At 37.3% G+C, this 72089-nt stretch overlaps 1 pseudogene; it reads right to left on the minus strand.

Moving 5' to 3' along the window:
• Positions 1-38001: 38001 nt before the first annotated feature.
• On the minus strand, positions 38002-39269 carry LOC100771001 (annotated as a pseudogene).
• Positions 39270-72089: the final 32820 nt, after the last annotated feature.

Genomic DNA, 72089 nt, shown 5'->3' on the forward strand with positions numbered 1-72089 from the left:
GAAGAGTGTGGTTTAGGGGACAAGGTGAAGTATGAAGTTTATGTGTGAGTTTCTTTCTAAATCTCAAGTTTGCTTGTGTGTTCTGTAACTTATCTAACATCCTTTGTAATTCATGTGTTGAAATTTAGGACTTCAACTTCATGTGAGTGACTTTTAGTCTGCTATGGATGCACAAAAGACTGCCAGTTAACATTCACTGCTTGCTTACTGTGGTACCAAATTAAAACCACAGTTAGCATCTTCCTCATTGTGGTCTCAGCAGCAGTAAGAGCTCCAGCTGTAGACACCTCCAACAAAGAAGCCTGTCCAAGCCAGCACTCTAATAGCTAATCAATCAGGAAGTTCAAAGCATGCAGTTCCCCAACTTAAGAGTATAGGGGGGAGGATTCTGTTGCCACACCATGTTAGAGCCGGAAATTCTTGCTTCCTCTAGAAGCAGCCATCTGGATCCACTATTACTAAAAGAAACAGATTCAGTTACAAGCATCTATTTGTAAAGGAAACTTAATATCTTAAAAAAACTCTCTTACTTGGAGTCAAGGCCTGGCCCAGTTTACCTGTTGGAAGCAAGAACATATAAGAAAGAAAGGAAGAAAGAAAGAAAGAAAGGAAAAAAGGAAAGAAGGAAGGAAAGAAGGAAGGAAGGAAGGAAGGAAGGAAGGAAGAAAGAAACAAAGGAAAAAGAAACAAAGAAAATGAGAATGAAGGAGAAATGCAAATAAAAGATCTCTTGACATTTTTATTATTCAAATTTCCTTTGAATCAAATGAGACTTTTGATTTTTTAAAAAAGGGATTGTAGCATTTAATTTTCTTCCAAAGTAGACAGAAAAATGTTCAAACTCAAGTTAGAGAGGAGGAAAAGATGAAAACTCATAAAAACTTAGAGCTTTGCTGACTTATAGACTGAGGCTGTGGAAGGCTAAAAGACAGGAAACACTGATTGCTATTTGTGCTGTATTTCATAGTTTCCACTTTGGTTAAAGTAACTGGAAGGAAACTGAGTGATTGGGTTACTGTGTCATCACATCAGTCTTTTGCTTGCTCTCTTTATTTTTTCTTAAATCATTATCTTTTCATATGCAAGAAGACTAAGAATCATTAGCCCATCATATTCTATGTCACAGTCAAAGGCTTTGCTACAAAGATGGGGCATATTGAAATTTACACTGGTATATGTAGTTGTTCCATCACAGAGATGGTTGTGAATTTCGTATTAAAGATCAGGTGTTACAGGTCAGAGAAAACCAAATATCATATATGCGACTCATCTCTAAATCTAGCTTTGTTTCACTACACAGATTCTCATAGCACGGTTGCACAAATGTAAAAGCTTTCATAAAGAATTTTCCCATTTTTGTAAGTTATACAAATCCAAATGCTACTCATTTGGTTTTCAAAAAGCACCCCAATCAAGATTCTCAAAAAAAGCTAAACATAAGGAGAACTGGCCACTGCAATACAGTGACAATCACTAGACAGGATATCAGATCAATCAACCTTGGACTGTGAGAAGTTCATGGCCATTGCTATGACCTGGGGGTGAAGATGATGGAGATGAATTCTTCCACTTTTTAGGAATAACAGTCTCAAAGTCAGCACTTGACTGTTTTCAGTGGTTTTATCTTTGTCTAAATGAGCTTTTCAAGCTTGCTAAGAACTGAGACATAATCAAATATTAGATAGAGGCTTAATAAATGTTTCTAGATTATTGTATCTCAGGCTGATGACTCTGTAATTCAGTGCAACTTCAATCTACTTTCAATGGCAAAGAAACCTGATTGTCAGAGACCAGGAAATGAAAGCAGCAAAGGCTAATATAAAACCTCACTTCAAGTCCTATGAACTCAGTGTAAAAATAATCTCATGGATTTCTGTCCAGTGTTATTAGATCAGTAGATGGGGTAGGTCATTGCATCCAAAAGAAATAGTTGCTACTTTACAGTCACACTGTGTAAAGAACAAACATCTGCAGTTGTTCTAAAGACATCAATAGTAAAATACTCCTCTGTTTATAAAGTCATCATTGAAGATGGGATATTCCTTCCCATGATTTTTGTGAATTTTACATCCATTTTTTAAAGTTGAAAATGGCCTCACAAGACTTCTTAGTGGGTAGGGCAATTGCTGCACAGGACTGATGACCTGAGTTCAATCCCCAGATCTTTGTGTAGAGAGAGCACTGTGTACAAAAGTCACACCACACACACACACACACACACACACACACACACACACACACACACACACACACACACACTAAAGGTGTCAGGGGAATAAAATATTTTGAATTTTAGAAAGAATTTAAAATGAATTTTTGGAAAATAAAACAAAAACAACAGTAAATCAAAATGTCATTGCCAATTTTCTCTTTTGACTCTCAGGTTCAACATATAAAATTTTCTTGCCAAACTGCAATAAACACTTGTCCTAAGGTTCTAGCCAACTCCTCCATTGATGAAATGTGAAGCTTGTGAGCCATGGCAAATCTTTGGGCCATACTTGGCAAAGCCCTGTGGTAAAGCTAGCCACTGCTAGCAAATGAACAAACAAGCAAAGATATTATTTTGTATTTGAGGAAATTTAGTGGCTAGAGAAATAGATTTGAGGAACATCTTTTTTCAAAGGCTAGATTAGTTGATTCTCTGCTTTTCTTTTCAATTTTGTTTTCATTTTTTAATTCTGAGTAAATGTAAGTAATCGTTTTTTGTTTTGTTTTTTACATTTTTCTTTCCTTATAATATTCATACCTTGTGAATATAATCCCCATATGAAATCCCTCACATTCCCTTGCTTCTTGTAACCATAATAAGTCATCTCTAGTTAGATCCAGTGTCTTGAGTTTATTATAAGACAGTTGGTAAATCTTGTAGTGAGCCCATGACAAAGAGTTTTAGTTAGTTAGTCCAAAGCAGGTTTTGTAATAGCCAGGACTGGTGTCATCATTGATTTCTTTGATACGATGGCTATCACAGTCTTTGCAGTCATTGACAAATGTTATTTTTAAAATTATGTAAATGCGTGAAATCAACAAAGAAAAATGGAGACCAAAAGAAATTTATTAGTAGATACCCCAACTTGGTTCAATACCATTTCTCCAACAGATATGCATACTCTTAACTGATAAAACAGACAATCAATTATTGGTATAGGATGGAAGAGTCAGTGCAGTGAATGGTACCTGTGAGGGCTTGATGTATGCTGGCTAAACAGGAGTAATTCTTAAAGAGCATCATAGTTGTTTTTCCCTATGATTTCTCCTTTGATTATTTCCTTCCAATAAGTGGTAACTAAAGGAAAAATAAAAAATTAAGTGAATGTGCTTAATTTAGCTATTTCTAGGTATTAGAGAAACTATCAAGAGACATATCAAAATAGTCCCCCCCCCCCATGGTCCTGAGGCAATAGAGGAAGATGTGAACTATGAAGAAAAGGAGATTATTTGTCACAGAGGGTTCTTGCTGAAAGTTTTGTAACTGTTCAACACAATGAAGTCAAGGTAGCTAGATGGTGACAAAGACCTTTGATCCCAGTACTAAGGAAGCAGAGGATTGAGAATCTGTGAGTTTGTAGCTTGACTGGTTTACATAGTGAGTTCCAGGCCAGCCAGCATTACATAGTAAAATCATGTCTGCAAAACTAAAAAATAATATTAATAAGAACCCGTAATTGAGGTTTTAATACTTCCAAGCAAGTATTAACAGCTTATGCAGAATATGGGTCTTGCCATTTGTGACTGTAAACAAATAAATTCTACTGTGATTTTCTAGTCTCACTGTTATTAGGCCATAATAAAAATAAATGCATTTTTTATTGCATTTAACCACATGCAAGTATTTCATTATCCATAATACGAGCCACATTTATTAGAATACATATAGTGAATGGGATGGTTTAGAACAGAATTTGTAGGTCATTTAAGTTGGCAAAAATTTGTACAGTGACAAAGGAATACAGGGTGCACAAATCTGACATATCAACAATATCCTTGAGTGTGTGTCATTAGGAGTCAATTAAACACATTTGAATCATTTATTTCACCAGTGTAGCTATATAGAGATTAAAAAATAAAATACAGACAGAGCATTTAGGTAGAAAGCTGCTAAGTTAAAAGTAGTGTAGTTTTCTAAAAAACAAAAAACAAACAAACAAAGAAACAAACAAAACTACTTTCTCTAAAGTAGAGAAGGGGAGAGGACAGGAGACTTGTTTGTTTTCTTCTCATGCATGAGCAGAAGCAAGAGCAAGGCCCTTCGGTGACTGGAAATGTCAAGTGGTCAACAGGGGACGAGCAGCCAACAAGAACACAAAATGACTCTTAATAACATGAATTCCAGATGAGTCTCCAGAGAGACATTCAAACACCTCGCAAGATGGTGGGAATTTCCAACTTGCTAATATTTCCCTAGTTTAAGTATTTTCTTTTTATAATACCACATCAATAAATGTTTCAGTTTTGATTAATAAAGGGAGTCAAAAATAATAAAATTCAAGGCTGAGTACAACTGACATTTATTTTCCCTTAAGGGAGAAGATGGGAATGCTCTTTGGTGACAATGTCACCTTTGTGAGCTTCATGTAAAGATTACAATTACAACAGAAAGTAGAAATTACATGTTTTCCTTTTTAGGAAGATTCTTTGTAATCTTCCTGAATTTTTTCATTTTGAAATAGGTTATTCTGATTCTGGTACAAATCTTCAGATTGGAAGGCCAGATGGCTGCCATTTTGGATGTGATGCAATTTTTCCTAAGATGTGTCTATATTAGTTCTAAGAGCAAGTAAGAACAATTTTTTTTTTGTAATTTACTGAGATACTGAAAGTTAAAGGTAGGGCCTCTAATGCTAGACAGACACTCTGCTACACAACTACATCTCCAGTTCTCATTTTTCTTTTTAAAATGAACAAATAAATAAATAAAAAGATTAAAAGACCTTATTTAATCCCAAAGAAGGACCCATAATTCAAAGCATTGAGTTGCTGTCTGAAAATAAGAATGTTTTGCTTGGAACTCTTGCATAATCAGATAGATGGAAAAGTAAGGATGCTACCAGCTATTTTCACAACAAGCTTTGTATGCCAAATGGTTAAAAAATTACCTTTGAGCATTGTGCATTATTTACAGTGGAAATTTTTATAATTTACCATATTTGCAAAACACTCAATATCATTTAAATCTTATAAGAAATGATATTCTTTGCTTAATCTCTATTTTGGGAAACAGAAAACATTGTGAAGTACAATGAAAATTACTAGGGTCCAGTTAGTGTCTATAGGTGAAGTTGAAGAAAAATTCAAGAATGATAACGCAAGTTCATTATATTGATCATCTAGACAGACATGGAAAGTTCTGAGGATAACAGAGCTGCATTAGGATCTATTTTACTGCTATGTCCTATGATACCCTATAAAAGAAGAGAGGTAATGAACTGTCAGTCATATTTTCCAGTAAATAAAGGTGACAATCTAGGCAGAAGAAAGTACAGAAGAAAGCCAGGCGTTGGTGGCACAAGCCTTTAATCCCAGCACTCAGAAGGCAGAGGCAGGCAGATCTCTGTGAGTTTGAGACCAGCCTGGTCTACAAGAGCTACTTCAAGGACAGCCTCCAAAGCCACAGAGACACCCTGTCTCGAAAAACAAACAAAACAAAACAAAAAATTAAAAATAAAAAAGTACAGAACACTGTATTTTTTCTCTTTTTTAATTTAAATTAGAAACAAGCTTGTTTTACATGTCAATCCCAGTTCCCTCTCCCTCCCCTCCTCCCCTGGCCCCCCAACCCTCTATCCCATCCTCTTTCTGCTCCCCAAGGAGGGTAAGACCGTCCATGGGGAATCTTCAAAGTCTCAAATCATTTGGAGCAGGGCCTAGGTCCTCCCCCTTGTGTCTAGGCTGAGAGAGTATCTCTCTATGTGTAATTGACTCCCAAAGTCTGTTTGTATACTAGGGATAAATACTGATCCACTACCAGAGAGGCCCTATAGATTTCGCAGACCTCAAACTGGCATCCAGGTTCAGGGAATCTGCATCAGTTCCATGCTGGTTTCCCAACTATCAGTCTGGTGTCATTATGGCACTGGGTAGCAGTGCAGGCCACTCAGATATGTATGGCCCTGTTATGGCTTGGGTCTGCATTGATGTCTGTGGCCTGTGTTACCACAGGGGTCATAGGGACCAAGTGTGATGAAATCAGAGGACCAAGCTGAGCTGGTCATGTTCTTCACTAACCCTGTAAAAGCTGGCCCTGCCTCTTACTGGACACTGAAGCAAGAAAGCTGGCCCTCCAACCCTCACAGGGGAGCAGAATTTGGGTTCATGATGTGAAATTCCCAAATAATCAATAAAAAGGTAAGTTAAAAAAAGAATAGGTTTTTGAAGCCTCAAAGTACCCCCGGGGACAAACCTCCAACAAAGCTGCACCTCCTAATTCTTCTAAACTGTTGGAGGCACAAAATTCCTTGAGCTCACAGATCACTAGAGAACACAGGAATGTTAAACAAACAGGGTCTTCTCAATATCTGTTTTCCTGCCCAGAAATCAGGGAGTGGATATTATTAATGACCTAGGGACCCTTTTACTATCTGTGGAGGCAGACCTCACCTAAAATGTTTATATTAGATTGTTGCCCCCACCCCCAGATCATTATCTTCAACTCTCAAGCCATCCTTAGTGGGGATGTCATGTGTAGATGCCTGCTGACCTCTCTGCTATCTTGCTCAAAGGCCACACTGGATTCCAGGCCTTTTAGTTACAGAACCCACCCTCATGGTCACATACACTTCACAAACTTCTTAAACTTTATTGTATACCTGGAATTGGAATGATAATTGACTGGAAACTTTTTACCCCAAATTGTACTGTGTTTTAAATATGCTGACAATGATCTGCCTGGTATCACACTCTCTAGAAGGTTTGATCCAGGTTGACAAAGTCAATCTGAACCAAATTTTCATTCTCACTTCTTTGTCAGTTTCCCTGCCTGACACCAAACAGTTCAATCAACTGAGGAGCAAGTAGTCAAACAAATGACCCTATGGGGCTGTAGAATTCTAATTCAAACCACCCCACTTAGTGCTGCCTATTTTCAGGGCATGTATCCCTTAGCTGATAGAGATCTGGGAGGACTCTGACATCTAGTGAAGGAAGGGTGACCAGATTACAAATCCGGAAAAGAGTGCAGGGCTGGATATTGAATGGATCTAACAGTTGTAATTCTTATCATCTTGCTATACCCAAACTAAAGCAACAATTGTTATCATTCATTTATTTTGACTATTGTAGCTTTCGTTGAAGTGTTCACGGACCAGGCACATTTTACAGTTTTAGCTCATCAAAGTCTGTCAGTAATTCTAGTGTTCCTATTATAGTAGTGTTTCACAGATGAAGAAACTTCCTCTCTATTTACTGAGCACCTAAGTTGGGAGCTTTCTGTATTTCAAAACCAGAGCTTTAAGTCCCAACTTCATACCAGTTTTCTAAAACACCCCTTTGAGTTCTTATTTGATAAACATTTTAACCATGGTTCATGTTTGAATATGGGATGTTCTTCATATTCTGGGAGCTTGCTTGTTAGCTGGTGGTGCTCTGTGAATGCTTCTGGAAACTTCAGAAGGTGGAAGTTATGATGGAGAAAGTAGACCACCAAGGATGATCTCTGGGGGGTATCAGGTCACTGGCCCCTTCCTTTCTTGTGTTTTCTTGTCTGCCTTGAAATGTGATACTTCTCCATCACATGACTCCAAAATGTTCTGCCTAATCACATGGGATCAAGAAACCACAAAGAGAAGAGAGCCCTCTGAAACCATAAGCCAAGTTTGTTTGTTTGTTTTTACATTGTTCTTTCAGGTATGTTGGTTAGTGATGCAGAAGTTATTAATATGATTATATTTATATTCAAGAAACTCATAGATAATGAATAGGATCTTTCATACATTGCTTCATTTGTCCGGGTGTGTGGATAGTTTGATTGGAGGAGAAAAAGCAAGCTATATACTGAACAGGAGAAAGGAATCAGCTATGTATAGAAAGACCAGGTGAATAGCATCTGTAGGGGAAAGGGTATCTTGCTTCAAATGTCTCTTAAAAATTAGAACAAGTCTGACCACCTGTTTCCAGATGAAGAAAGAAACCTAAGAAAGAAGCAAATCTTGGAATAAAAGAGAACAAACAGGGCTGAAGTGCAATTTTTTCATCCCCCCATCCCCGAAAGAAAGCTATCTAAAACTCACAGAAAAATCTTCCTTTGTGAAGCTACCACAAGTGGCTCTTTTTTTCTTTCAATTTATAGGCCAATCAACTTTAAGTATACCTAATAGCACCTTGTAAAATCTAAGCCGTTTAAACAGCAGGCCCTGTCCTGATGTGATTGGTTTTCTGAGTCATTGCTTCTTTAAAAGGTTGAATTGATCTTTTCTATCTTGACTTTGGTAGAAATATGAGGGATTTTTGGTCAAATGACAAGTACTCTGCCTATTAAACTACTTTCCTTGATTTCTGAGGACAGAGTTGGTTTTCCTCTCTATCTTTTACACAGCAGCTTGAAAAAATAAATTGAATTTTTTCCCAGAATGACTCATTCCAAACCTTAAAAGATAGCCATTAAATTTTATTGTGCTGGTGGTAGTCCTGCTATGAAATGACTTTGAATTTGATTCCCTCTTCCTTCATGTTAATATAGAACATTAAGACTAAGGCACTACATAGAAAGCAAATTTCCAAATGGATAAGCCATCAAACTTCTTGGCCAGTTTTCTTTTTATTAATTAAAATATATAATTGTATCTATTTACTGTGTATGCATGTGTGAGTGCATTCATATGGTGTGTGTGTGTGAGAGAGAGAGAGAGAGAGAGAGAGAGAGAGAGAGAGAGAGAGAGAGAAAGAGAGAGAGAGCGCACCACAGTATGTGAAAGTCAGAAAATGACTAGCAGGAATTGGTTTTCTCTTACCTCTATGTTGGTTCCAGGAACAGAATTCAGGTCATCAGGCTTATGAGCAAACACTCTTGCCCACTGAGCCATTTTCTGGCTCTCCTTCTTGATCAGCATTTAATATTTAATTTTTGTTGTTTTTAATTGGATTTTATTTTCCTTGAATTATAACTTTGTAGGAATGAGGTCATGTTCATGAGTAAGAAGCATAAGATGTGGAGATTCCAAGAGAATTTATGGTGATAGTTTGTTTTTAATTTTCTCTATTAAAGCAAATAGCCAGTAAAAAGAGAGCTCTCAGTAGCAGGCCATACAGTTTTCAAAAGATTTATCTATATAAAATATTTAGCTTAGACTCTCTTTGGATCTGTGAAGGGAGGAACTTCACAGGGGAAAAGTCATTAAACCCTAAAGTAAAACAGGAATATAGCTGAGAAAGGAATAGAAGAGTGAGTTGAAGAATAAAAATGCTTTTAACTTTTAATGTATACACAGATCAACAAGGCTATTTTTTTAAATACTGTTCTTAAACTTGCAGAAGACCGACCTACACAGTCCCCAATTGTGTCATATAAGGAAAGCAAGAAAAAAATCATTGCCATCATTTGGATTCCCTCACTTTCTTTTCTTTTCTCATTTTGATGTGATATATAAGTGTGTGTGTGTGTGTGTGTGTGTGTGTGTGTGTGTGTGTGTGTGCAACGGAGAGAAAGAGAGGGAGGGAGAAAGACAGACAGACAGAGAGAGAGAGACAAAGAGAGACAGAGAGAGACAGAGAGAGACAGAGAGACAGAGAGACAGAGTGACAGAGAGACAGAGAGACAGAGAGCTGGGAGCGCTGTGAAGTCCAGAGGAGGATGTCAGCTTCCTGATGTATCACTCTGTTTTATTCCCAGGGTCTCTCATTGAACCCCAAACTCACTGTTTTTCAGATCGAACAGCTGTCTAACAAATCCTAGGATCTTGTCTCAGCCCTGTGGAGTGCTGGAGTAACAGGCACATGTGGCCACACCTTGATTTTATGTGGGTGCTTGAATCTGAACACATATTCCCATGTGTATTTACCCTCTAAGCCATCTCCCTAGTCTCACATTCTCTCTAATTTTATAATTATATTTATCAACTATCATGCAATAGATGAGAATTATGATAGTATACTTTTTAAAAATTGAATTTAGGAACATGGGTGACATAGAAATAGAAAGGTGAGTCTTACCTAGACATTTAAGTACTAGTGTCAACCTTTGTATTTTTTAAACCTGTTTGCTCATTCTTTTAAAAGTATTTGCAGCAAAGTCACTGTATAGTGGAATAATTCAAACAAGCAATTTTAAAGAGCAATACAGCTGTGCAGTCATGAAATGCTACTGTAGCAGAAGAGGCAGCCTCATATTTGTCTATTCACCATAACTGGTGGTAATAGCTTTTTGCAAAATAACACAAGTTTTGTTTTTGATTTTGGCAGGAAAATCAATTATTTTAGAAAATGAAAGATTCAGGTTGAGGATGTAGTCAGTGGTAAAGTGAATATTTTATGTACCTGAATCTATAGTCTAGGAGATTCCATAGCATGAGAGTTTAGGTACTCAAGGAACAAAAAGTCAAGAAGCTGCAAGGAAAGTGAACAGGAAAACAAGAAAAATGGGGGAGACCAAACAAGAAATGGCTAAGGAGGTCTTTGCTCAATTCAATACTGACAAAACTTCAACCCAATGAGAGAAGTACCAGGTTCCGAGTGTGTTCATGATCAGCTGTTGCTTCTCTTGGGTACCGTTGAGAGTTTGCATGAAGTAACTGGTGATTAAAAGCGGGAGTCTGTACAGTAATCTACATTATAAATAAATAATTGGGAGGTTACTAGGCTTAGATTACTCTGGCACCTAGGATTCTCCCTTAGGCATATTGAAGCCTATTCATAGCAGAGTGTAGAGCAACTACAACTTAATCAATTAGGTGCTGACTGCTGACCTCTAACTATGAAATTTCCATTTTCATCCATCTATTGTTTTCTCGGTCTTGATTTCTAAAACACTTCATAAATGTGTCTTTCTCCATCTCTCTTTCTGGAGTGAACCACTTGCAGGATGGTGTTGTCTGATTCATGGAGTGGTGAATGCTCAAATAAACTCATCAAGATGCCAAATTGCCTGTGCTTCTCTTTGAACAGTGTTAAGCTCCAGAATGTGATCTTTTACAAGCTGATTGCAGAATAAATACTGGCAATAGTGCTTTGCTTTTTAAAGATAAATCAGGTCAGAGAATGTCTTTGTTGACCTTTGTATGCTTTATTTCTCTCAGCTGGGTCTGTACTGGAGATCTCTACTGACGCTTCCATTTCCCATATGCCCTACTGTATCACCAGTCTTTCTATTTAAAAGTTGTATTATAACAGGTTATACAGAACTGCAAGTCTATACTGCAGTTTGAGGATATATCCAATACCCTGTTACTTTCCCTTTCCTAATCTTAATCATCCAGGTAAGCTCTTTCTTTTGGTCCTAACCTTCAGAATATTTCATGGATTAGTTTTATATCCATCATTATGAGTAGACTTTCATTCTTCTGAGCTGTTTGGTTTCCTTTTAGGAACCATATCTGAAGCTAACATAGGTCATGCTCTTGGCAGAGAAGACACTGGAAGAAGATTGATTACTTGAAGTCTTATAAACATTGTAAAGGAGGAAGGTATTTGAATAGTACCAATTGATCTTCATGTAGAACATGGTGTTCTATTGTTGTAGTACGAAGTTCTATGATTCTACTTCTCTTGTTTAGGAAAAAATAATTCACTCATCTGTGGAATGCTAACCACAGTCATAAACTGAAGGGGAATCTGTTTCTCAGTTAATTCAAGGCAGGAGATGCTGGCTACCTAGAACTAGCATGATAGAGATGGATCCTCAAAGGATATTCTCACTCTGTTTTTCATTGGGTCAATAGAGACCAAGCCAAAGGCTTTCAGGGGAAAATACCTCAAAGCTCTGAAATACAAGATAGTCCCTGTGTTTCTAGAATATTAAGAATGAAATCAAAGTTTGACTTACTTTTATGACTTAGAAATTATTTTCTTCCTTATTTGGACTGAGAAATCACAAATAAAACAATTTATAGAATAAGGATAATTAGAATCCAAATGAACTTATCCTTAATAATGAAGTAATGCCAAGTATAACTTACTAAAGAATACAGGGGGGAATTTCTACAACTCATTAAAAGAAAGAAGAAAATAATATTTTTAAATACATGGCATCATCAACTTGAGGCTGTTCAATATTTATTTCTGATATTATTTAATATTGCATTAGATGGGTATATCAATATTTATTCAGTCTTTCATTAATGGTGGTTATTTCTTCTTGGGCATATTTACAACTGCTATTAGAATGCAGAAGAGTAACATTGACATGTTTTTAGTTTTAGAGTGTCCAGTGCCAGTTTGATGCTAACTACCCAGAATCTAACCAAACTTCTCTTTACTCTTTTCTATTAAGATATCAGCTACATATATGAGGATTCCCAGACAGATGACTATAAACTGTGTTCCCATTTCCTTCTCAAGTTGTGAATTCTCAGGTAGGACTCAGACACAGGAAAATACTGCACTTAAATTTCAGTTTCTTTTTCAGCAAAGATACAAATCAGAGTGAGTCAACAGCTCATGAGATGAGGTCTGAGACTAAACAGACATGATGTTCCCATATTTTTGTGATGAATTTGCTTCACTTTTTAATGTGGGAATGGGATAGGCTGTCACAAACTACCAGTGTTGATTTCAGGTGCCCAGGGGCCACCTTCACCTATGGGAAAGTTTTGCTCTGCTTTTGTAACTAGGTCTGCTTCACTAAATCACTGATTAGACGATTGATATCTATTTTCAGCCTCCTTCATCTACTCATTAGGGATTGAGAGTTTGGTTTTCTGTCATTCAGTTGTAACACTTCAGCTGTAATCGCCTGTTTTTCTGGCTTCATATCCAAAAGCAACCTAGAAAGCCATTGTAAATCATCTCAGTATGATACCAGAAAGGTCTGGTATAAGGGGCCACAAGATAAGGGAATTCTACTATCAGGAGATTCTTGGGACTTGGGGGTTCTTTCAGACTTCTATGCTGAAACCAGAGACAAACAACAGGCAAATTTTCTATTTAAAAAGTGCTATGTTATCTAGGAATGGCATTGTCTGTTCTTTAAATAAAACAAACACTTGAAAAGTGAGTGTAAAATTTTATTCTCTGATAAGCAATAACCCTTGTGAATTCCGTTTTCTCTTCATCTTTGCCATTAGTAGCAGTCCTCAGTCTCTGGAATTTATCCATTTTAGTAGTGTTTGGTAACATCACGTAAGAATTTAGTCTGAATTTCCACAATGATTAATGATTTTTGAAACTTAGGGTTTTTCTTCATTTACCCTTTCTTATGTAAGAGATGTATTGACATATAATTCCGACACTGTAAACTTTATCCATTTAATGTGTTCATTCTTATGATTTTGAAAACAAAGTTGTTCAAACTTCTGCTACTGTGATAGATTGAACCCCATCCCTCAAACTTTGCATGTTGTTGTACCAGTCCCCAGTGCATCATAATGTAGCCCTGATTAGAGAAAGTATTTACAAAGATAAGCAAATTTAACTTAACCCTAATCCAGAGTGGTTGCTGTCATGTATAAGAGAAATATGGACACTAAGATTTTCCTAGAGGAAAGATGATAGAGAGCAACTAAAGGAGTAAATAAATGGTCCTCGAAATGCTGAGGATAGAGTTCTGGAAAAGAATTTATCTTACACCCCTCAGAGAAAACTTACTGACACTTTGAGCTCAAAGTTCCAGCCTTCACAGCAGGGGTACAATGGATTTATATTGCTTAAGTCATTCAGTGTGTGGTGTGTTCTTATAGCAGGCCTGGCAAACCAGTAAACCCACAGTCAATTTCATGACCTTTAAAATCCTCCCCAAAGAACTATATACAATTAGGAGTCTATCCACATTTCCCTCAAGATGTCCTTATCCAGAGCATAAGCAACCGCTTTCTAATTGCAGTATAGATCTTCCCATTCTCAGTGGTTCTATATTTAGTTTTTGAGCAAATGCCCAAGTGTTCCACAGATTTGGCACCCTTTCATATTCCCACAAGCTGTGTGCGAAGCTGTCAGTTTCTCCACATTCTCACCAATACTTGTTATTTGTTTCTGATTGCTGTCAATTCAGTAAGTGTGAAGCTGTATCTTAATGTGATTTGCATTTCCTCAATGGTTAATAATGTTGAGAAATTTTTCATACTCATGTTTCTTATACAGTCTTTCAAGATAAGTTTACTGTGTATTCAATTACTTTAAACCAGTGGTTCTCAACATTCCTAATGCTGCAACCCTTTAATACATGTCCTCGTGTTGTGGTGACCCTCAACCATAAAATTAACTTCATTGCTACTTTATAAGTATAACTTGCTATTGCTTTAATCATAATATAAATATCTGTGTTTTCCAATCGTCAGAACAAGTGGGGGGGTTATAAAACTAGCTGGATACCTACAAGCTTGGAGAGAGAAAATGAGGGGGGTGCATTATCTTTTAAATGATTCCTTGAACATGATTTATTGAAAATTGTTGATATCTTTTGCACCTTTTTATGCGCAGTATTTTTAGATTCCCATTGAGATAATTTATTCATTTTCCTCAAAATTCCATAGAACATATGTAGGGAGAAATCCTGTTTAGAGGTACTGCTGACCACGCCCACTTGGGGCTAGTCACAGGTGCCCTGACCTTGCATGTAAGGCATGGTCAGAGTTATGTAACAATGGTTTAAGTAGTTGGGAGGAGCACACGTGGGCTTCTCTTTTCTCTCTTTTACCTGGCTGAGCAGACTAGGAGATATCTGGTGGGTCACTCCTGCTCTGGTGTAAACCTGGTCACTGGCTCCATTGCATGAGTACCTTCTTAATAAACTATCTGTTATCAATCTAGTTCTAGACTCTTAATAAACTATCTGTTATCAACCTAGTTGTAAACTGCTTTAAACACATTTTATAATCATGTATTTATATTTATACTATTTCTTTCTTAAAGAATCTGCACCATTTGAGAAAACCCATATTTTCTTTGTACTCAAATTTCAGGGACTACACAGAGCATCTATTTTTTACATAGTAAGTTTTGGTAGCTGGTGTCTTCCAACATATTTGTTCAGTTTACATTTGTTATATAATTTATTGGCATAAAATTACACTTGCCTGGCCTTAGATAAATTTATTTTTTTAATTTATGAAAATGTTATATTTATTAAGAAAGATTAATACGAAAGAAGAAAAGACTCAACAAATCAGTTCATGTATACAACTAGAATTTTATGAATTGAAATGGAGGGTAATACCTAGAATCCTAAAAGGGTCAGTACTTTCCTAAAAGTTAAAAAGGAGAAGAAATGAGTAGGTGCCACTTCCCAGAACATTCAGTGGACATTATCCTCAGGGAAATTGGTGAAGAAAATGTACAGTAGGTGTTTCTATGGCAAGAAATATAAACTGCATCTAGGTGGAAAGAATATCATGTGATTTCTACAAAAAAGTAAGACATGCACAACATGTGCGGATTTTGAAATGTAGTCAGCAAACATGCTAATGCACAGAAATACAAAAACTTAATTGAGTTTTACACACAAAAAACTAATAATGAAAAATAAAAGGTAGAAAGCCCCTTACATTACAATACCACCAGGTAGGTGTGGGGTCTGTGTCTTCATAGAAGGCTTCTCAGGAGAAGGTGGAGAGGCGTGTCCTCAGTACCTGAGTCTGAGATCACCATGAGCAGGATAATGAGCTTATGTGTCTCTTCTTCCAGTTGGTATTTTCTTTGTACTCAAATTTCAGGGGCTACACAGTACATCAATTTTTCACATAGTAAGTTTTGGCAGCTGGTGTCTTCTAAGTTATTTTTCATTTCACATATTAGTAAACAATTATTCTTGACTGACCTAATGCCTGGGTAGATTTATAACAGTCATTGCTAACTTGGACTTCACTGATGTTCTTGGAAGACTCCCTTGGAATGGTCCCGTAGAGCTGTCTGTGTGCAGCTGTCATCTGTTTTTTTTTAAATTAACTTTTATTTAAATTAGCAATTGTAGGGAATAATCCTGTTTAGAGGTACTGCTGAACACACCTGCTTGGGGCTGGCCACAGGAACCACTGACCATGCCTGCTTGGGCATGGTCAAAGTGACATAGCAAGGATTTAAGTAGCAGAGAGGCATGCACTCTACCCTCTTTTCTCTCTCCCTTCTGGCTGAGCTGTGGGTCACTCCGGCTCTGGTGTAAAACTGGTCACTGGCCTTTTCATGAGTACTATCCCTTTAATAAACTGCCTGTTGTCAGTCTCAACACAGCATAGGCCACAGATCTTGCCCTGTGAACCTCTCTCTGCCTCTACAGTCAGCCTTGCAACATGAATTAACTCACACTCTCCAGACATGGCTTAACAATTCCAGAGGCACTTTTCTGTCAACCTATGAAGCTATACTTTTAATCATATGCCCTCCTTTAGGACCTTCATGAAGTTCAGATGTTGTGGGATGAACTTTGTACACAATAAACACAAATATCTGCACATATGGATCCCTGGTTACAACTCTGTCTTCTAGATGTGGTGATCCTAGCAAAGAGATCTTCCTTCATCTGTCCTCTTCCCTGAACAACTCCAGTCCAGAATGATTCTACTGTCAGTATTACAAAGGTCACCCCCAGAAGACAGTCCTTCCTTTGGGCACTGGGACTTATGCTTTAAGTCATGTCTTTCTACTCCAATTATTGTATGTAGTTGAGAAATTTCTGCTAGCAATTTCTGCATACTATTAAGAGTTTGATAAGGATCTCTTCTAATTTGTACTTTTTGCAGCCTCATTTTTTTGTAAGTCTATTTTATAACCTAAATAATTAATAGAATCTCCTCTTTGTATCTTTTCTGGGGCAGTCTGTAATCCCCAATGAGTTAGAAATTCCTTCACTGTTTCAAACATTGTTCTAATATTTCTTTCTTAGAATCTGACAATAAAATGTCATCCATAAGCAACAATCATATTTTACATACCAACAATACCAGTACCCTCACACTCCCATCCTTCCAATCCCCCTATCAACCCCTCCCCCCCACACCCATCCACTCCTCAGGGAGGGTGAAGCCTCCCATGGGGGATAATCAAAGTCTGTCACATAATTTGGTGAAGGACCTAGGCCTTTCCCTGTGTATCTAGGCTGAGAGAGTATCACCCCATAGGGAATGGGCTGCCAAAGCCCATTTGTGCATTAGGGATAAATACTGGTTTCACTGTCAGAGGCCCCACAGACTGCCCAAGCTTCCCAACTGACACCCACATTCAGGGGGGCTGGTTCAGTCTTATGCTGGTTCTCCAACTGTCAGTCTGGGCTATGTGATCTCTCACTTACTCATATCAGCTGTTTCAGTGGAGAAGGACAGCAAGAAAAGAGATGCCTTAATAAAGGGAGCCATTACGGGCACTAGGGAAAACTCCAAGGATCCACAAGGATGATCCCAACTAAGAATCTAAGCAATAGTCAAAAGGCTACCTTAAATGCCCTTCCCCTATAATGAGAAGATGACTAACTTAAATGCCATCATAGAGCCTCTATCTAATAGCTGATGGAAGCAGAAGAAGAAATCCACAGTTAAGCACTGAGTTGAATTCCTGGAATGCAGTTTTAGAGAAGGAGGAAATGAGCAAAGGGAGTCAAGACTATGCTGGGGAAACACACAGCTGTCATGTCTTCAGAACATTTCCCCATGTGCTGCCCTTCCAGCCCTAAAGCATATCAAAAACTTTGGTTTCTCTTCCCTAAGTTCTTACATTAAACCTTGGTGTTCACAAAAAGCTTTGCAGGTTCTCATCTTTCTCCTGTTTCTCATGAAGTTCCCCCTTGCTTGATATCAATAATCTAAGAAGTTTTGTAATATGTATATGGCCTCTTGTTCAGTTTTCCAAATGGAGGTGTTTATTCAAATTTAGTCTTTGTTTATCCATCTGGAATGTAAACAAATATTCTACATTATGCTAAGTTAAAAACATTGAAAGTGGATATAATACATGATATGTACATAATGTACTTGTGGATATATTCAGAGAAAAACAAGCTAAAAAGGACTAAACCAACATGTTTAAGGTACTTATTTCCAAATACTTTATTGTAAAACTTCCATTTATTCTATTCTCTAATGTTTTCTATTGAGATTATATATTGATTTCATGATAAAAGTAAAGAATTAATGTTATAATAGAAGAATAAAATTAAATAAGGTACCTGGAAACAATCATAGCCTTAATAACAAGGAATTTTCTGTAAAGGGAAATATGGACCAATTTATCTTCCTGTTTGTTCATATTTCTAAAAATGAGAGCCTGGAATTGCATCTTATTTTGTTTTATAGCAACAATATGTTATTATTGACTAATTTAGAGTTTATAGTCCATGCAAACTCCCATATCTTTTCAGCAATGCTTCCCAGCCCAAGTTCTCTTTATTTGCCCATTTTACCTTACTTGAAGGAAAATGAAAGTAATTTTAATGTAATAAGCATTATATTAAAATTATTTTATAAAAATAAAATCCAATTAAAACAAAACAACATATACATGCACACTGTTTAATAGTACTCAAATTGCTATTAAATTGATGATCCATACCCTATGCACTGCCATGTAGTGTAATTACTTTTATAAAGCTTCTGTGTTAAAACAAAAGTCCCCTTATACTGTTATCCTCCTACTTCTGCTCTTCCTCCCTCTCCTTCTCTTATTCTATCTGTCTATCTGTCTGTCTGCCTGTTTTCCCCCTTCCCATCAACCTGTCTGAAATTATGTAGCTGCTAGAAAATGAATCTGATGACACCTTGAAGAAACTTAAAGACAGATTCTTCCACAGTGGAGCCTCCAGGTGGAAATGCAGAACAGGTCAAATAACTTCATTTCAGGTTCACAAAAGTTAAACAAACACTCTACAAAACTGCATAATAACTGTAAAATATAAACCTGGTAAATTTGTAGTTAGTTTCTATGTAGCAGCAAAAAGCTAACAGATTGGTTTGACTGTTTATTAGAACAGAGTTATATTGTATCACTCCTTTTCCCTTAAGGCTCAATGAAGCACCATGGAAGAGGGACACAAAGATTGAAATAACCAGCCCAACATCAAGACAGTCAACTTTCCTCCACAGAAAGAGGAAGTGGTCATGAACTCTCACCTGGAGTTGAGGAGTTTCTAGCAATTAGAAACTGGCTGTTTTGAGAAGAAGAGTTGGATTTCTTTGGGTGTGTGTTCTCTGGTAGGTTGACTATGCCCCTGCAAATGGCCCCATGAATTTATGAGCAGTACAAATGAGACTAGTGGGTAATTTTTTAAAAGGATATGAAATTGGGGGAAGGGGTGGATCTATCAAGAGATTGGAGAAGAAATAGTGACTGACCCACAATCATTATATGCACATATAAAATTCTCAAAAATATTAATTGGGAAAGGCATGTTGCCTTTCCTTGCATGTCACAATATTTGACTCAGATTAAAATTTCAAGTTGGATATTAAGTTTTCCTAAAACTTTCGTACAGTACTACTATTATAAAGTTAACATTGTTTAATTGTGTGTGTGTGTGTGTGTGTGTGTGTGTGTGTGTGTGTGTGTGCATGTGTTGGTGGATGCCTCTGTGTGTGTATGTTGTAGAGGCCAGACCACTTGACCACTTTGATTTAGAGACAGATTCTCTCATTGAGACCTTGGACTCAGATTTAGGGAGGGTAGCTGGTCAGGGGTCCTCCTATCTTAGCTTCTTCGGCGGTAGTATTGCAAGCTCATGCCACCATGTTAGACTTCTTATATGGATGCTAGGGATCAAACTCAGGTGTTTTCAATCAAAATATATTCAAGTGAGTTTTTACGAAGTTTTGATTTCTTTCTTAGATATCTTTATTTCTTCTCTTCTGGGGGGAACCTCTAGTAGAATATGCCAGTTGGCTGCTTTCTGAATCGATATTTACATTTCCTTGTTCCATTTCCCTACCCTTTAACCCTTTAACTTTTAACTTTTTACATTTCTTTCTGATAGCTTTGCTTCACTATTATTTTCCTGCCTTGAATATTTTTGTTTCTGGAGCCATTCATAACTCTTAGAATGTCTTTCTGGGTTCTGAAGTCTGCTTTTATATGGCCAGCTCTTCTTGACCTTCATTAATTTGAACACTGGGTAACAAAATACATTCAAAGGATGAATTTGCTGAAAATCTAGAATTCTAATCTCTTATTCCCCAAAAGAATACTTATAAATCCCCACCACCCCCCAGGATGAAAATGGTCATGTGCCACATAAATAGACATTCATCAGAATCCTGCCTACATTTAGGGGTAGTATAATTTAAATCTTAATTTTGTAACTTGCTCACATTCTAATGATCTAGCAAAACTATTTCCAAGATAGAAAACCAAACCAACAAAACTGTTGTTCAAGAAGTCATCTAAATCTTTCCCTAGATCCTAACCTCCATCATCAGGTAAGTATTTCTCCACTGATTTGTAGATGTATTCACCGTAGTGGACCACACCGCCATCAACACTGGCATTTTTTTTTTTTTAATCTTTCAAGCTTTCTAAGACTAGGTCAATTTTGAATCTACAGATTAGAGATTTTTTTCAAAAACAAATAATGACCTGTTTTCAAATTATATTATGGACATAGTTATGCCTGTTTATAGACTTACAGACCTTCATAATTACAAAAGAAATCTATAAGTTAAACAACAGTGAAGTCAGAGAGAGACATATAACTTTCTTCTTTTAGTTTAATAGTTTAATGTTTTTTTGAGAATTTCATGTATGAGGAAAGCATCTATATTTCTCCCATTTCTCCCCCCTCTTCCAATTCCTCTCATGTTTCCCTTCCCTCCCAAACTTATGATGTCATTTTAAATTATTATTAAATGAATATGTCAATATGAACACACAATTCATGTACATACAACATATTCAGTCTATTTAGTGTTGTTTATGTGTACATGTGTTCATGGCTGACCACTTGGGATTGGACACTATATGCAGAAGCTTGTCCCTGTGGGCAACATATTGTTACTTTTTCAATAGACATTGAACATTTATAACTCTTCATTTGGGATGGGACGATGTGGAGTTTCTCCAATTCACATTGCCTTGTCAACTAGTATTGTCATCATGCTGGTCATGTTTATATAACCATATCGTTGAGATTTCATGGGTATATTTTTCATCATATCAATCAGCAATTGTCCTAAGTTGGCAACAAAGTAGGTCTACAAGTAACACATTAACTCTCATGTTCCCTTTGTTTTACCTAATTTTTTGAGAAGTTCTTATGTAATTTACCATCTCTAACCAAAATTCTTCTATCTCCACAATTTTTATGCTGAATTACAACAGCATGCATGTGAACTCTCAGGCCTATTAGCTTCTTTGGGGCTTTGTTGCTTGCACAACAGGCCCCTGTGATGTTTATTTATAATTGTTATCTTTCCACTACGTAGAGTCACCTCAGAATTGAGCTTCCCTTGAAAAGTTGCCTAAATTCAGTGGCCCATTGTCCAATCTATAGGGATTGTTTTGACTGTTAATCAATGAAGGAAGTCCCAACCCATTGTGGAGAGCAAGATTGCCATGTCCTAGGGTACTGAAATGATACAGGAGAGAGCAAGATGAAAACCAAACAAGAGCAGTAAGCAGGCAGCATAGGTGCAATTTGATCTCGATTATAGATTTTTTTGGCCTGGAAACTTTGAGTTGTTGTGTATCTTTCTATATATGATGGGATTGCAAGTCATATAAACCACCCCCTTCTTTAAATTGCTTTTGGTCATAATATTTTATCATAGCAACAGAAATCAAACATACAGGACTGATCCTATCTGAGTAAAATTATTAACATCAGGATTTGTATACTTTTCTGCCAGTTTAACTTTTGGGTTCAACCAGTAGTCAGTGAGAAAAATCTCTTTTATGCCCTTTTGTAAATAGGTTAAACCATCCACATACTTACGAGACAGAATCTCTATAAAGAAGTTAATTCCATGTTAGCAAATTTTCTATTGCCTTAGGATGAGAGATCTCAGTATAATGATGAAAGTTCAGTTTATAATGCCCATGATAATTATGAGTCCTAAAATGTATTAATAGTGTTAATATAAAATTGATTACTGCTCTTACTATTATTACATCTGGCTCACATTTATTGAGTTGTTTTTATGTACTACTTATGATTTTGAGCATCTCTCAAATGGTCTCACTGAATGTTCTCAATGAGCCTTTAATATCGCTTCCCTACACTCTTTCACAGAAAGAATATTAAAGCTAAAAGAGGAACCTGAACCTCACCAAGTGAAGGTGAAGCTGAGGATAAGTTTGGATTATGCTCTTTCACTTTCTATTCCAGGAAAAAAATGGGATCTTGCTAGCTTTCATTCCAATTTATATGGATCACTGGAGGACTATATGGGGGAAGTAAATTCTTTGACAGGTCTGGGAAGATGGAATGCTCAAGTGTAGAGGGATTTCTTGTAAAGTACCATGTCCTGTGGGCTCTTTCTCCATGGCAGAGAAACCAAGATGAGAGATCACCTACAAATGACAAAGGAGCAGGGTGTCTGTGTGCCTGTGTGCATACATTACCATGAATCAATATGGAAGCAAGACTAATGAATGCAGCAGGAGAAAATTAATGAAATGGAACTTGGGTTTCACTCTACTGTGAAGAACAATCATTTGTGGGCTGGTCATGAATGAAGGCACCACCCTGTTTTTACCTTCCATATTTTCACCACCCAAGATCTGATTTCCTCTCATGCAACTGCAGTTGGTTTTCTGCATTAAGATTTTACTGAGAATTCCCCAGTCCATTCTTTATACTGTCATCAGAACTGTTTTTGTATGACTCAGAGTTGACACAAGTCTTCTGTTGGGATGTGTCATTGTCAGTGATTATTCATTAGCAGACACATCAGTCTTTCAAAACAATGCCAGTTCAGTCTAGACACCTGACTTTCTTGCCACTTTTTGTTTTATCGTTGCAAATCCTTGCCTTCCTCTAACACCATCCTTATATTTTCAGGGCTCAGTGATGGGAGGTGGAGGGAGGTGTGATAAGCTCTGAGATTTAAGTGGCTTATCTGAAGACTGGAAATCTTCTCCCCACAAAATTTTATCAAGTTGCTTCGGATTTATTCATTTCATGGGTTATGATCAAGGCTTTAGATTTCAGTAACACTAAGAATGGCATTACTATCAGAACAAGAAGGGATTTTATTAATGAACAACTGTAAAGCAACGAAGAACTAATTATAAAGAGAGTATGCAATCCTTTCAGACTGAAGAGGGAGAAAAATTCAGTAAGTTTTCTTGTAAACTCAAAGATTAAGAAAGTAATTTTAAAAGCCTGGATTTAAAATATGACATTTAGTATTAAGGATTGCTCTGAAAACACAGGAGACAATAGATTCATTTTTCACATACACTCTAGTATTTACTCTCAAATGAGAGAGTGAAAAGGCTGAGAGAGAAGGGGGAAAGACTCAGTTACATCACTGCTTAAAGAAATACTTCAAAGAAATGGTTTAACATGTTAGAGAAGCTGACTGGGAAATTAAGGAAAAAGGAAGTAGCTGTCAGTTGTCTGAGTCCTTCATTCTCTGTTGCCATCTCTATCTGCTACTTAAATATAATTTCATATTTTGCCTAAATTTATTTTATTTTTAAATAATTTCAGATGTAATGGAGAGGTTGATAATAAGACACTGCAGACTCTGGGCAAGGAGATCAGTTTGGAGGTCTGGACAATCTATGGGGTCACTAGTAGTGGATCAGTATTTACCCCTAGTACACAAATGAACTTTTGGAGCCCTCTCCACATAGGGGGATACTCTCTCAGCCTGGACACACTGGGGAGGGCCTAGGCCCTGCTCCAAATGATATGACAGACTTCGAAGATGCCCCGTGGAAGGCCTTATCCTCCTTGGGGAGCAGAAAGGGGTTGGAATAGAGTCAGTTGGGGGCAAGGGAGGAGAGGAGGGAGAGGGAACTGAGATTGGCATGTAAAAGAAGCTTGTTCTTAATTTAAATAATAAAGAAAAAAGACACTATTCATCAGAGTCATCAATGAAATAAGTTATTGTAGTAACTTAATTCTTTCTCTTATTCATTTGATTGAAAAAGTTGCTGAAACAGTGCCTTCTTCATGTTGGTTTGTTTTGAGATATTATTTTGTAGCCTTGTGCATGCTAGCCAGACATGCTACCACTGAGCCATATTGTGAGATTTCATTATGCCTTTCTTTTATCATTTTTTAATTTTAAAAGTCTTTACTTATTTTACATACCAATCCTAGTTCCTGCTGCCTCTCTCCTCCTGCTTCATGGAACACTACTTAGCAGTAAGAAACAATGACATCTTAAAATCTGCAGACAAATGGATGGAACAACAACAACAACAACAACAACAAAAAACACCCTAAATAAGGTAACCCAGACCCAGAAAGACAAACACAGTATGTTCTCACTCATAAGTGGACATTAGACATAAAGCAAAGGATAACCAGCTTATAGTTCATGACCCCGAGAAGCTAGATATCAAAGAGAACCCTAAGAGAGACTTGCATGTATCCCCCTAGGAAGGGAAAATAGACAAGATCTCCTGAGAAAGTCATAATACCTTTCTCATCATTGGCATGCATGCCATAAAGGAAAAACTGCCTTTCTCTTCTGCTGCTATAGAAAAAAAGCAGATAGTGACAAAAATCTTATGATTTATTGTAGGGACTTCATTAAAATTTCATCAATTGCCCCCTTAATGTAGCAAAAAGAATCACCTTTTGCATCCACCCATTCTATTACCCTATCAATTATGTAAAAAAAAATGGAAACTTAAGTATCACTAGGTTGGCCTGGATGACCTGGAACTTAGTGCAAACCAGACTAGCCTCAAACTCACAAAGATCTTCCTACCTTCAGCTTCCAGGTGCTAGCATTATAGGTGTGAGCCACTGAATCCTGTTATGATAAATCTTTCTACCAAAAGCCTCCTGAGCCCCACCGCCACATGTGAGCTTTACACCAGCCGCCCGCCTGAGTTAGGGCCCAAATGAATACACAGAAACTTGTATTAGGTACAATGCTACTTGGCCAATGACTAGGATTCTCATCTGTTAGCTCAGTCTTAACTATCATAAACCTATATATTTTATAAGAGTTATCTTATCAGATGCCTTATTGGCGTCCCTCCTTGTGCCCACATTGTGCCACTGGAGCAGGAGTGGAGGGGAAAGAAGGGCCGTTTCCTGTTTCTCCTTCTTTAAATATGAGCCTCCTTGCTATGTCACTTCCTGCCTGGATCATCACTTCTCTACTACATTTCCCAGAATCCTCTTTGACTCCTATTACTGTCTAACTTGCTGTCTCATTAGCCAAACAGTATTTTACTCAACAATCAATAAGATAAACATACACAGAAGTACTTTCCCCATCAGAACCCACCTTGTCAATTTATTTTGATGCATGTCTGAGTGTGAGGATGTTGACATATTTAAAGAAGGAACACTAATAATTTTACACAATTTCTCAGTTCTATCTTAGACTCACATTAACAACTTTCATTCTCCCTATTCCAGAAAAACACCTCACATGGCCAGAATCAAAGCTCACACTGCTCCAACCTGTGGGCAGCTTTCAGTTATCACAATAACTAGTTATATCCCTGATTACTGCACACCACTTCTCATCCTGAAACCTTCTGTTGGCCTCCAAGATACCTCACAAATTGCTGGCCATTCTTTCATAGCTTCTTTTCCTCTCCTCCAGTTCTTCCTCTGTGAGGTGAATTACCTGTGAAATGCTCCTTACCCAATGTTCAGACCTGTTTCCATGTCATTGAATATGTCTGTCTTTTACAACAAGCTGATTTTTAACCTTCAAGCTGAACCTCATCTGAGCCCCAATTTCTCTAAATTCTCAGTTTACTATCAGTACTCTGTTTTCCATCTGGAATTTCAGAGGAACATGCTGGAAGCCAGTCTGTGATGCATTTCATTTTTCCCTTTGTGTTTGTTCTTTTCTCAATCCCAATACACAGTACTTTAGTAAAAATTTTGTCGAAAAATAGACAACAAACCTGTCTATTTTTTCCATTGATTCAAAAAAACCTTTCAGTCATAACTGACTTCTTCCTTCCCCTCATATGCCACACGAAACATGTCAGCACAGCTTGTTTGTCTGACCCCCACCCAGCCCCATGAATATTGTTACCTATGTTCCAAAGCTGATCATGTTCTGTACTAGCTTCTTAATTGCTCTTCTTAATTATTAATTGCTGCTAGCAATTCTGCTGTTGTGGTCAACAAGGCTTCAAGAATGCTTATATTGAAGTGCAACTCAGATCCTGTCAAATCTCTTTAATGCTTTCCCCTCTCCATCAGAAGAAAAGCACAAAAGAGCCTTCACATAGCCTGGGGTCCCACTGTGATCGCTGCCCATTTTCTTCCTCACTTTTTTTTTATTTTATTAGTTCAAATTAGGAACAAGCTTGCTTCAGATGTCAACCCCTTCTCCCTCTCCCTCCCCTCCCCCCAACATCCCACCTGCCCCTAGTCACCCCCTCTCCTCTCCCCAGGCTGGGTAAGGCACTCAAAAGGCGTCTGTCTTCATCTTTTCTTTCTCCTTTCTCTCTTTGCTTCAGCAGCACTGGCATTGCAACTCTAATACAAGGAACACTTTCTCCACAATATGGACCCTGCTGATGTCTGCTTCATGTGCAATTCCCACCCTCATGTGTGGATCATTCTTTCAGTTTTTCTAGGTGTGGTCATAAACTAATTTAGTGCTGAGATGTCTCTGGTGCCTGCTTTAAGATTCCACATTGAACACTGTCCACCTGTGCCTCCTGCTTTTTTGCATTCCACATTCATGATCAAAGGGACCACACATTGTAATATCTTATTTTAAGTCTTTAGCACTATAAGCTCTGATTTTATTTAAATATTTTAATTTTTTATAATGTCATGCATGAATACTGTATTTACACCATTGTCTCTTTTTTAGGTCAATTTTTTCACCTTTTTTTATTTGAATTAGAAACAGGATTGTTTTACACGACAATCTCAGTTCCCTTCTCCCTCCTGTCCTCCCCTACCACCACCACCCCCAACTAAAACCCTACCTATCACATATCCTTTATGCTCCCCTGGATGGCGAGGCCTTCCATAGGGTGTCATCAGAGTCTATTGTATCCTTTGGGATAGGGCCTAGGCCCACCCCTGTGTGTCTTGGCTCAGGGAGTATTCCTCTATATGGAATGGGCTCCCAAAGTCAACACTTATGCTAGGGATAAGTACTGAACTTCTATAGGAGGTCCCATAGATTTTCGAGGTTTCCTCATAGAAACCCATGTTCCTGGGGTCTGGATCAGTCCCATGCTGGTATTCCAGGTATCAGTCTGGGGAGTAAGATTTCACCGATGTTCAGGTCAAGTGTTTCTGTGGCTTTCACCAGCCTGGTCTGGAACCCTTTGCTCTTCACTCGTCCTTCTCTGCATCTGGGTTCCAGTTCAGTTCAGTGATTAGTTGTGGGTGTCTGCTTCTACTTCCACCAGCTGCTGGATGAAGGCTATAGGATGGCATATAAGTCAGTCATCAATCTCATAATCAGGGGAGGGCATTTAAGGTAGCCTCTCCTCTGTTGCTTAGATTGTTAGCTGGTGTCATCTTTGTAGATCTCCAGACATTTCCCTAGTGCCTGATTTCTCTGTAAACCAAAAATGTCTCCCTTGGTATTTGAATGTAATTATCCCCCATAGGCTCATAGGGAGTGGCACTATTAGAAGGTATGGCTTGGTGGGAGTAGGTTTGGGCTTGTTGAAGCCAGTGTGTCCCTGTGGGGGCAGGTTTTGAAGTTTCCTATGCTCAAGTTATAGCCTAGTGTCACAGTCTACTTTCTGTTGCCTTTTGATGAAGATGCAGCCAGCACCATGTCAGTCTGCATGTCACCATGCTCTGCATCATCATGATGATAAGGGACTGAGCCTCTGGACTGTAAATGAACCACCACAATTAAATGTTTTATTTGTAAGGGTTGCCGTGATCATGGAGTGTGTTCACAGCAATAGAAACCCTAACTAAGACACCTCCCCTTCATGTTCCCTCTTCTCTCAAGTTTATGAACTCTTCTATAATCATTTTTGTTACAACCTCCCCTACACACACATGCCATTTAGTGTTTTCTTATATGTTTAGGGCTGACCATATGGAATTAAATAACCCATCACGGGGGCTCATCCAAGGATAAGACTGATTCTTCCTCAGCCATTGATTGCTTGTCAGAGTTAATCTGAGGGTGGGACCTTATGACATATCCCCTATTGCATTGATTCTTAGTAATATTTTGGTTGCCATCATAGTCTCACTGGAATATGATTAGTGGTATCCTATTTCAGTCATTTAAAGATGTACCCAGAACACAATCACTTCTCTTCCTCTGCTGATATTACCAGACTATGATCTGCTGGCTGTACTTTTGGCTGTGTTTTTCTTGTTAATACTTTATATTTTAAAACAAACAACCCTTTCATTCTGTTTCTTCCCTCCACAAAATTATAGGTTGCATGCCTATAAATTTCACTTCTTTTTGATGTAATAATTTAAAATTTATTTGATGATGTCAATAAATGTTTGCTATGTGTTTTTTTCTTTTGTATACAGAAAATAATTTTGTTATTCAATAATACATAGACATATTAATCTATTGAGGCATTTTCCCTACATATATGCAATCCTAATGACTGCATATTATTCCATCCTGTCTATACAAATTTGAATTTGAACCACACATGAGTTTTAATTTATAAATTCAACATAAATCCAAACAGGTTAAGTTTGTTTGTCCTCATTGTTGATTGAATGAGAAATGATGAATTCATTGGTTAGAATAGAATGTTCTTAACACCACATTCATAGATAAAATATTCCCTATACTTCAAAGGAGGGCCATTTAAGGAGACATGATTCTTTACAAAATTATATCAATGTCCCCTATAACATAAATTTTAAAGGGATGTGTCCTAGTTTGGGCTGCATAGCTGCATAATGTAGATTGAGTTCTGGAAGTTAGGAAAGAAACATCAGTGTGCTAGGCAATCTGGTCTCTGGTGACAGACCTCTTCCTATTTTTATCACTCAGTGGAGGGGAAAAGAAAACACAAGCAAGAACTCTCCTTTCTCTAGTTATAAGAGCACCAATCTCATTCTAAGGACTCCACCTTAATCCTCCTATTATCTCCTAAAGCCCTATGTTCTCATATCACCCAATTTAGGCCAGGTGGTGGTGGTGGTGCATGCTTTTAATCCCAACATTCAGGAGGCAGAGGCAGGTGGATCTCTGTGAATTCAAGGCCAGTCTGGTCTACCGAGATAGTTCCAGGACATACACCAACTTAGGTTTAAATGCATCAATGAGGATTGTCCATCCAGAGCAGAAAGAACTGTGTACTGAGCTGAATCATCACTTACTCTATTTATCTCTTGTTATTTTATCTCCTCTGTGCCAAAAATAGAAGTTAAATCAGAAACAAATTTGCATATAGTGGTGCTTGAAAGAATTGATTTATTATTTTTGTTACTTTCAATTTTTCTTGGTTGCTTATAATATTATGACATGTTGATATAGGAATTTTTCTTTGTTTTCTTATATTTGTAAAACCTGGGCCAAAGTTCTTACACATCCTTTGTGAGTTTGATGCACCGATCAGTTACTTTCCATGAAGATTACTAGAAGTTGCATTATTATTAGTTGCCTGAGGGTGTCTGTCTTGAGACCTGTAGGGTTTTAATTATTGGAGGTGGGAGTAGAAGTCATCTATGCTTGATCATCAGCATGAGCAGAGATCTAAAACATGACCACCCAAGCATACTGAGCCAGAAGCAAACTACATGTCTCTACCAGAAAACAACCTTGCCTAGTGACTGACCTGGATTCACAAAAATCAATAGCTCTTTTACCATCATCATTCTCCATGGCTGTATTGGGTACTTACTGAGAATAAAGTACTTTTCATATTTTACTGTAAAACCACAGAGACAAATTCATTCTGAAAAGTATTTTTGTTTCTTATATTAATGGCTATCTCCAAACTATAAATGTTAACATTTCTTGTCTTTGAATTTGAATTCCTGTAATATTAATCATTTCATAATCAATTTACCAATGAAAAGCTCCATTGGTGTCCTTTTACATTTTAAATATTTTGACTTATTATTTTACATTTATTCAATATGCAAATAATTGCATTTTATTACTACACCTTATTTCTAAATATTTTAAAGTAGGAATGATGCTTAAAGATTGATTCCTAATTTTATTAGTCATTATTGATTTTGATTAACAAATTACTAACTGATAATTTAATTATGTGCCTACAATTCACAGAGAGAATCTGCAAGTGGTATTCAAGAAATCACATAGAAAGTTGTGAGAAGATACTAACTTGTCAACATTTGTTTTCTTAAATGTACATTCACACTGAATCCAGTTAAGCCTTCTAATCCTGTACAGAATCTCTGCAACTTTGGATCTGTCACTTTATCACTATTGTTATATCTAGAAAGTAAGAACAGTTATTCCTTTGTGGCTAATGTAAACATTAAATGGAATAAAAGGCATTTATAACACCGTATGGCAAAGCCTGGATTATTTGAATAATAAGAGAATAAAATGGCAACTCATAGCGCTTCACTCCCATCCAACATTATTCTTATATCATAGGATTCCTTGGGTCTTGAGAATAACTCATTCTCAACAATAAATACTGAAATCAGGCAATACAATTTTCAGGGGAATCTATCCCAATAGAACTACAGTACCTTTTCTGTAAGTTTTATGTTTCACTGTGGCAGGAATTTAATTGCATGTATAACCTACATTATATAAGATGATCACAGATGTAATACTAAAAGAAACTTGGATGACCTTGAGGCTAGATTATCCAGTTCTTTGCTTCTCTGTTCCTCCAATCCATAAATTGACTACACAAATTAGTTGATAAGCCTGTAAAACATTTAGTTTAAGTGTAGTAAATACATACATCTAAGTGGGATGGATTAAGAATGCATGTGGTTGCTGGAATCCAAAGAAGAGTTAATGTGATGGTTATTTTTTAAGAAAAATGAAGACATATTCTTGTTGCAAGATGAGGAAGTGGGTGGATAAAGTGGATGGGAAGTTTCTTTCTATGTTTTCTTCAATTGATTCTAATCAAACTTTAAGTAAATGTCTCCGGAAATAGCTATTGATTCTTGCTTTCTAGTTAAGGCCAAAGACATTCATCAAAGAGACAGATAGAAAATTAAATTTTATCATTATATAAACATATAGAATTAGGAATTAGAAGGCACATTCTTGGTATTTGCCTTTTTAATTTGTATTAAATAAATAGAAAAATTTTATAAGTTTAAAGAAAAATATGGCGCTAGGGAAATGTCCAGGGATCAAAAAGGATGATCCCACCTTAGAATCTAAGCAATAGTGGAGAGGCTACCTTAAATGCCCTTCCTCTGTTATGTGATTGATGACTACCTCAAATTCCACCCTAGAGCCTTCATCCAGTAGCTGATGGAAGCAGAAGCAGACAGAGATCCACAGCTAAACACTGAACCAAACTCCTGGAATCCAGTTGTGGAGAGGAAGGAGTGATGAGAAAAGGAGCTGGGGAAACCCACAGAGACAGCTGACCTGAGGAAGTGGGAGCTCAGGGACCCCAGTCTGACAGCTGGGGAACCAGCATAGGACCAAACCAGGCCCCCTGAACGTGGGTGTCAGTTGGGAGGCCAGGACAGTCTATGGGGGCTCTGGCAGTAGAACCAGTATTTATCTCTAGTGCACAGACTTTGGGATACTCTCTTAGCTTACATACATGGGGGAGCACCTAGGCCCTGCCCCAAATGATGTGACAGACTTTGATGGTATCCCTTGGGAGGCCTCAACCTCCTTGGGGTGTGAATATGGGGGTGGGATGGAGGGTTGGTTGGGGACATGGGAGGATGGGAGGGAGAAGGAACTGGGATTGATATGTAAAATAAGATTGTTTTTAATTTAAATAAAAATGTTTAAAATAAAAACATAAAAATCTTGTCCTGGGCAACAGACTTTTTCATTTTATACATGATTCTTATACACAGACATTCAATACACATGAACACAAAAACATACACATAGACATAATTATGTGTATATCTATGAGAACATATAATTTCATACATAGATACTGTGTTTAAGTATGAAGCTGATTTTATTAAGTCAGATTGCTCTGTCTTTATTTACTATATTACTACTGCTTTTTATCCTATTAAGCACTTAGCCAGAGTTCTAGATAGAATAAACTGGAATACTTTTAGACAATCTACTTTGCATCCTTTCACAATAAGTCAACACATTTGTGAGGTTTTTCTCCATGTTATTTTTGTCCTGAAGGCTTTGTGTACCTCCCAGCCTTCTTACAGGTGCCAAGCAGAGCCTGCTCAGCATGGGGGCAGCGAAGGATGTAAGTAAGCTACAGACTGCTAGCTGCAAAATTCTTTGCTCAAGAAATTGAGAATGCTCTGATAATTAGCATTTTTGCAATAAACACACTGAATACTCAGATTAGATACTTTTAATTTCACTGGAGAAATGTGTCCACTACACTCTTATGACTCCCCTATTGAACAGGCAGCAAGAAGTGTGCAAGTGCCAGCAGGGAAATGCTTACCAAGCAGGTTTCACACCAGAGCTGTGTTTAGATCCAACGCACATGCACACCACGTGCATGACACTTAAATCTTCAGTTTTTTTTTTAAATTTTTATTTTTATAATTGTAATTAGACCAATTTTAAATTAGAAACAAGTTTGTTTTACATGCCAATCCCACTTCCCTTTCCGTCTCCTCCTTCCCTGTCCACCCACCCTCTATCCCAACCTCTTTCTGCTCCCCAGGGAGGGTGAGGCCTTCCATGGGGGATCTTCAAGTCTGTCATGTTGGAGCAGGGCTTAGACCCTACCTTGTGTGTCCACGTTGAGAGAGTATCCCTCTATGTGGGATGGGCTCCCAAAATTCATTTGTTTACTTGGGATAAATACTGATCCACTACCAGTGGCCCCATAGGTTGTCCAGGCCTCCAAACTGAAACCCACGTTCAGGGGGTCTGGATCAGTTCTATGCTGGTTTCCCAGCTATCAGTCTGGGGTCCGTGAGCTCCCCCTTGTACAGGTCAACTGTTTCTGTGCATTTCACCAACCTGGTCTTGACCCCTTTGCTCATTCATTTCTCAATCATATAACAATTTCTGTTTCTTACTTCATTTATATTCCTTCATGAATCTAAAGTTTTTGTTGTTGTTGTCACTGTTTTTCTTTTTAGGATTGTAAGACCCCCTCATCCACCTCAAAACATCCAGGGATCACGGACCCTTCTTCATCCTTCTGGCTCAATTGATCCAAAATAGGAGATTTGGGTCATAATCATAAGAATATTATAGAAATCTCGTCCATCTTTGAGTATTCCATATCTGCTATGACATGACTCTTAGGCCACTCTTGAGAGGAAGGCTTTGCCCGAGGTGTAGTAGTAACCCTGTGTAGACAGTTCCAGTATGTGAGAGAAGAAAGAATTGGCAAATTCAGAGTAAGCTTATTATTCATTCCATTGTGAAACAATTAAGTGTTCAGACAGGAAGAAAGAACATCACATGGGATAAGTGCTGGTTTTAAAGCATCTTCTTTCAGTATTTATCCAAATGCTTCCACTTCAGTGATTTTTTGTTTTACAGCTCTAATGGCCATTTTCTTGACTTTTATTATAGTGCTTTTCCTGTTGTGACGCAGTCTCTAGAAGAACATAATCCATGACACTGAATGAATGTCCCATACATTGTTAAATGTTCAAAATGCGCCAGATATGAACATTTACAACACCTGCTCTTATCCCTTTATTCTGTCCCATGTAGTGATTGGTGTGGGTAGCAAGTTGTCCTCTTGTCTATGTTCTACATTCTGGACACCTGAAGAAAGCTCTTTTCACATTCGCTGTTCTGTTTTTTGTGATTGTTTTCACTGACAGCTTATTAAAGAGCTAAGTCAAAGTCTTTTATGGTAATAGCAGATTGATTCAAATTTGGCAACCAAATAAACAGTCTAACAAAACCATATTTGAAAAGGTTTTAGATGGATTTTTAGAAGTATGTTAACATCAACGATTTGGTTCCTCTCTTGTTAGTGGAAAGGGAGGCTGTCAGATGGCCATCAGTTATGGTGTCCATTAATAGAAGAAGCAGTAACTCAGAGGATAATGAGGTAGCAATAAGGCATGTGGAAGAATATGCCCCATGGAAAGGTTGCTTGGAACTCACTATGTGGCTAAGCTGGCCTCCAGCTCACTAAGATCTGCCTGCCTTTATCTCCTGAGTGATGGGATTTAAGGTATTCTCTAACAAGCTTTCACTAGCCCATGTATATAGCCACAGTTACTTCTTATACATTATAAAATATCTTTCTATTTACTAACTTTTTGACTAAAGTTAATCTTGTCAATAATTTAAATTAAAGCTTTTGTTCTCCCTTTTGCTAGGAACACTGTGACTTTTATTTGATATAACTCCGAGTTAACTTTACAATCATTTTCTGTACATAAGATGGAATTGAGTTCTGTTTTGAGAGCAGTTGGAAAGCACATTCATTCTCTTGATCCTTACCATAACCTAAACGTCTGTGGGGAAAGATTACTCAAGGAAAATTGTATTTAGTGTATACAGATTCCTCAATGCTTTTTCCTAAGTAATGCTGTATAAAACATTATATTACATTATGAATCATGCATCATATGGAGGTATGTGGATGGAGGTTTAAAGGATACGTGCAAGTGACAAGTTACTTTATACTAGCTTTTTAAAGCATCCCCGAAGTTTGCTGCTATTGGGGATCCTGGATCTATTCTCATGAAAATATGAAGGGTTGAATATTCATTTTAATATTTTGCCTTCCTGATATGCTACTGATGTGACCCACATGTTAAATTTTAGTTCTGTTTATATAAAAACATCTTTACCCATGTAGTCTGTTTGTTTATGTACACGTGTATGCATAGGTTTGCATGAGTACCATTTTTTAACATTTTTATCTGGGGGAATTTCATGACATATCCAATATCCACCTCCCACTTCTACTTCTGCCCTTCGAATTACTCCATATCACCTACAACCTGTTATCCTCCTGATGTCATGTCTGGGTTTTTTTTTTTTTTTTTTTGAAAGCTTGCTAAGTCCAACTATGGCTGCCAGATATGCTCAGTTGTGGAACCAATCATTGAACTACAAGAAACCTACTAGCAGTCACACTCTAAAACACAGATTCTTCTTCTCTGGAAGATATCTATTTTTGTAGGTAAGAGGTAGGGTCTGGGAAGTTCCTATCCTATCTATGGCTGGCTTGATCTTGTACAGGTTTTGTTCAGGTAATCACAGAAACTGTGGGTTCTTTAATGCAATAGCCATGTCATGTCAGGGCACCTTATTCACAGATTCTTTCTCATCATCTGTGTCTTACATACACTTCATCTCTTCAGATATTTCCCTGACTGTTAATGGAAGGGGTTGACAAAGATAGTATTATTTTAAATCTTAGTTCCAACATAAACACAGAGAATGACTAGAAGCTACTTGTTAATGTTTCTTCACTGTACACTTGGTCCATTGGTTTGTTTTCTGGCAGAACACCTAAGAAGACTTAAGAGAAAATACATGTTAAGCTATGCACATTCAAAAGCATTATCTGTTGTTTCTATACATCAGAATTGATGCTGCTAATTATAAAACCATGAGTCTTTTTTTCCATTTTAAATTTAAATTTGAAACAAGCTTCTTTTACATGTCAATCCCAGTTCCCTCTCCCTCCCATCTTCCCCTGTGCCCCAACAATCTCCAATCCCATCCCCTTTCTGCTTCCCAGGGAATGTGAGGCCTCCAATGGGGGAATCTTCAAAATCAGTCATATCATTGGGAGCAGGGCCTAGGCCTTCCCCTATGTGTCTAGGCTGAGAGAGTATCCCTCTATGTGGAATGGGCTCCCAAAGTCCATTCATATACTAGGGATAAATACCAGAGGCCCCATAGATTTCCCAGGCCTCCTAACTGATACCCACATTCAGGGTATCTAGAACAGTCTTATGCTGGTTTCCCAGCTAGCACTCTGGGGTCTATGAGAAATCCCTTTTCAGGTCAGCTGTTTCTGTGGGTTTCTTCAGTATTATTCTGATCCCTTTGCTCATCACTCCTCCTTCTCTACAACTGGATTCCAGAGCTCAGCTCAGTGTTAACTGCTGGTGTCTGCCTCTGCCTCCATCAGCTACTGGATGAAGGCTCTAGGATGCCATATAAGGTAGTCATCAATCTCATTATCAGAGAAGGACATTTAAAATAGCCTCTCAACCACTGCTTAGATTGTTAGTTGGGATCATATGTTTCTAGACATTTCCCTAGTGCCAGAATTCTCCTTAAACCTATAATGGCTCCCTCTATTATGGTATCTCTTTTCTTGCTCTTCTCAGTTCTTCCCCTGACTAAATGTTCCTGCTTTCTCATGTCTTCCTCTCCCCTCTTGCTTTTCCCCCTCTCTTTCTTCTAGCTCCCTCTCCCCTCCCCCATGCTCCCCATTAGCTCAGGAGGTCTTGTCCCTTTCCCCTTCTCTGGGAAAACCATGACTCTCTTAGGGTCCTCCTTGTTTCCTAGCTTCTCTGGCAGTGTAGATTGTAGGCTGGTAATCTTTTGCTCTGTCTAAAATCCATATATGAGTGAGTACATACCATGTTTGTTTTTTTGTGACTGCATTTCCTTACTCAAGATGGTTTCTTCTAGTTCCATCCATGTGCCTGCAAATTTCAATGTTCCATTGTTTTTTTTCCCTGAGTAGTACTCCATTGTTTAAATGTACCACATTTTCTCCATCCATTCTTCAATTGAGGGGCATCTAGGCTGCTTACAAGTTCTGGCTATTACAAATAATGCTGCTATGAACATGGTTGAGCAGATGTCCTTGTTGTAGGAATGTGCATCTTTGGGGTATATGCCTAGGAGTGGAATTTCTGGATCTCATGGTAGACATATTCCCATTTTCCTGAGGAATCGCCACACTGATTTCCAAAGTGGCTACATGAGTTGGTACTCCAAGCAGCAGTGGAGGAGTGTTCCCCTTTCTCCACATCCTCTCCAGCATAAGCTATCATTATTTTAGCCATTCTGACAGGAGTAAGATGGTATCTCAGAGTTGTTTTGATTTGTGTTTCCCTGCTGGCTAAGGATGTTGAGCACTTTCTTAATGTGTCTTTCAGCCATTTTATGTTCCTCTATTGAGAATTCTCTATTTAGTTTTTTTTTTGTGTGTGTGTGAAAACGTCTTTATTTTAAGAAAAAAATTTAGTTAACAAAAAATTTAACAAGTTTCACTTAGCAAAATACACCCAAAAGGAAATCACAGTACAAAGAAAGCTTTAAGTCAAGGCCTCACCAATTCCTATAGTATTAGTGTTATGTCTCAATTCTCTAAACTAACTTTTAAAAAGCTTAAACTTAACCTAAAGATTTAAATGAAAATATAAACTAGAATGAACATGAGAAATGCTTCTCTTTGCGTCAGGGATCTAGCACCTTTGGGTTCTCCAGAAAAGTACAAGTCCCCAGTGTGTTCACTGTGGTGTGCTTAAAGATCTGCTCAACATACTTAAACTGCTTAACTCAGATAACATCACTCTTAAGTACACTACCAAAAATGTTCATTGAGAAAAGCGGAAGAAAATAGTTTTAGTTTACTCAATATTACATGCTAGAAGAAAAGTTTGCATGAGAAACACTGAAGAGGTAATTTTTTAATCCAGATTTTCACAAACTCATGGTGCAAAGTGGGTCCCCCAGCTTCCTCTGGAGTTTATCCTGCTCTTGACTGCTTATTGGCTGCCTGTGAAATTTTGATTGAAATAACTCAAATGCTCCTACTATACTAACCATATCCACCCATGCTGTTCTGATTGCTGTAGCTGGCCCGGTAACAATCACTCACTGACTGGCTCTCCAGGCCACTGTAAGTCCCCTGGGCAGCTGACACTCCCATGCCCTGCATCACCTGGCTGCTTTAAGCTCCATTGCTGGCCCCTGTTGTTGAATTCAGGAAGAGTTCTTTGTATCTGTGCTGCACATTGGCCCTGTCCTTCGACATAGCTGCCACTGCTTCATCATGGGTGGCAAACTCAACATCAGCTTCTCCTGTCACTCTTCCATAAGGACCAATCTCAATATGAACTCTCACAGGGTTTAGTTGAAAGAAGTTGTAAAAGTCGTTCTCCGTTGCTTTGTAAGGCAACCCTCTCATGTGGACGCAATGGTGCGTGGTGCTCTGCTCTCAGTGGTGCTCTGCCCTGTGAACTCGCTGTCTCCATATCTGTGGTCATACATTCCTGAGAAAGAGTAGCTGAGGTCTCTCCCAAACAGGTCAGTGGTGAAGCCATAGCCATCACCGAGGCCACTGTATTCTTCATAGCTCCCATAGCCTGCACTATAGGCACCAGACCTCATCCTATCCAAGCCTGCCTGTTTGACAATGCCAATGTACCTCTGTGCTGTGCCAGGCCGGTGATAAGGCCCAGGCCTCTGCACAGACATGAACTTAAGAGGTGGGTCTGAGTATGACCTAACTTCCCCCTAACTGCTCTTGAACACTTCAATATACCTTTGCCCTATTCTCTCCTTGTGTTTCCCTAGAGCTTTCTCAGCTAGCTCTTGTGAGGCAATCTGAATGAACGCCTCCCCTGTAATCTTGCCCTCCGGGTCCACAGGTAATGTAATCCCGTTTGGCACAATTTCCAACCCTGAGAAGAACTGAACAATTTCTTCCTTTGTGCATCCGAATGGGAGTCCTGGAAGCCTCACAAAGCCATCATTGGCACTGTTGGCTCTGTTTGAACCACTGTGCTTCAACACCCAATCCATCTTGGTTCTGTGTGACTTGAACACCTCAATATACCGGTGTCCCATGCTTTCCCTGTCTTTTTTTTTTTTCAGAGCCAATTTTACATCATTTTCTGACTGAAGTTCAACAAAAGCCTCACCACTCTGCCTGCCTTCGCTAGTATAAATGAAATGAACACCTGAGACCCCATCATGAATTGTGCAGTTGGAGAGGAAGTTTTGTACGTCCTCAATTGAGCCGGACCAGAGTAGGCCACAAAGTTTGACCACATAGCCTTCACCTCCCTCGGGGCCCAGCATCATGGACACTTGACAGAGCTGATGTCACACTAGCTTGGGAAATTTTTGGTAGCTTAAAGAACCACCAGGGGTACCTTCTGTAGAAACACTTATGGAATGTTCAAGTTTTCTACGGAGGAAGGCAGAAGTGACTTCTACTTTTAGTAAGCAATGCACCATAGGAACCCCCAACTCCACCCGAGGCTTTAAAAACGCAGAGGGCTCTGGGAAAGTCCAGGGCATCTTCTCAACCTCTGAGGGCCCGGATCCACACAGACTGCTCCTTAAGACTCCCAGCTGCCAGGAGGAGGAAAGGGAAGTCGACTGAGTCGGGCCAAGAGTGGGCTCTATTTAGTTTTGTACCCAACTTTTTAATTGGATTATTTGGTGTTTGGAAACTAGCTTCTTGAGTTCTTTGTATATTTTGGAGATCAGCCCTCTATCTGATGTGGGGTTGGTGAAGATATTTTCCCATTCTATGGACTGCCATTTGGTCTTGCTGACTGTGTCTTTTACATTACAAAAGCTTCTCAGTTTCGGGAGGTCCCATTTATTAGTTGTCCATCAGTGTCTGTGCTACTGGTGTTAAGTTCAGGAAGCAGTATGCTGTTCCAATTCTTTCAATGGTACCTCCTACTTTCTCTTCTAAGAGGTTCAGTGTGTCTGGATATATGTTCAGGTCTTTGATCCACTTGGACTTATGTTTTGAGCATGATGATAGATATGGATCTATCTGCAGTCTTTTACATGCTAACAGCACTTGTTGAAGATGCTTTATATCAAGAGCTGATCATAGTCCGTAAGGTTAAGATATCTTTATTCAGATAAACACCAGACAAACGCAGGCCAGAGCATGCCAGAGACAGCAAGGCAGGCAGACCAGAGAGAAGGGGCCCCCATGTGCCTTGCAGCCCCTTAAAAACCTATCCTGGGACATCCTGAACTCACCTTGACCATGCTCTGACAGGCGTGGTCAGGCACATCTGTAGCCAGCCCTTAGGAGGCGTGGTTATGTTGTCTCCCTACAATGCTTTCTTTTTGCATTGTATAGTTTTAGCTTCTTTGTCAAAAGTCAGGTGTTCATAAGTGTGTGATTTTCAGTTTGATTACATTTGTCTAGCTGTCTATTTTTGTTCCAGCACCAAGCTGTTTTCAGGAGTATAGCTCTGTAACAGAGCTTAAATCAGGGATGGTGATGCCTCCTGAAGTTTCTTTATTATACAGGGTTGTTTTGGCTATCCTGGGTCTTTTTTCCCCCTCCATATTAAGGTATTATTCTTTCCACTTCTGTGAAAAATTGTGCCAGGTTTTTGATGGAGATTGCATTGAATCTGTAGATTTCTTTTGCAAGTTTTTCATTTTTACTATGTTCATCCTACCTATCCAAGATCTTTCCATTTTCTGGCATCTTCTTTAATATGTTTCTTTAAAGATGCAAAGTTCTTGCTATACAGGTCTTTCACATGTTTGGTTAGCATTACCCCAAGATATTTTATGCTGTTTGTGGCTATTGTAAAGAGTGATGCATCTCTGATTTCTTTCTTAGCTCATTTATAGTCCGCATATAGTAGGGCTACTGATTTTTTAGTTAATCTTGTATCCTGCTACTTTGTTGAAAGTGTTTATCAGCTGTAGGAATTCCCTGTTAGAGTTTGTTAGATCACTTATGTAGACTATCATATCATCTGAAAATACTGAAATTTTTCTTTCTTCCTTTCCAATTTGTATACGTTTGATCTCCTTTTATTACCTTATTGCTCTATCTAGAACTTTAAGGACAATATTGAAGAGGTATGGAGAGAGTGGAGAGCCTTGTCTTGTTCCTGTTTTCTCTCCATTTAGTTTGATGTTGGCTGTCGGTTTACTGTTTATTGCTTTTATTATGTTTACCTATGCTCCTGTTATCCATGATCTCTCCAAGACATTTATCATGAAGGGGTGTTGGATTTTGTCATAGGTTTTTCTGCATCTAGTGAGATGATCATGTGGTTTTTCTTTTGTAGTTTGTTTATAAGGTGGATTACATTGATGGGTTTTTGTATGTTGAACCATCCCTGCACCCCTGGGATGAAGCCTACCTGGTCATGATGGATAATTTCTCTGATGTGTTCTTTGATTTGTTATTTTACTGAGTATTTTTGCACCCATATTTATGAAGGATATTGGTCTGTAGTTCTCTTTCTTAGTTGTGTCTTTGTGTGGCTTGGGTACTAAGGTAATTGTAGCCTCATAAAAAGAGTTTGGCAATGAACCTTCTGTTTCTATTGTGTGGAACAATTTGAGGAGTATTAGCTCTTCCTTGAATTTCTGGTAAATTCTGCACTGAAACCATCTGGCCCTGGGCTATGTTTTTTTGGGAGACTTTTGATGACTGCTTCTATTTCATTAGGGGTTATAGGCCTACTTTTTTTTGTCTGTTTTTTAAAATGTTTTTATAATATTTTTTATTTTATTAGTTCAAATTAAGAACAAGTTTACTTCACATGCCAATCCCTTCTCTCTCTCCCTTCCCTCGCCCCCAAAATCGCACCAGCCCCTAGCCAAACTCCCTCCACTCCCTAGGCAGTTAAGGCCCTCAAAAGGGGCTCCCCAAAGTCTACCACATCGTCCTGGGCCAGAGGTTATAGGCCTATTTAAATTGCTTACCTGTTCTTGATTTAATTTTGGTAAGTGATATCTATCCAAAAAGTTGTTTATTACCTTTAAATTTTAGAATTTTGTGGAGACGTTTTCAAAGTATGACCTGAAGGTTCTCTGGATTTCCTCAGTGTCCATTGTTATGTCCCCCTTTTCTTTTCTGATTTTGTTAATTTTCATGTTCTTATTTTGTTAATTTGCCTTTTGGTTAGTTTGGGTAAAGGTTTGTCTATCCTGTTAATTTTCTTGAATAACTGCCTCTTTGTTATATTGATTCTTTGTATTGTTTTCTTTGTTTCTGCTTTATTGATTTCAGCCCTCAATTTGATTATTTCCTGGAGTCTACTCCTCTTGGGGAAGTTTCCTTCTTTTTGTTCTAGACTTTTCAACTGTGCTGCTAATTCTCTAGTGTGACTATTCTCCAGTTTCTTCATGTGGGCCCTTAGTGCTATGAGCTTTCCTCTTAGTACTGCTTTCAAAGTGTCTCATAAGTTTTATTGAATTTTAGGCAGTCTTTAATTTCTTTATTTTTTCCTTGACTGAGGAAGAATACCATTGTGCATTGTTCAATTTCCATGAATTTGTAGGGATAAGTCAATCTTTCTATCTTGAAAGTTTTGTATACTTATAGTATTCCATCTGTAAACAGAGAAGTAAAACACAATACTTAAAATGTGATTTTTTTTCTGATTGCTTTGAAAATATGTAATGACTTTTATACTTTGCAATTTTTATGGCTGTGGTCTTGGTAGAGATACTTCTTATGTTTTCTGTTTTCTACTGTAGCCCCTCTGTGTGTTGCTTCTATGCATTTTTATGTTGGGAATATTTTAATATTCTTAACCATTACCACTTTTTATCTCATTTATTTTTTAGGCACTATATTTTTCATTTGCTAGTAACTTCAAATATCTTTTAATTAATACCTATTTAACTTTTTCTGATTTCCATATTCTTTGTATTGTATTTCTTGTATTCTCAAATAATAGATTTCCCCCATGTACTCATTGTTTAAAACTTTCCTCTTTAAGACTGGTTAGAAAGATTAGTTAAAAAGACACAGGAGTGCATAGTACCCAAACTCTGTAAGAGAATTCAGTCTCAAGTTCAATACTTTTAATGTGTCAATTTTACTTTTGTTTTTGTGTCATAAAAGTTAATGTTGCATTATATTAAAAAAAAACAGTCATTCATCCCACTTGTTCCAAAACAAAAGATTTGAGCATCATTTGCCTTTTTCTATTTTCTTTTCAGTTTTTCTTTCTCCCTATTTCCTCCTTTTCTTTCTCTGTTTTATTTCTTGACCATTATTCATCTAGTTTATGTTAACTTTGCTTAGAATATATGTTAGTTAATCATTTTTAAAATACAGTAGTACCCTTGAAGAATTTGACTATCTCAGTGTCATCTAGTTGTAGAAAACTTATATTAGATAAATAGTGAAGAACATAATTGAAGGAAAATTAGGAAACTTTATTCTTTAGAGCCTGCCTGCTATGCATCCTGAGTGATGAGAAACTGTGAACAAGTATGAAAATCATCACTTCAGTTTCTTTTAAGGCCAACATTCTGTGCAGGAAGCAATGGTCCAGGGGCATCTGTTTAATTATCACTTAAGTTTAACCTTCATAAATTTTAAAGAAAACTGAGGAATGGAGTGTTGTAGACTTTCTATTGCTTTCTGCATCTGCCTAAGGCCATTGCACAGGATCACTCTAACCACAAAAAGTTTATGTTAGTGGAAAAGGTCAATAAGCAAAAGAAAAAAATGATACTAGAAATGAAACAGTTGTCTTGGATATTCCACTCATAAAAACTGTAGCTAAAATGATTAAGGGGAATCTAAGTAAAACTTCTATACTTTCTTGGTTTTATTTTCTCTAGAAAGAACAGCTTAATAGCATCCTGGCCCCCAAATTACAAACTTTAAATGAGATAATTCAAGCAATTGTGTTCTACAACTTTGGGATGTAATAAGCACTTGATAAATGTTCATTGTTAATAAAACTGCTGAAAAATACTGAGCCCTATAAAAAAGGAGTAACCCTGGGGAAATGACTGCATTCCTTTACTACTTTAGTGGGCACATGTTATAAAATGCTCACTCAATATTCTTTTTCTTCTTCTAATGCCTCCTCTATACAGATGTCTCCACATCTGTAGGCATTCAAATTTTGAACATATTTGCTTTTTTGTATCTTCCTGCATATTCACTAGATTAAAAACATCATTGTTTCCAAAAATCTTTCAGTACAACCAACACATCTGTGGCAATATTGTGAAGACAGTTCTTGGTCTGGACTGTTGCAGTTGATACCAAATACATGGATAAAATAACAAAGTCCTTTAGAAATATTGGTCAAATGCAGCTCTTGAGAATCCTGTGGCTTGGCAAAGTCGCCATTGGGCTCTTGTCAACTGTTCTGAATTTGATCTTTTTCCTATGCTAGACTTTATGTCATATAACTAGCTTAATGTAATGTGATAAATCAAATATCGGACTTGAAACTTAGATAGTATCCTGGAAGAGTTGCTTAGATGAGGGGCAAACAATATTAGTGCCCCTTGAAATGAAATATAATGGATAGCACATGCTGCTTTTCACTTTGCACACATTTGCTGCAGCCACTGGTGCTTATAATAACTTTTGCTTATTAGAATCATACTTATTTTACACATCCCTCACATGTTTCATTAACTTTATCTTGAGATTTTTCTAGCTTTAAAACACTCTAAGCAAACAATTAATCTACATATTGGCATTTTACTGAAAGATTTGACAATGGGGCAAGCCAAAGATCAAGCTGTTGACCAAACTTTTTTTTAAATTGATAACTCTTCAACTCCTCTTCATGCATGTATTCATATAACAGCCAACCCAAAAGGCGATGGAGTTCTTTACAGACATATCACAAGCTATTGGTTCAACATTATGTTAGTATAGATTATGTTTCTTATAGAGAAAATGAATGTGTATTGTTACATATATATTGTCATCCTAAATGTAGACCTAGGCTTTAGTTAAACTTGGAGTTAGGAGAGCAGTGACTTAGGAAAACATCTTAACCATGATTGCTACTCATATGGTCTCAGACTGTTTTTAATAATAAGCTTGTTTGGAATATATGATGGCATAAAGCTGAGTACTGGAGGTTTGTGGAGGGAAGTGACATTTCTATAAAGCTGTTTTAAATGACATCCTCTTTCATGCACATGCCAGAGCAGTTATGAAACACTTCAAGCTCTGAGCACATTCTCCAACCATTATCCACCTTTCAACTGTTCCCATATGACTTACTTCATTTCTTCATCAAGGAGGTTTCATGTGTCCATGGTATAAAATCTGCTAACCTGATTTTTGACATGTACTTAATAAAGGCAACATGGGGGATTACTGGATAAAGAACATTTGATGCTATTGTAGAGGATGCAGGTTAATTTCCATGGGGGGCTGCTCACACTACCTAAAACTCCAGCTCTTGGGGATCTGACACTTCTTCTGGTCTCCATGGACACATTCACACATACGATATACATATTAATACAAAACAAAAGGTAAAATTAAAATAGATGAAAATAGGAAGGTTAATATGCAAACATAAAACACTAGAGGGCAAGTAAAATATCCAGTGTCATGTGCATGTCCTGGCACATCAAATACACAGAGAAGAATGGGTTTGTTTCTAAATATACTAATATAGATGCATGCTGTAAAATGAGTTCTGAGAATCTAGTACACTTTTTACAAGTTTGAGTTATGAAACCAAAAGGTAAATAGAAGAAAATACTTTCAAAAGTCAATGGAGGATAACAGTATATTTTCAGAATTTTATTCTGTCACATGAAGCATCAATAACCAATATTAATATTAATATTGGTTATTAATATTAATAATATTATAATTAATAATAATTAATATTATTAATATTAATAATGGCTGATCAACATGTGTGTGCTTAGGTTATACATATGCAGTGAACTCCATTTGTCTATAGCTTGAACCAACTACTGTGATTGAGGCTATAGGAAAGCTGGAGTTTATGATTTCCATCAGTAGACATGGATATAACTAAAAGAATGTGGCTTTATAAAGTTTAAGAATTTTACCATTTTCTAGAAACACATCTGTTGTGTTATATATAACTGGCACCCCATAATTACCAAATATATCTTAAAATGCTCCATTGAGATATGAGTTTTGAATGTTCACATACTTAAACACATTGATTTTCATGTGGTTTTGTTGTTGTTATATTGCTTTGAAAAATGTTTTCCTTTTTCTAATCAATAGTTTTATCACCTTATCTTTGTGTGCATGTACACATGCTTCTATACCATAATATCTACCAACTAAGTGCAATAAAATGTATTCAAGGCTATCATGTGTGCATTTAGTGCCTTCTGTTTCACTGCACTCGATCTTCAGCAGTAATAAACATCAGACTAGATTTTGGAAGACTTAGGAATACATCACATTTGCAAAACATTAAATGCCCACACAAAATTCCTTCGTGAGAGTGCTAAGTCATCATTTGTATTAAATATGTCTATATCTGTCCTTTATTCATTACCTCTAAAAAAATTTGCATAATGAATCTAAAGCTTTATATTTGTATCTCAATGGAGTAAGTGAAGTGGATGTAGAGAGTCATCTCTTCCCACCCCCATTGGCCAGATCTTAAAGTTACAGTTAATGTCACTGTTGCTGCTGCTGTGATTACCATAGCAACTGCTGCTACTGTGCACATCCCTGGTACTGCCATTAATACTACTTAAGACACCAGTCTTAAGCTGAAGGACCCAAGTGGCAGGCATCCTCGTGCTACTTTAATAATTCACTCAACATACATTTTTCAAAGATTTATTGTGGGCAAGTGCTGGGGACAGATGTTTGAAATATGTAAAGAGGAATATATTCTTCAATCTGACTCAAGGAAATTACTGAAAGTGTTCTAAAGCAGAGAGGGTTAGAGTAGTGACTGCATTGTGTTGAAACTGCTGTGCCTGTTTTTGTGTGCAGAAATAGATCTGCTAGAGTAAATCTGTGTACACATTTGATGAAAATTCAATGACTTCTAGTAAGTAAACACTGATTATTTTTATTCTCATTGAAACAAGTAAACATAAATAACTTTTCACCATTCTTTTAATCAGCAAGTTTGCTTTAATTCTAATTGGAACTCAGAAACCACTATGGATCTTTGGTAATAGATGTCACACATCAGCATGTTCATGTATGTGCCTGGAATGTCATTTGTTTATGAACTGAGGATTGCTTTAAAGAAAAGGAAAACCATGCTTAAATTTAAAAAGAGACTAAAAACATATTCTGGAAAATCAATAATTATTAAGTAACTTGATCCTTTTCTCTCTGTGCTCTTTGCTGTATTGTACACGGGTTCTTTTCCAAAAGACTGCATTTCTTGATCAAAAAGAGATCCAACAAAATAAGACAGAGACATTTTCTAATTATTTATGTAAGGATTGTATTCGTTTACTCAGTTTTCAATGTTGGAAATTAATCAGTGTATCAGAACAAATTGTTTTAATTATGAAGGATGTTTATATGAAAATTGAGTGGTAAGGGAAAAATAGTTCGTATTTGGGCTCTATTTTGCTGGATGTCAAATCTCTATATTGTGCATGGTAAGCAAGTGCTCTACCAATGCTCTGTGTTAAGATCAAATAAACTGCTCGTGTAATGTAAGTTCAAAATTCTTTTCAACTGAGAGAACCAAATTTTCAGCATATCACGGTCAGTTTACATTTGTTTGCAGGAAAGAACTAATTGCTTTGTACGAAATGTAGTTTTTATCATATGGTTAATTATTGTGATAATTTTACACTTCTGATTTTACATTTTTAAAATTCATGTTATGTGGAATACCGGTATAGTCCTATTTAGCCAAATCCATTTAGACAAGTTTATTTCCCTTCTAGAATGAAATCCATGGATTGGTAGCTAAGAAGCAAATAATACTATGTTGCATGGCAACTGGTGTGTATTTTTGCTACATATATGACTGACTGAATTCACAAGTTATTATTGGATAGAAGGATATACAGAAATAATAAACACCAGTATCTCTGTGTAAGTTATCCACCAGCAAAGTAAATAGTAGCTTTGGCAGAGATGAGTGGCTCAAAAGAACACTTGCTAAATCCATGATAAAGCCTCGTTGAGTGGGATTTTTCAATCCTGAGGCTTTATTTATGGAGACTAGCTCATACATTATTGGGCCTTACAACAAAGAGAACAATAAGTAGAAATAATAAATCAACAAATAGGTTTATATTCCTCAATTGTATTAATAGAAAGAAAGCATTATAAAAACTTTAAGATAGATGATTCTATTTTGCAGCAAAAAAATTGAATAAAGTAGTAAAAATTATTGAATACAGGACAGTTTTAGTTTTCCTCATCTTCTTGATTAACAAGCAGGATAAATATGAAAAGGCTTGTAGAGTAAAAAATTTCCTGACTGGGAATGTGGTAATTCTGGTTAAATCATACAATGTGGCTCATGTTTCTGTCTGAGGACAGAAAATTTACTTTTAGTTCCTATTAAGTATAAAATTATGGTGCTGAAGTGACGGCTCAGCAGTTAAGCTCACTTGCTGTTCTTTCAGAGGACCCAGGCTAGATTCACACACCAACAACGTGTTTCACAACTATTTGTAACTCTAGTTCCAAGGTACAGATGCTGTCTTCTGACATCCATGAGTACTGCACACATGTTCTGTATACACATAACTGCAGGAAGAACACATACAAGCATAAAACAAACACATAGAAATATTTAAAATTGACATTAGAGTTAATTTTAGCAAAATTAATATTAATTAGTGTGATTTATGCCAGTGTATTTTCTAAAGCTTTTTTTTGTAACACTTTATGCTTTTTTATGTAGTTTAAAGAAACCAGCTAGAGCCCACTTTGGCTACTCACAGAGATCATTTACAGATCAGGAGCAGAAAGTTTCTGAAGACAAATTCAAACTACCACTGCATTTTGTAGAAGTGAAAGAGAGATGGGAAGGAAGAACACTGTGGAGATTGGGAGAGAGCACTGAAGGAGGAGGGTTGGGAGTGAGTACTGAAGGACAAGGTGTTCCCTGGATGACAGACTTTACATGGATCCCTGGGATCTTTGGTGGATGGTGCTCCTTGGCCAAAGCACAGCAAAGTGGTACTACATAAAAAAAGTTGCTATGTGAAATTCAGAGGCTTGCTATTTTACTTGTTCAGCTTGATGAGCTTAAGGAATGATCGTATACTTACTAAAATACTTCTGAGCATGTCAGTGACGTTGTGCCAGCAATACAGCACATTTGAATTGATAGACAGAATTAAACAGATTTTCTCACTAAAATACACCACCTATACCACTGGTGACATGAATATAATGAAGAGTTCAAGAATATGTGAACCTTTCTGCTGAGCCAGGGCTGTAGCTTTTCCTAGACTTGGACAACAGAGTTCTACTGATTCTCAGGGTTTTAAGGTTTGAATACTAACCTTGGCTTTCCTGTCCCTCCAGCATGTATATGACAGATTGAGGACATGTTAGCCCCTAGGATTGTATGAGGACATCAATTGTAATCAATTGCTTTCTTCATATCTACATATATCTTAATGGTTTCTTTTCTCTGAGGATCTATAATACAATCACAGGGTTCTCTATCAGCAGATTCTTGTACAAAGAGAAGTTGAATAGGAACAAGCCCTTGTTACATTTATATACAATAAATATATTAGCATGCATGTCAGTGGATGAAAATTGAATTCCATATTTTGCTTTGTTTCCATTTTTGTAGTCTATGAAGGAGAGAATAGGGTAGAAAGGGGACAATGCATCGTATTAGGCTCAGTGAAGGCAAGTTTCCTCCTTATGAGTCTAAACTTTGATGTCAATGGAGAAGGATGGGAGCTGTGAGTTAAATTTCAGTACACAAAATAAAATTGGCCTTTATACTTTTACTTGAGTTTGAAGACAAAGACATTAATGTTTATATTAATTTATTGATTTGGTAAAATGGGGGACAAACTGGATAACAAATAAGCAAGTGAAACGGATCCATTGAGAGATTGCAAAATCATCTGGATAGAAGCTGATTTGAAATGTCATTTCCTTAGGTATGTGCTCAGAGTGAGATCCAATAATCAGATGAGAATAAGTAAGAAAAGACTTTGGAGAGTTTTAGAAAAATCTGGCCATGACTTTCTAAGAAGCATAAGATTAAATAGCATGAAATATGCAGAGAAGCAACAGCCAGACCTGAAATTTCAAGAATAAGGGATTTGAGAGTCTACCACAGTGTCCACAGGACTTCTCACACTACACCTCATTGTTTCTTGTGAGATTAACTTAGAACTAGATTCCACTTTATAGTGCAAAAATCAAAGGAAAAACTATTAAATTCTCTCCTTTACCAATGGATTTTAAGGATTCTTTTATTGAAAATAAGAAAGTGAAAAGTGTGGTACAGCTGAGTAAAAAATATGTTTTCTTAAATTTATTTTTTTATTTTTAAAAAACCTTGCAAATAAATAAAAATAATACCAACCAAAATTGTCCAGACCCAAAGTCTGTACGACTCAATGGACTCTTTCAGAATAAAAGCTGTGGAGATTCACATCAAATATTACACTTTTAGTATAAAGTATATTTTATGTACTTATTCGCCACCAAAACAACAACAATAACAAAAAACTATGATAGAACTATAACTAGAGAGACAATTAACTGATTAACCTCTTTTATAAATGTGTCCATTCCCTGCATCTACTCATCCTTCATTCTCCCCTTTTCAGCCTTTCTAGTTCTTTTCTTCAGAGCAGAAGCTTGCTTACCTATTATTCTCTGGACCTATACTATCTTGAGGCCTGGATGCTTAGAGCTCTCTGTTTTGACAAAAGCCATAGGCCTGGTCTGAAATGATGTTTTTTTACAACAGAGTATTTGAAACAGTCTTCATGTCCCACTAGTTTTAATCTGTCTCTTTGCTTGGTTTTAGCATTTCAGGCTATCACTAATTTTAGGGGTTTTGTGGTACCTCTGTCATACCACTGGGGTAATTTTACCAAGAAATTTATATGGCATGGATACCCATAAGCCTCTGAGCTTTTAAACTCATTTCTCCTCCACTTAATCAATGCATCTTACTTAAAAGTGGAGACCCTTAAAAGTGTACCCAGTCTGCTTCATGGCATTTGTCACCATCTAACTTTCTCTGCCACTAAGCTAATAATGTTTATGCTTACTTAATTGTGTTTGCCTCTCCACAACCACAGAATAAGCTCTATGAAAATTTACTAGTGAGTTTTTTTTCTTCTGGCAACAGGATAAAACAAAAATAGATGATCTCACTGAAGTAAAGGAGTTATATTAGAGATGATGCATGTCATCTGATACACACTGTGGTTAAATGGTAAAAACTAACCAAATGCATGTTGCCATTTCAAATACTGCATTTGATGACTGCATCTTCCTTCCTAAGACTCTTTCTTTTCAGATTTTAAGAAGTATAAATTTGTGCTCTGCTTTTAAATTTCTACTTCTACTCAGAATGTTGTTTCTGTAGTTAGTTATCATGACATCAAGATTATTCAGTGATTCTCACCTCCTCTATAGGGCACATAGTTGGGGAACAGAACCAGTTGTCATGAATCTATACACCCCCTTTTATCTTTATCCTTGCCATAGTCCCATGCCCTTACCCTGTCAACTATTCCCTCAGTTCACTTTCCACCATGTTGAACTTAGTCTTTTGTGTTCCTATCAGACAGACCAAAATTGACTTTCAGTGTGAAAACCTTCCTAGCCAGTCATTCTTTCTCTTCCTTTACATTCCAAAGGAGTTTTCCCTAATGAATTTCCTGACAGTCTAACTTAACATTGATATTTGCTTCTAAAGAAAGCAGAAATAACACACCCATTTGTGTCATTATAAAGTTTAGTAACTTACCATTGCCTCCTGTTTTCACTCCATTCTTTCATTGCTTTCACATTATGTTACACCAAGGAATGTTAATCCTAATGGCTGAGACCTTTGGGAGCTAACCTCATTCATATTTAGCATCATTCTGTCTGTGTCTCTATGTCTTTCACTCTCGGTATCTCTGTTTCTCTCTCTGTGTCTCTGTCTCTCTGTTTCTCTGGGTGCCTGGGTCTGTCTGTCTGTCTGTCTGTCTGTCTGTCTGTCTGTCTGTCTGTCTATCTGTCTCTCTCTCTCTCTCTAACACACACACACACACACACACACACACACACACACACACACACACACACACACACACACACTACAAAACCCAGAGATGACTAGATGGTATATTTGTGGGAGATCTCTTGTCCATCATACACAAGACAAGTTGGAGCAAATTTTTAAGTGACATTGGAGCACTCTTTTCTCTGTGCCTCCATTTTGAATCCTGACAATTTGGTACAATGTCCTTGTATAAGAATTCTGCCTTTCATTGATCCTCTGGGTTAGGATGCATGTTTAGGTCTTGCATTTCTTAAATAGTCATGGTCTCTTCAATAGGCATCAGCTGTATTTTCCAGGGTCACTGACTCAGATTTGTTTCTTATTCCTAACCAGGTAACAAGTCTCCTAAGTACCTTTATATTCATATTTGTTTTTCTGATGCCACAACCACTGCTTTAGATCCACTAGTCATCATCATCTATTCCATCATAGTTAGAATAGTCTTCTTGCAGCATGGCCTTCAATCACTTTACTCACTATCCATTCTCTATATTTCTACAAGTCAGAGAAATTTCCATAAAATATAAAACCTAATCATTACTCTTCACTTTAAAAGCATTTGGTGGGTGTCAGTTCACGCCACACTAAAAAGAAAACCCTTTGTTCTATTTTTTATTCTTCTCCCATATATTATATCCCAAGTTTCCCCTTCCTCCTCTCCCCCAAGTCTTTCCCACACTTCCCCTTTCTGAAAGATCCACCCCCACCTCCCCTCAGGGACATCAATCAAACATGGCAAAACAAGTACAATATGACCAGGTACTTTCAATCACATCAAGCTGTATGAGACAATCCAGTAAGAGGAGAAGGATCCCCCAAGCAGGCCAATGAGTCAAAGACAGGCCCTGCTCCCACTATTAGGATTCCCACAAGCACACCAAGCTACTCAGCCATAACATATATACAGAGGACCTAAGTAAGACACCTGCTGGCTTCCTGATTTCTGCAAGCCCCCATGAGTCCCAGTCAATTGATTCTGTGGCTGGCATTTTCATAGTGTCCCTAACCCTTCTGGTTCATACAGCCCTTCCTCCCCCTCCTCGGCAGGACTTCCCAAGCTCTGCCTAATGTTTTGCCATGGGGCTCTGTATCTGCTCCTAGCAGTTGCTGGATAAAGTCTCCCTGGTCTCTTTGATGAGGATTCTGCTAGGCTCTGGTTCTAGAACACTCTGCAGGCAAGGCAAAGTGTAGGTCGAAGTTTTGTGGCTGCATTGCTGTCCTAATCCTTCCACCTGAGGCCTTGCCTGGTTACAGAAGATGACCAGAAACCTGTTATTTTGAAACCCAACCTTACGGATAAGTCCACATAGAATTTCCCCATTTTGTTGTTTATTTCTCTTCCATTCATTTTAGGTTTGATTATAGTTGCGCTCCATCCAGTTTCTGGATCATAAATGGTCTGCTGTGCCATTATGTTTTTATACATGTTGTCATTTATATTAGGGATCCCTTTGCCTTCTTTAGGTTTCCAAACTTCTTAAAATTTGAAGTTCAAATAAATGTTATCACCTTTTGGAAATACATTTGTACTCTTCCATACATGAAGTTCATAACAATATTCTCTTTACTCCCTTTCTAGTTGAGTAATTGAAATAGTAGTTCTATTTCCATCATTTTTTAGCACGATACATACGAGAAATAATCCCAAAGGACAATGTTTGTTTTAGCTCATGGCTTCAGGGTTTGGGGTCCACAGAAGCTTGCCCTGGTTACATTTAGGTCTATGAAGAAGAAATACATCACACTGAGTATGTGGGGGGGTGCAGGGGACAAAAATTCTACTACTCCAGAAACCAGGAAGCAAAGAGACAAAGAGATTTTATAACAAAGCTTCCTCTGATATGCTAACATATGAATGTGGCCAAAGTGAATTCAGTTCATCCATCAAGATACCCAGAGTCCTTGTGACCCAGTCAGCACCAAATAGCCCTACTTTTTAACATTGCTACAAGAACCAAGAAGGTTTTAACATGAGAGTTTGGAGGTGGGGAAACATTTTAAATCTAAAGCAGAATAGCTGAAATTTGGAACTAACCTAGATTCCCCTCAACAGATGAATGAATCAACAAAATTTGAATCAATAAAATTGTAGTATACATATATGTATACATATACATTTGTACATATATACATATATATGAAATTTTATTTATCTGCAAAGAAGAATGGAATTATTACATTTGTAGGAAAAATGACTAGAAACTAATAACATTATCTAAAATAAAAATAAGCTAGAGAGATAAGGATTATGCTTTCTAAAAAGTTCTTTATATATAAATATGTGTATAAATGTATATGTTCTGTGAAAGTAAGTTTAAAAAGGACCATGTAGGGTAAGAAGATATCTAAATGGATGGAGAGAAGAGACTAAGAGAGAGTAAGGGAATCTACATAACAATAAATCAGAAAGAGTGACTGGATGAAGGAAGTAGAACAGCAACAGGGCTTTAAAAGGGATAGGAAGGGCAGTTAGGATTGCAATTAATAACATAATACAACGATATAGTCAGGACATGGTGGCATGTGCCTTTAATCTCAACACTCAGGAAGGAGAGACAGGCAGAGCTCCATGACTTTGAGACTAGCTGGGTTTAAATAGTTTCAGGCCAGCCAAGGCTATGTAGTAAGACCATGTCTCAAAATAATTAAGAAAACAAACACAGAAATGTGCATATGCGAAAAGTCACAGTGATTCCTATTACATGGTTTGCTAACTAAAACACAAATATCATAATGAAAATTCAAACCATTGCAGCATTTCCATGGCAACCTATTCTACTTTATGCTTGTATATAAAAGTCCACTATAATATACATTTAATTATTTGGCTGCTGTCTTCTCAAACCCATGAGATCCTTGAGGCAAAAATCAATACTTATTAAATTTGTTGCCAAAGATGCTAAAGATTGTGCCTGGCACTTAGAAGATACTTATCAGTCATTGGTAAATGCTCCATTCCTTCTTTCATATAATTATGTGCAAAAATGACAGTTTCACTGGTTGAGGGCCTTTGGAACCACTGTAAGATATGCAATTATAAAAGGGGATCTATTATACTGCCTTCTACCATTAGAGCAATATCCATCCATATGCTGGAGAATTAGAGAAGCCAGAAGCCTCATAGCAAGGGGAGGTGATGATATAATACCAGTCCAGGGTGGCAAGCTTCGGAGCTCTCTGAAGAGTCACAGTGTTTAAAGGCCAGTGTGGAAAGGTGAAGAATATAAAGCCTGCAGAAAATGACAACAGAAACAGATGAACTCACAGGAAGAGTGGAGCCCGAATGCACTGCTTGGCTTCTTCCTTGGTTGTCTCTGCTATGCCTGGGCCCCAGCCTCTCCTACAGTTCCAACCACATTCAGTACAGGTCTATCCCATTCCTGGCTCTCCCAAATGACAGTGGTTAAATGTCATAGACATAAAAGAGAAACGTGTTTTATTATTCTGGTTATTTTTGTGTTGATTCATTGGCAACCACAGTTTACCATCATAGGTCACAAAAAAATGAGAAAAAACGCAATGTTTACTGATGAGCTTTAACTAAAAATGTGTGTGTGTGTGTGAGAGAGAGAGAGAAATAGAGAGAGAGAGAGAGAGAGAGAGAGAGAGAGAGAGAGAGAGAGATCTAATGGTAAATAAGTAGTAAATAAAGAATTTGGGGACAATAATGTTCTTACTTTTGCATGAATTGAATTTTACAAAGTGCCAGGGGAATAATTTATCGAACTTTTAATCTTATTTTTTGTTAAGTACTCATGATTTTCTTGTTTACTCATAAAAGTTAGAAATCTAAAGAATGCAGCTTCTTCTGAAATGTGAACATTTGCATTCCTGAGAGGTCTAGTCTGTGCAGGCTAACCTGAATAACAAATTTCTCACAATCGGTCATGGGGTCTTAGCATGGGCAGACAATAAGTACTGAGGAAGAACTAAATTATCAGTGGCCTTTCAAGGAGAAAAAGGAGCAGCTCAGTTCTACACAAACATTCACAGAATATACATAGTCGTAACTGAAACATATTAGAAAATACACTTAACTATGGATGTTCCAGTAATAAACAGAACACAAGAAGGGACTACAGATGAATAACCTAAATGTTGTGATATGAGCATTGTAGACCTCCCCACATTCCTATTGGGGAGGCAATAAGCTCTCCCAGTAGTTTGGTTGAAACACATATTCTGCTTATTGTTTTTGGAGGTAGAAAGGAGCTCTATATTCTATGAATAATGAAAATTATATGCTTCTTTTTTAATTGTGGTGAGATTCGGCTAGCAATGTTTACTATTTTGAACTGAGACATTTCAGTCTCTGTAAAAAGTAAAATAAAATAAAAACAAAGCAAAACAAACACATAAAACTGATTGATGTCCCTAGGGGATAGAATGCAACATAAAGCAGTTTCCGGTTTCCTTCATTATATTCCTGTATTTTGAAAGCTGCTTATTTTTGCAGTCACAGTCACATGAAGACTGTCAAAGTTTTCATTTCTCTAAATATACATAATTAATTTGCGGTTTGAGAGTGTATCAGTACATTAATATTTGATCGCTATGGAGTACAGGAAACTGAGGTGTGTCTTTTGCCAGAACAATTATGACGATCAAGGCACTTGAGGCTTTGCAGAGTCATTTTAGTCATAACGACAACAGAAAACAGAAGGTATGTTCAAAGATATTTTAATGACAGGACTGTTTACAGTGTGTGGGCAGGATTAAGAGAAGCAAATAACAGATGTGAAGTGCTTAGGAACTAAGAAAACAAAGGCAAACTATTACCAGCAGATGGGAGAAGCTGAGGGAAGGATTTAGCAGTATCTACTGAGATTCACATCTATAGGAAGATGCCTCCCAAGAGGAATTTCAGCCAGAGCTAATGTCCAATCACAAGACATTCCTGTCCATTCTGAACATTTGAAGAGATTTGCTAACACCTTACGAATGTTTCCTACTGGTTAACTCTAATCAGGTTCTGAGGTCATGGGAGTGGGGATAGTGCAAGGGTTCCAGAAAAACAAAGAGAAGAATAAACTGCAAGAGACATGAAGTGAAGGAAGAGTCATCTTATAGATGCACTGACAAGAAATAAAGTAAATCAGCTCTATTACCACCTAAAGCCATCTAGGGAGGGACTTGTTACCCAACAAAGACCAGTCTTTCATGAAGAGACGAGACAAATTAATTGCTGAAGAAACAAGAGAAAATTGGTCCTGATAGGTACAAATAAGGCACAAGGATGCAAGGACAGCAAGTGCTAGAAAAGAATTGGGAGATACAAAATCTATTGGTACCACTGTAAAGGATGTGTAGACCCAAAATAACAGGACTTGCACAGAAATTGGCTGCATGGACACTAAAGCCTGCTATCATCTATAGGGTTGGAAAGCACTTCATAACATTTTCTTGGAACTCTGAATATCGGATGATACAGAAAACATTTTGAGAACAACCAGGATATCATTAGAGAACTTCTCTAGTTGGCTAAGAGAGACATATAACAAGATCATTGACCTGTGCAAGTTAGTATTACTGAGGAATCACATAAAGTTCTCCATTGATGTTTTAAAGGAGAATTGATAGAGAAACTATTTCATAGGATGGGCTTGCCAATCAAGTCACTGATTTTCTATGGAGTCTTGGGGAATTATATTTTTAAAGGAATATCTAAGACTTTGTGTGTGTGTGTGTGTGTGTGTGTGTGTGTGTGTGTGTGTGTGTGTGTGTGTGTGTGCACACTACCCTATGAAGCAAAGTTTTTTCATTTCACTTTTTTTCTTTTCCCCCCTTTCCCACCCCCTAATGAGATCACTCGGGTTTCCATGCCCACTTGCCCCCTAGTCCAACCAGGAGATCGTCTCGATTTCCCTTCATTACATTTTTTGGTCAGATTTTCAGCTACAGTTCCTTTCTGTAATTATTTCTTAAAACAACAACAAAACAGAACCCAAGAAAAATAAAACCTTAAAAGATCAGCAACTCCTGCCTTGGAAAATTCTTTCTCTGGTGTATTTTTAAGCATCTAATGCCAAGAAAGTGATTGATGGGCTTCTGCAACTAGAAGGTGACCTGTCTCTCTCCACTAAGCTCAAGAGGTGACAATTCTGTTACCAACATACCTGCCTTTCTCTGGGACATCTGTATCTAGTTATAGTCTCTTTTGGACAAACCAATAATGAATCTTTGAACTCAGTCCACCTTTAAATGTAAAGAGAATTAATAACTTAAAAATTGCTTAGCAACTAATTCTTTTTCTGTCTATTTTGAGTACATGAATATGGTACATGTATGACATTTGGCAACATATATGAAATCAAAGGACAATGTGCAGGAAGAATTTATCTCTTATCGCCATGTGGGTTATGGGGACTAAACTCTGGTCATCAGGCTTGGGGACAAGCTCTTGTACTGCCTAAGTCATTGCACAGACCTGGTTTTGAATAATTTGCACAAAATAAAAAATTACTAAATTAGAGATAAAGAATGCTTTCTGAAAAACAAAACAGTAGTTGCATTTATAGGTTTGATTGAAATTAAGCAGAATGATTGCTAGCAATAGGGTAAGGCCAATGCTGTTAATTCTGGTGGAAGAACCTGAGACAATGCTTACAGAGAATCTTAAAACTCTGACCTTCTTCCCTTTTAATCTTCCCTAACTGAGAAAACTGATCCAAAGGCATCTTTGTTCATAGGGATCAGAAAATAATATTTCAAACAGGACCAACTGGGTATTGATCAATATGTTTAGACTTTAACAATTCAAAACTACACAGAATCAAGCTGTGCTACTCTCTAGTTTTACTTTACATATTTTGAGATAATCTATGTGGTTATTTACTTAAATATTACATAGGGATTATTCATGCAAATGTTTGAATCTATGGCATGTAGTTTGAAAATTTCTGTAGAACCCGATTGCCAACATTTGGAATACTTGTTTTTTTTTTTCTGGGTTTGGGTGACCTTACTAAGGATGATTGTTTTTCTAGTTCCATCCATTTGCCTGCAAATTTCATGATGACAATTTTTTTACAAGTGAGTAATAATCCATTGTACAAAACTATCACATTTTCTTTATCCATTCTTTGGTTGAAGGTCCTAGATCTAGGTTTTTTCCAGGTTCTGGCTATTACAAATAATGCCACTATGAACATAGTTAAGGAAGTGTCCTTGTGGTATGATTGAGCATCCTCTGGGTATATGCCAAATAGTGGTATTGCTGGGTCTTGAGGTAGATTGATTCCCAGTTTTCTGAGAAATTTCCATACTGATTTCCAAGTGGCTGTATAAGTTTGCACTCCCACCAGCAGTGGAGGAGTATTCCCTTTACTCCATATCCTCTCCAATATAGACTGCCATTAGTGTTTTTGATTTTAGCCGTTCTGACAAGTATAAGATGGTATCTCAGAGTTGCTTTGATTTGCATTCCCCTGATAACTAAGGATGTTGAGCAATTCCGTCAGTTTCTTTCGGCCATTTGAAATTTTTCTGTTGAGACTTCTCTGTTTAGGTCTGTACCCCATTTTTAAATTCACTTATTAGGCATTTTGATATCTAGTTTCTTGAGTTCTTTATATATTTTGTAAATCAGTCCTCTGTCTGATGTCGGGTTAGTGAAGATCTTTTCCCATTCTGTAGGCTGTTGACAATATGTGATGATATCTTGCTTGTACAAATAAAGGGTGTCTGAAGGTTAGAGAATAGAGTTTGCCCCTAGCTAACCATAGAGGTCTGGAGGTCTGTACAGATAGACAGGATGTGAGATAACTGCGGAAACTGGATATAAGCAGGGAGAAATAGGAACTTACTCTCTTGTTTTCTGAGAGGCTAAGGAGGAAAGGTGTGGCTATGGCTTGCTCCTTCTTTCTGATCTCTCAGCATTTTTCCTTTTTAAAAAAGTGGGGAAAAAGGAACACAGAGAAGAGTTGTAGGGGAGATGCCATATAACTGCGGGGGGAGCTCTTTTCCTTCTGTTCTTTTGCCCTATTCCAATGTGATAGTTTTTGCTCTATCTTATATTATATTCACTATATTATCCCTGTTTGATTTTTAACGAGACCCTGAAAGGGGCTGCACCTCCATTGGCAGAGAGATGGCAAGGATCTTGGAGTAGAGGGAGGGAAATCGTTATCAGGTTAGATTATATGAGAAAAAAAACTATATTTCAAAGGAAAAAAAAAACATCCTATCTACCATTTTTTAAACCAGAAACATCAAATAATTTCTAAGATTTTCCACATCCTAATTGGCTAAGTTGAGTCTTAAGAAAATCTTTTAAGCAGTACTTTCAATGGTTCTCAGAGAGAGTAGCTTTTCTACATAATTTGATTAGATATAACATCTTTGGATTTTCTGTGTGGTATATGAGTTCCCAATTGTTAACACTGCACCACAAAGTCAGCTATTGACTTGGTTGCAGTACCATTTATGTTCACAGCCAATCGTCCAGAAGCATTAAGCATACATAATTGAAACACACAGTGCAGGAACTAGAATGTGATTTGGGAAAAAACAAACAAGCAAAAGACAATCAGTAATTGGGAAATACAGACTTTAGGGGTTAATTATCTTTTAATTAAAGAATTTATTCATATAAAAAGTGGGAGGATTTGAAAATAGTATTGGTCCCATGTGTGACTTTCCTCCTAAGTAACAAGAGTGTAACGGATTTATTTATTTATTTATTTATTTTCATTTCTTAGGCTTGTTAGTAATAAACAACTAAAGTTTTGCCAAAAATAATTCATGATTGAATGCCCTTCTTCAACCTGTCCAGACAAACATCCCAGAGTTAGGAGAGGAAGCCTGGGTCCCAAACACACCATTCTCATTTCCAGGCCATACCTATAACTCTCAGGAACTTCCTTATTATCTTAATTCATATTTTTGTGTGTCACACCTGGGTCCTACAGGGATCCCTTGGTGGTATTCATCTGACCTATGGCACTGAGTAGCATAATAATGAAACATACAACTAGCATGTTAATAACAGCTTATCAGTCACCAGTCCTTCACTGACCACATTTCTGAACAACTCCTTTCAAACTTTGGAGCAATGGATATCATCTTTCTGAGGTTGGAATCATGGCACTCTGGCCTTTTGATCTCCCTTTTCCAATTCATCCTTCAGCCTCAGGGATAAAATTTTGTTATCCAGCCAAACATGAACAAGCAATTCTAGCCTTAATCCTGTTAAAATAAAGTTTCTTTTTACATATGACTGTATGCTAAAGTCTTTTATGAAGGATTTGATGAAAATAGTTCATTTTGTTCATTTGGCTTGGCCATTGACTCTGAAGATTGAAAGGTGTAACTTTCCCAAGTAAATGTTTTAATCTGTCAAATATCAAAGCATTTCTTTCTTTAGTGCCATTTAACTCTTTCTGTAGAAACCAGAGGGGCAGGAACACCATTTTGTCCATAAATACATACTTAATAAACAGACATACGTTTTTCCATTAGGCTTATCTACCATGAAGGATTCCTGGACTAAATTAATAGAAATATCTTATGCAATGTTCTAAATAAATCTTGAATTGGACTCTTTGAAGTGAAGGCAAGTTGTAAGTGCAGCAAGCCTTCTGTATACTTATCCTGTGCTGTACACTGAGCTAGGAGTTTCCTCTGCATTGTAGATAAAGAATCCTACTACCCAGGCAATAGCACTGCATTGCTAAATCACAGTGCAAGTAATAGGAATTCAGTGGATTACATCTCTTTGACATGGTTCTTAACTATAAAGATAAAGTTAAAAGTGGTTGGCCACATTGATGTTTATAGATGTATTCAACATAAATGCAAAGTGGACAAGCCAAGAGTCTCAAATGGCATCAGTTCTCCAATGCAACAGTGAGGCTTTTAGCTCTGCTGCTACAAGGTTAGGCCTTCTCAGGCCATTTCTCAAATCATAGCCTATGTATTCATCGAGGTCTCATTTGATGCACATTTTCTATGACATTTTATTTTTGTTTTTTAAAAATCCCTTTGTTTTATTAAAGCATAAATGTACAACAGCTTCTTAACTCTACACACGCACTTAATTTTTAAAGTAAAATTCTTTATAGATTCTTTGGAAATTTCACAGCATGTACCCTAATCCTGCTCACTTTACAGTCACTCCCTATTTGCCATTCACCCCTGCAGCATGAAAGGTTTCTCTGTGTAGCCTTTCCTATCCCAGAACTCGGTAGACCAGACAGGCCTCAAACTCACAGAGATCCTCCAAGTGATAGATGTGCATATCTTTAATCCCAGTACTCAAGACACAGAGGCAGGAGGATCTCTATGAGTTTAAGACCAGCATGGTCTATAGAGTGAGTTCAAAGGGAATCTGTCTTTGGAAAAAAAAACAAACAAGCAAAGGTATATATTTTACTATTGCTTTTCCTCTCCATCCTCAGAAAGATCTCTTTTCTCATAAGATGTGTCATATAAGCTTTCTTAGGTACATTATACAAGGTTTTAGCTGGCGTTTGTGCACTTGATTTAAAACTGTGATATGCCATTTTTCGAAAAGTCTTCTTTCCTCCAAATACTATCTTAAACATGGATTATTAAGCACATATTCTTATTGTTTATATTCTCTGTTAAGAAGAGTGAATTTTGGTCTGGGGATGTAGCTCAGAGGCAGAATGTATGCATACCAGGTGTGAGGCCCCAGGTTCAATCCCCAACACCTTACACAATGCATACCAAAGCATTAAATTGTACTTGCTTTGATCCAAGGGAAATTCTTTGGTGATGTGTAGAATTACACATACTGAAATATCACAACATCACCAGCATGGCTTCTTTTGCTGTTCATTAATGGAATCCTTTCTCATTCTGTATTGAATGAGAAAATCAACAGATTCTAAGTAAGTCAATGGTGTTCTCACTAAAAGCCCAGGAGCATGAGTTCTGAAAATGTCCTGGTAAGTATATGCTATAACTCCCCTGGCATTGTTGGGATCTGGAAATACTCTTTAATTGTTCTATACCTCTTATGCTCTTAATGATTCAGTACCAAAATCTGAGTTTTGGGGACACTTCACTAGGTCTAAAGTGCTGGGAGTTGATTTCTTCCCCTAAAAGCAATGACACTGACATGCTTGATTTACAGAACATCAAAGGCAAGAGAGTAGCACCATGCAATAAGCTTCCTCCGGTTCTGTCTGTGAGGATCTAAGTCGGGCCAAACATCCAAAGTGTCCATTAGTGATAATGAGAAAGGAACACAAAATAAAATGTGCTACCACTTAAAACTGTACAGCAAGTAGAGCTTCATGAGAAGGAAACACATCAAAAGGATCCCGCTCATCTGCCACAGCAATGTCACTTTTTATTTTCTGCTTAAAAGTGTGGTAAAGCATGGGTTTTATTCTGTGAGATACTATTTAGATTCTCTAGACAGTCCAGAAAACAGGGCAAAGTAGACATTTATCCAGGTGTCCATTAGGGAAATGAAGGATACGTGTTAACTATTAGAACACTTGTGTGACATGTCTTTGAAAGAGAAGGCTTGCATTTTAAAAGATAGTCACTAAATTGATGAACAAATGTAATACACATTTGCTTGGAAATTTGCTACTGCTTAAAGCCCTGAAAAGATGGAGCATAAATAAGAAATTCCAAAGAAATAAATTCTGCTTTATATCAGCTTTTCTTAATTTTAGATTCCATCCCAATGATGTGAAATAGCCTTTACAAGAAGATAAAGTGATAGGATAATTATCTCTTAATTACGTTTTGGAGGATTTAATATTCAACATAAGTACAGTCCAAAGATTGAATTATAAAATATTTAATGAATGTTAGAGGGCAGGATGTTGTGGAAGATTCAGGAATAAAAGTGATTGCATTTTTTCCCTCAAGGCATCAGCTCCTCTAATTCAGAGAAAAAGAATTCAAATATACGAGTAGTTTTTAACAAAATAGACAAATTCCAATACTGTGTCAATGACAAACTCTAAAATCAAACCCAGTATACATTTCAGAATGATTAGGGGGTTTTCTGGCAAAGTTCTTCTTTTTCAATGTAATACTAAAATAATTTTTAGCAAAGTAATTTTATTTAGTGATAATTTGAGAACCTTCTAGTTTGTACTAGAAAAATATAGGCAGTAGTGATATACATCAATAATATATTCTTTATTTGCACATTTGGTCACTATAATAATTTTTGACTGGCATATAGCCAAAATTCACTTTATTCCTGTCATAAAGAGCAGACATAAGGTTATAAGGGAGTTCCAATTAAAGGTAAAAATGTAAGGAAGTCTATGACAAAAACTAATGGAAGGGTGAATTCTGATGAGCAAGACAAGTTGCACTCTACACTTTTACTTTTGTAGTTAGCCTAAATGGATCCCATGACTTAATCCTACTGGGTTAATAGGAAATTTAATCTTATTCTTGTTGACTGTCTGCTCATATTCACTACTGTAAGCTCCTAGATCTTACGCAGAGCACAGTTGTAGAGATTTCCCTAATATCCCTTCTCTATTAGTTCCTCTGAAGAGCTTAGGTCATGAGCAACCCCTGCCCTCCTCCTCTTTCTCCTCCTTCCCTAATTACCATTCCTTTTCTTCTTCCTTCTCCACCTCCATTTTCAGTTTCCCATCTTCTACTCTCCCCTCATTTACTTTTCCTCTTCTTCCTCCTCTTCTTTTTCTTCTCCTTTTCTTCTTATTCCTATTCTTATTCCTATTTTTCTCTTCTTTCTCATTCTTCCTCCAGTTGGATCTGATTTTTTAAAGGAAATGTTTCATGTAGCTCAGTCTTGTCATGGATTTAATGTGAAGTTAAGATGAGAACTTCTGATGCTATTGCCTCTTCTTTTTAGGTGCTGGGACTACAGATGTGTATCACCATGCTTAATTGTCCTGAGCATGTTAGTCAGTCAATTAATGTCTACCATCTTGGCCACAGCTGCCAGTACACACACACACATACACACACACACACACACACACACACACACACACACACACACACACACACACACACACACACACACACACACACACACACACACACACACACACACACACACACACACACACACACACACACACACACACACACACACACACACACACACACCATACACACACACACACACTGATTTGTTCTAAAATCCTGAGGCCTGGACTTCATCTTCCATTATGCATACTGAAAGCCTTCCCATTCATTCTTTCCTTTACAAACATTTTTATGTAATAGCAGAACAGATTTTTTTTTTTAGGAGTAAGAATTCCATTGTGTGAGTTTCCAGTCTTCATGACTAACATTAATTGGTGTGGAGACAGGAATAAAGCAGAGAAACTCAACATTCAGTGCTGATCCATATTTTATCTGGAGTCATTTCAAACTGGATATTTTACAAATCAAATTCAGTTAAAATTACCTTTGAAGTATAAAATTATTTCCAAAACATCATATAAATGTGCATATTCAATTCGGTACTGAAATACATATCCATAAGTAATGCAAATATTAGTAATGGACAAACAATGCTTGTGGGGAGAATTTTAAGTTATACACACACATGTGTATGCCCACACCTATATACATGCATATGATAGTAACATATATGCATACATGTTTGGTTTTGGTTGTTTCCTTTCACTTAGCTCCTAAAGTTTGCTTTACTTAAAAATAAATTAGTGCCTTTAGAATTTCACACAATTTGGCTTGTTATTTTCTCTCCCATTCCCTAAATTCTTCTAGATCCTTCCCTTATTTATCAAGTTTTGTGTCTCCCACTTCTTTTTCGTTCATCAAGTCCTAATTGTATTCTCCATATATTTATGGACATGTGGTTTTCCAGAGAATAATAGCTGATTTATCATGGACTATATTCTTCAATAAACTGGATTTTCTCTTTCCAGGAAGCTCTCAGCTGACAGTAGCTCCTTTGCTAGTGAAGGGACTTTGTGCCTACCTCTCCTCTCCATGGTAGGATTTGATCTGGCTTGACGTTCCACGGGTCTAATGGATGCTACCACAACTTCTGTGAGTTCGTATCTGAAACTGACTTGTTATATTTAGAAAGAACTCTTTCCTTGTAGTCATGTGCCATCACTGGCTCTAACATTCTTTCTGGATTCCTAACAATGATTCCTGAGCTTTGGGGATGTAATGTGGTATACATGTCTGACATAGGGCTGAAACTTCTGCAGTCTTTTACTCTATAGACCTTCACCAGCTGTGAGGTTTTGTGTTAACCACAATCTACTGCAAACACAAAAATTTCTGTAAAGGGCTGAGTGATGGGTTAAGCTAAAAAATATAATGATACTACATTAATAGTTAGTTTAATACTATGTCTATTTAGGCAAATAATAGTACTGAGTTGTCCCCCATGGCCCAAGACTTGTTTTGTCAGAGGTTCTTGGCCAGATTGCTGGGTATGGTTTTCATCTTATAGAAGAGGACTTAAAACCAATCAGAAAGTTATTGATGTTCTTATGATATTCTTTCTACTATTGTAGTGGACCTGTCTTTCTATGATCATAAGATTCCTGGTTAAGACTGATGATAAATTAATCTTTCAGTAACATGCATAGTACCTTAATGAACTAGGAAAGCTAGCCAGGAGGAATGAAGCTCTCTGGTCAGTATCAGTTTGTCTGTGATTCTATGTCCCATGTTCTATGATTCAAGTACGTGGTATCATAAGTAATAAGGTCTTATGAACAATTTGTGAGGTATAATCTATGGCATTGGTAGTAGTCTATAATATTAATAGATCTATGGGATATTAAAGATAAAGAATTACAAGATGTAAGCAAATCTTGCCATTGGACTTAATATTTGTTAGCCTATGGTTTCTAGTAGCAGCATTGTCACCCTGTTATAGGATGACTCCAATATGTACCAGCATGGAATGAAAGAACATTGCATTTGCATGCCAATACACTTTCATTTAACTATAATTATTCCTCAACATTAACTTTACTTCTCAGAAATCTATTCAACTTGTTTTAAATCACAGCTTTAGGATTCTATAATTTAGTTGTTTTTGTTGTTGTTCCACACAAGACATTTTAATGTGAAAAGATAAAAATATAGTATGCATAGAGGACCCCAAGAGAAGATTTACAGTCCCTCAAAGAAGGGGAGGGGGAACAAGAACCCCTGAACAAAGTGGGAACATGGGGCAGGAGTGGAGAGGAAGGAGGTAGGAAGGGAAGAAGGTGAGGGGGAGGAGAACAAGAGGACTGAGACTGGAGTAATAGAGGAGGGCAAGAAAGAGATGCCTTGATAGAGGGAGACAATACAATTATGGAGAAAGGTCTGGCACAGGGGAAATATTAGGGGATCCACAGGAATGACCCCAACTAAGAATCCAAGCAGTGGTGGAGAATATGCCATTGATGCCCTTCCCCTATAATGAGATTGGTGTCTACCTTGGTTACCATTCCTAGAATCTTCATCCAGTAGCTCTTTGAAGCAGAAACAGGCACCCACATCTAAGTACTGAACCCTACTCCTGGAATCCAATTGTGGAGAGGGAGGAGGGATGAGCAAAGGAGCCAAGATGGTGCTGCAGAAACCCGCAGAAACAGTTGACCTAACCTAATGAGAGCACGGAGACACTTGTCATAACGCTGGTGAAACAGCATTGGACCTAACCAAGCCCTCTGAATGTGGGTGCCAGCTAGGAGGCCAAGAGAGTCTATGGGACCTCTCACAGTGGTGCCAGTCTTTAACCCTAGAACACAAATGGACCTTGGGAGCCCATTCCCTATGGAGGGATACTATTGCAGCCCGGATACAGCAAGGAGGGCCTAGGCCCTCCCCCAAACGATATGACAGACTTTGAAGGTCCCTGGTGGAGGGCCTCACTATCCCTGGGGAGGAGTTGGGGATGGGTTGGAGGATTGGGGGGAACATGGGAGGATGGGAGGGCGAGGGAATGGGGGATGGAGGTGTAAATATGAGTAATAATTAAATAATTCAAATTAAAAAATAAATAAAATACCTCAGGAAAAAAATATAGTATGTGCCATCTTCTTATTTCAGAATAAATAATTATTATATGAATCAACTGAAATTTCAAGGGTGAAATGACATGTTACAGACTGTTATTTTATATTGCTTTTAGTGGAGGCATCTGTATTACAATGCACTATGAAGACCTGCTCTCGGTGTGGTCACAAACGAAATATACAGTGGATTATTAAACAGTCAAAGAAACAACAATACACAAAGGTACAGCATATGGGAAATCAGCCAACAAATAAAATGTCAGCTCTGCCAGCAAGCATCACATGGATAAAGACAAGCATTCACCAAAGCGAAAGTAGGTTTGAATGATGACAATTGTATAAAAATGCAATAATGCAAGAGCCCTTTTCCAAATAAGAAATAGATGTGATTTGTCATGCTTCTGAGCTTTAAAGCTATTTTTAGCACATTGTAGAAAAATACATATATTTAAAAAATGAGGTAGATCATCCATCAAATCTATTTTTTAGCATAAAAGTGTACACAAAGATTTTTCACAGTGCCAGAAAAAAAGGAATATGGCCTGAGTTTTATTTTGGGTCCAAACAAAGCACTTTGTTTTTGAACAAGGCATGGATAATGTATGTGTTGTTATTTGCTAGATGTTTTGGATTGTGGAATTAAATTTGATTCATAATCATAATATTTTTGTATAAGTATCTTTGAGGCAGTAGACATTTTACATGTTATACCCACAAAACCATTTACATAGTCCAGAAAAGAATAGCCACAGGCATTAATAACTATGAAGGTACCATGTGCCTTGCTTTTGTTAGTTCATAACTTCCTCATCATTTTGTGACTGTGCAAGTATGCTTATTTTGAAGCTTACAAAATATACAATCCATGCTCACTACTTAGGGAAGACTTCACGGAGTAAAGCTCAATTAATAAGATACACAAGTAGGATTATTTATCAACCACAGCATTTTCTTAAATTTGACTTTAATTTTTATGAAGTTACATGTAATATAAGGAACATATTTAAATCACACAAATGTCAGAAAGAGGAAGATTTCATCCATTGGTATGATTAGTTTGAGGAAACTAAGTTTTATTCTTAGATATTTAATTCAGGGAAACAATGTAGAATTAACATTCATAAATTTAAATGACATTGTGGCACCTTCTGAAATCAATGAGAGCATAAAATTTGCTCTGAGCCTATCTGGCCCAGAAATGTTAAATTTTGTTCAGTGGATATAATGTTCCATTATATCTTTGACATCAGAGATTACACTCACTTAAGAGCTGTGAATGCTAAACAAAAATCCTAAAATTCCATGGCTTTGGATTAATCTCTTGTTCTCAAATCCACCAGAACAGACCAAATCAAATGTAGTCATTGATACTATAGCCATATCAACAAACTACAGCTTTCCAAAAACAGATTTCTTGGTCATTCATTTTTCCTAAAAATGGTGATTAAAATTATCTGAATCAAAATGCAAATTTCCTATGATTTGCCCCTTTAAAAAGTTGTATGCAGTATATATATATATATATATATATATATATATATATATATATATATAGTGTATCAATAATTAGTGAAAAAGGTGGTTATGAATTTGAAAGAGAACAAGCAGAGGTGTAGGGGCAATGTTAGCCACTCCCTCTCGGGGGGCTGACACAGGTGATGCAGACCATGCACCGAACACTAGGGCATGGTTAGTGATGTAGCAAGACCTTAAATATAAGGGTCTCTTTGTTCCATGGTTCGCCTGGTGGTAGGGGACTGACTCCGTCACATGAGTACTCTCCTATTAAAACATCTGTTTGCCAAACTTTGTCTGATTCCTTTGAGGTATGCATTGATTGCACCCCACTTTATTTGGTGTCAGAAGTGGGATACGAACCCACTCCTCCAAGGGAGGTTTTGGAGAAATGAAAAGGACAAGGTAAATAATGTCGTTATAATGTCAAAAATAAAAGAAATAATTAAAAAAGAAATTGAGAAAAAATGTTTGACAGTGTAATAAAGAAACCTGTTACTTTTGTGATCTCATTAAAATAATAGTTTATGCTAAAGAAGATGGCAAACAAAATGAGGCATGGTATTCACTGGTAGCCACTCTATCACAGCAATCACAAATCAAGGGAAGCTACATTGAAAAGAATGGTTAGGGACTCGGGTGTAACCCAGTTGTTAGAGTGCTTGCTTAGCATGCATAAAATCCTGGGCTCACTCAATTAACCACAAAAACCATGAGTTAGGCCTATAATTACAGCACTCAGTAAATAAAGGCAAAAGGGTCAAAAATTTCAAAGTCATCCAGCCTGGGATTCAGAGACACATTCAGCTTGACTCATTAAAAAGATAATGCAAAACTAAACAAAATAGCAAAACAAATAAAAGAAGATATTTCACTAAGAATGAAGTTTGTTGAGTAGTACCTAGTTTCTAAATGCTTGATAAATTGAACTGATATTAATAATTTGACCCTAAACTTCAGGTTTGTTTTTTTTTAAAATTAACTAGCACATGAACTAACAAAGACCTTGAGATTTTCATTTTTTTCTTGTTGAGATGTAACCAGGGACTATGAGAGATTTTTGTTTTGCTTGTTTTCTGTTTAAATTCTTAGTCTTATACATAAAATAATTTAAGAAAGAACATTGAGGACACTTTTAATAGAGTTTGAGAGAAAGCCAAAACTACAACCAAACCAACGAGATACTCCGAAAACAGGAGAAGGGAGAAGGAGAAAAAGAAAATCGTTGAGTTAGCCATAGAGGCTAGAGAAGTGGAGAGAAGCTTGTGTGTCAGAACATGCCTAATACTGTCCACTAGCAGATATAACCTAAAGGAAGATTTAATCCTGGGCTTTTGTGTTCCTGGGCACGAGGCTACTCGAGGGACACAGAATTATTAGTAAAAATAGGGACAGTTATAAGGAGGAAGGACTCCTAAGGACAGAAATGGGCTGATGGACACTGCAAAGTCCTAAGGCTTCTACCATGTGGTGGTATGTAAATAAAAACATGAGTCCATACAAATACACACATATACATACATACTACATGTATACTTGCATAGGTTCTATTCTTCAGATGAAGCCCGGGTAGGGAAGAAAAGGCTTCCAGATTTTCCTCTGCACTCTGGCTTGTATCATATGTTAATCTTGATGTTTCCAACTGGTCCCTATTCTTCCTAGGGGCTAAATGATTCCCTATGAAGACCACAGTCTGCAGACATTATCACCACTCTGGACTGGCACTACTGTCTGCACCCCTCTTCTCCACCAGAGATCAGATTTTTATCCCACTGAGCGACCTTCACTGCACTGTCATTGCAATTCGTCATGCCTTTTCCCTTTCAGTACTTGATGCCATCACCCTGACGTTTCAGCTCCCTGAGCACAAAGACTATCTTTAAAATGAAGCACAAATGACATGTTAATGATTTGTAAAAACACGAAGCAGGGGGTTAATGACCATCTTTGAAATTAAGGACTACATTTCCATCAGCTCAGCAGGGTTTGAAACCTCGGAAGAAAGCTTAAGAAGAGGACCCACTAACACAGCTGCTCCTAAGCACAGGGCATCTTAACATTAACTTTCAGTTAATGATCCATGGCTTCCCATAGAAAACTCACCTTTGTCAGTTCAATGGGATGTGCAACTCTCTGGACAAATACCCAGACACCAGCTGGGATCCTGAATTCCAACTAAGTTTCCATTTATAAGATACTCTGAAGGTAATGAAGCCAGAGTTAAGCAGATTACTTATTTGTACCAGGGAGATGGCTATAGTCTGACTGGAACAGAAGTCAGCAGCAACTTATATATGGAGATGGTACCTTTACATCCCTCCTGGCCCCTTAACCTCTCTTGATACATTTCCTTTTGAGTGGAAGCTTAATACCAGTAGTTCAACTGATTATGATTACTTTCAAAATAAAGACTGATCTCCTTAACATGATTTGTAGTCTTTTAACTGTCCTTC

The sequence above is a fragment of the Cricetulus griseus genome, chromosome 4, assembly GCF_003668045.3.
Source record: "Cricetulus griseus strain 17A/GY chromosome 4, alternate assembly CriGri-PICRH-1.0, whole genome shotgun sequence".
Taxonomy (NCBI): domain Eukaryota; kingdom Metazoa; phylum Chordata; class Mammalia; order Rodentia; family Cricetidae; genus Cricetulus; species Cricetulus griseus.